This window comes from Nicotiana tabacum, chromosome 12 (genome assembly GCF_000715075.1).
Source record: "Nicotiana tabacum cultivar K326 chromosome 12, ASM71507v2, whole genome shotgun sequence".
Lineage (NCBI taxonomy): Eukaryota > Viridiplantae > Streptophyta > Magnoliopsida > Solanales > Solanaceae > Nicotiana > Nicotiana tabacum.
The window spans coordinates 130,179,342-130,251,430 of NC_134091.1; the positions used below are offsets into that span (position 1 = coordinate 130,179,342).

Below are 72,089 nucleotides of genomic sequence, written 5' to 3' on the forward strand. Positions count from 1 at the left end.
TTTAATTCACTAGTTGGCTTGCCTAGCTGTGATGTTGGGTGCCATCACGACCTATAGGTAAAATTGGGTCGTGACAATATGGTATCAGAGTACTAAGTTCACGTAGGTCTCACAAGTTATGAGCAGCCCTAATAGAGTATTACGGATCGGTACATAGACGTCTGTACTTATCTTCGAGAGGCTATAGGGTGTTAGGAAAATACCTTTCTTCATCTCCTATCGTGCATTTGGTGTAGTACTAAGTATATTTCTCTTATTCTCTCACAGATGGTGAGAACGCGCTCTATTGAGGTTCCGGACTAGGAAAGAGCTGCTCCCCCAGTTGTTAGAGGCCGAGGCAAAGGCTGAGGGAGGGCTCCAGCCCGTGGTAGGGGACGAGGACGTCCCAGAGCTATTCCAGTTATGCCACCAGTGGATCCAGTAGAGGATCGTATCATCGAGGAGCAGGGCAAGGTGCCCGCAGCAGAGCCAACTCCGGCAGATTTCACATCCACGCCGGGATTTCAGGAGGTCATGGGCCGTATGCTGCAGTTCATGGACACTTTGACTTAGGCCAGTTTATTTCCGAAGACCCAGCCACATCTCAGGCGGGAGGGGGAGCACAGACCTCTACTGCACAGGCTCATGGGCAAGCAGCTGTTGTATATCAGACCCAGGTTGTACTATCCGTGGGAGGAGCCCAGCCAGTAGCAGCAGCTACACCTGAGCCCAGATCAACTGCGGCCGGCGAGCCGCAGAAGCTATTGGACAGATGGACCAGGCTACATACTCCTGTATTTGGGGGTGAGTGACATGAGGATCCCCGGGACTTCGTTGATCGGTGCAGGGACAAACTGCACAACATGAGGATATTGGAGTCCCATGGGGTAGACTTTGTTACCTTTCAGCTGGAGGGCAGGGCCTGTAGGTGGTGGCAGTCTTATTTTCTGGGCAGACCAGCAGATTCTCCTCCCATGACTTGGGACAGGTTCACCCGTATTTTCTTGGATAGGTATATTCCACCCTCCCATAGGGAAGAATTGCGGTTTCAGTTTGAGCAGCTCCAGCAGGGTCAGATGTCAGTGGACGATTATGAGGCGAGGTTCTATGATTTGTATCACCATGCACTTATGATACTCCCTACTGATGCGGAGAGAGTACGGAGATTTGTTGCGGGTTTGCACACTGGCATTCAGGACACTATGGCCCGAGAGGTTGAGATGGGGACTTATTATGAGCTGGTTATGAAGATAACCCGGAGGATTGAGGGTGTGCGTTAGTGTAGCCAAGAGTAGGTTATGAGAGATAAGCAGTTTATATATTCTGGAGAGTTCAGAGGTGCCCCGTCTGGGGGTAGAGGTCAGTTCGTGAGAGGGCAGTCAAGCAGGGCCCCATATCCAGCACAACTGCCTCCTCGGGGTGCTCCGGTATGACCCTATTTCAGTGCTATGCCAGAGAGTTCTTACCGCCCACCAGCTATTCAGGGTTCCTCCAGTGGGTATTCAAGTCATCAGGGCCAGACTTCAGGCCAACATCCCACCATACCGAGGGGTTGTTTCGAGTGAGGGGATTTCAGTCATATGCAGATATTCTACCCCAGGCTTCGAGGTAGGCCAGCGCAGCAGAGTCAGCATCCTATGATTACAGCACCAGTTGCTCCACCAGCCGTCCGGCCACCCAGAGGTGAAGGGCAGGTGGGTAGGGGTCGTCCTAGAGGTGGAGGGAAGCCAGGTGGAGGCCATCCAGGTGGCGCTCCAGCTCGGTTCTATGCTTTTTCCGGCCAGACCAGATGCAGAGGCCTCAGATGTCATGATCACATGAATTATTTCTATTTGCGGCAAAGATGCCTCTGTATTATTTGATACAGGGTCTACATATTCTTATATGTCATCTCTATTTGCTCATTTCCTAGGTGTTTCTCGTGAGTACTTGGGTACTCTTGTTTATGTGCCCACTCCTGTGGGTGATTCTGTTGTTGTGGACCGGATCTACCGGTCATGCATTGTTACATTCTGTGGTTATAAAACTAGAGCAGATCTTCTGCTGCTCGAGATGACCAACTTCGAGATTATCCTGGGCATGGACTGGTTATCTCCATATCATGCCATCCTAGATTTGCATGCCAAGACTATTACCTTGGCGATTCCAGCGTTGCCTGGGTTGGAGTGGAATGGTTCATCTGTTAGCACATCTAATCAGGTTATTTCCTTTCTAAAGGCTCGACACATGGTCGAGAAAGGTTGTTTAGCTTATCTAGCCTATGTTTGGGACACTACTGCAAAGACTCCAGCGGTTGATTCAGTGCTTGTAGTCCAGGAGTTCTCTGATATATTTCATTCAGATCTTCCAGGCATGCCACCAGATCGTGATATTGATTTATGTATTAACTTGGCTCCAGATAACCAGCCTATATCTATATCACTGTATCGCATGGCTTAGAAAGAATTGAAGGAGTTGAAAGAACAGCTTGAGGAGTTACTAGCCAAAGGGTTTGTCAGACCGAGTGTGTTGCCGTGGGGTGCACCGCTATTATTTGTGAAGAAAAGGGATGGAACTATGCGAATGTGTATTGATTATCGCCAGTTGAACAAAGTTACAATTAAGAACAAGTACCCGTTTCCGCGTATTGATGATCTATTTGACTAGTTGCAGGGTGCTAGGCTATTCTCTAATATTGACCTGAGGTCGAGGTATCATCAGTTGAAGATTCGGGATTCGAATGTTCTGAATACTGCTTTCCGGACTAGGTATGGTCATTATGAGTTTCTAGCGATGTCCTTCGGTTTGACTAACGCCCCGGCGGCGTTTATGGATTTGATGAACATGATGTTCGGGCCATATATTGACTCGTTTGTCATCGTCTTCATTGATGATATTTTGATCCTCTCGCGTAGTAAGGAGGAACATGAACAACATATGAGAATGGTGCTTCAGACGTTGCGGTAACAAAAGTTATATGCTAAATTCTCCAAATATGAATTTTGGCTAAATTCTGTAGCATTTCTGGGGCATATTGTATCGGGCGAGGGTATTAAAGTTGATCCCAAAAAGATCGAGGCAGTTCAGAATTGGCGTCGTCCCACTTCGGCGACTGAGTTCAGGAGTTTCATGGGGTTAGCATGTTATTATCGTCGATTCGTGAAGGTTTTTTCATCGATTACTGCACCTTTGACCAAATTAACCCAGAAGGGTGATCCGTTCCGATGGTCCGATGATTGTGAGGTGAGCTTTCAAAAGCTCAAGACAGCATTGACTACAACACCAGTGTTAGTGTTGCCTTCCGGTTCAAGGATATATACAGTGTATTGCGACGCTTCACGCGTCGGCTTGGGTTGTGTATTGATGCAAGAGGGATGATTTATTGTATATGCCTCCCGTCAGCTGAAGCCCCACGAGAAGAATTACCCGGTACATGATTTGGAGTTAGCTGCGATTGTTCACTCTCTTAAGATTTGGAGGCATTATCTTTATGGGGTGTCTTGTGAGGTTTACACCGATCATCGCAGTTTGCAGCATTTGTTCAAGTAGAGGGACCTAAATTTGAGGCAGCGCAGATGGCTCGAGTTACTAAAAGATTATGATATTACTATCATGTATCATTCGGGCAAAGCAAATGTAGTTGCAGACGCCATGAGTAGAAAGGCAGAGAGTATGGGTAGTTTGGCTTTTATTTCAGAAGAGGAGAGGCCATTAGCTTTGGATATTCAGTCCTTGGAAAACAAACTTGTGAGGCTGGATATTTCAGAGCCCAACCGAATTCTTGCATGTGTTGTTGCCCAGCCTTCACTATTTGAGTAGATCAAGGCTCGCGAGTTTGATGATCCACACTTATTGGTTCTCCGAGAGACGGTACTACGGGTGGTGCAAAGGAGGTTACTATCGGCGAAGATGGTGTTTTGTGACTCCATGATCGTCTATGTGTTCCTAATGCAGATGGACTGAGGGAAAAGATCTTAGAGGAGGCATACAGTTCTCGATATTCTATTCATCCATGTGCTACGAAGATGTATCGTGACCTGAGGCAGCATTTTTGGTGGCGGCGGATGAAGAAGGACATAGCTGAGTATGTAGCTAGGTGCCTAAATTGCCAATAAGTTAAATATGAGCACCAGAGGCCAGGTAGCCTACTTCAGCAGATGACTATACCGGAGTGGAAATGGGAACGCATTACTATGGACTTTGTAGTTGGGTTTCCGCGGACCTTGTGGAAGTTTGATGCAGTTTGGGTCATTGTCAACAGGTTGACCAAGTCGGCATACTTCATTCTGGTTGTGACTACATATACTTCAAAGAGGTTGGCCCAGATTTATATTCAGGAGATAGTTCAATTGCACGGTGTGCCAATTTCTATCATATCAGATAGAGGCCCTCAGTTTACTTCACATTTTTGGAGAGTAGTACAGAGTGAGTTGGGGACCCGTGTAGAGCTCAGCACAGCCTTTCATCCGCAGAACGATGGGCAGTCAGAGCGGACAGTTCAGATTTTGGAGGATATGCTCAGGGCATGTGTGGTTGTCTTCGGAGGTCAGTGGGATCGTTTCTTGCCTTTGGACGAGTTTGCTTATAATGACAGTTACCAATCCAGCATCGAGATGGCTCCATTTGAGGCTTTATATGGTCAGGGATGTCGTTCGCAAATCGGATGGTTTGAACCCGGCAAGGCTAAGTTATATGGTACTGATTTGGTGAAGGATGCCTTGGAAAAGATGAAGTTGATTCAGGAGCGACTTCGTACAGCACAGTCCAGACAGAAGAGTTACGCGGATCAAAAAGCGCATGATTTATCATTTATGGTGGGTGAGAAAGTCCTCTTGAAGGTTTCATCGATAAAGGGAATCATGAGATTCGGAAAGAAGGGCAAGTTGAGCCCAAGGTTTATAGGCCCATTTGAGGTGTTGAGGCGAGTTGGGGAGGTTGCTTATGAGCTTGCTTTGCCTCCCAGTATATCAGGAGTTCATCCGGCTTTCCATATATCTATGTTCCAGAAGTATCATGCCGACCTATCACATGTGTTAGACTTCAGCACAGTTCAGCTAGATAAGAGCTTGGGTTATGAAAAGGAACCAGTTTCCATTGTTGATAGACAGGTTCGCTAGTTGAGGTCCAAGAACATTTCTGCGGTAAAAGTCCAGTGGAGGGGCCAACCAGTCGGGGAAGTGACTTTGGGAGGCCAAGGAGGATATGCGAACCAGATATCCATAATTATTCAGCACTCCACGTATAATTCTAAACTCGTTCGAGGACGAACGTTTGTTTAAGAGGTGGAGAATGTAACGACCCAACTGGTCGTTTTGCCTTCTAGAACCCTGCTCCCCTAAATAAGAATTTCTGTAGGTGCTTTTACTATTTTATGACTTGCGGGGATGGTTAGTTCGGGATTTGGAAGAGTTCGGGTTGAAATCGGAACACTTGGTTCTTAAGTTAGCTTTAAAAAGGGAAAGTTTGACTTCGGTCAACATTTTGAGAAAATGACGCCGGAATCGGGATTTGACGATTCAAATAGGTTCGTATGATAATTTTAAACTCGGTCGTATGTTCGAATCGGGTTTTGGACAACCCGGAAGCGTTTCGGCGCTTAATAGTGAAAATCAACTATATAAAGGTTTAAGGTTCTTTAAATTTTGGTTTGGAGTAGGTTTTGGAGTAATCGAGGTCTGGTCAAAATTCTGAGTCTGGGAATAGTTCTGTAAGGTGATTTAAGACTTGCAGCAAGATTTGGTGTCATTCTGAGTAGTTTAGGTATGTTTTGGCGCGTTCGGAGTAAGTTTGAAGAATTTAAAAATTCTAAGTTGAATCAATTTGGTTTGAGGTACGTTTCTTAGTTTTGATGTTGTTTTACACTTTCTGAGGGTTCGAGCGAATCCGTTTTATGATTTCAAACTTGTTAGTATGTTCAGGCGGGGCCCTGGGGGCCTCGGGTGTTAACCGGACGAGGCGCGGACCAAGTTTGGACTTGGAAGGAACAACTGAAGCTTCCAGCTTCTGGTGTAACCACACATGCGCATGGGCAGCCACAGGTGCGAGCCATGAGCCGCAGAAGCGTCCAAGAGGGGGGCTGCCAATGACCACAGAAGTGGGGAAATGGACCGCACATGCGAAGGCGCAAGTGCGAGAAAGGCATCGCAAGTGCGGACGAGGGCGCAGGTGCGGCGTATGCACCGCAGAAGAGGTCTTGCAAAACCGGTCTCGCAGAAGCGGACAAGCCGGCTAAGGGAAAAAAGCCACATCTGCGAGGTCCTTTCCGCAGATGAGGAGCCACAAAAGCAAAAAATTGCTCGGCAGAATGTCTTAAAACGGGGCTCAGCCATTTTTGAGCCCATTTTCTCCATTCTTGGGCGAATTTAGAGCTTTTTGAGAGGAGTATTTACCTAGCCACTTGGAGGTAAGTTAATTCTACCTATTATAAGTTAAATACATAAATTATTAGTAGATTATAATATGTAAATTGTAGAAATCAAGGGTTTAGATGAAAAATCTAGGTTTTGACAAAAATGAGATTTTAACCATGAAAATAATTATGGAATGGGATAGAAATTGTATAATTGAGTTCTTGAGATTATGGGTAATGATTTCCTCCAAAAATTTTCGGAATCCGGGCACGTGGGTCCGGGGTGAATTTTAGGAATTTTATCAATTTGGGTTGGGTAATTAATCTAATACTCTAATTTTAAGTTGTTAAGCATGTATTGATTATTTTATATAACTTTTGGCTAGTTTCGGATTTTTCGGCACCGAATTGAGGCTTTAACGTGAAATTGAGATCGAAAAGTGAACTTTGGGACGAGGTAAGTCTCTTGTCTAACCTTGTAAGAGGGCATTTAGTCCATAGGTGATTTAAATTAATAATTGTTACTAATTGTGGGGGCTACGTACGCACGAGGTGACGAGAGTCCGTGCGTAACTACTAATTATGCTATGTCCGAGTAGTTTAGGACTCAAATTATGACTTACTTGTAATAATTGCATCTTTTATTTAATTAAAGTACTGAAATTATATTAAAAATTATTAGAGGAAATAGTAAAAAGACCGAAATTTCACATACTTAAATTTTTGTGCAAATTACTTGGCTAGTAATAGAATTGCACATCTTTATGTATTAGCCTTATAATAATTTCTCATTCCGGAGGTTCATAAGAAAATATCCTCCTTTCTTGTGGAGCGGGTCGAATGCCTAGGCAGTATAGATCCATCTATGGATCATGTCGCACGTCCCTCGGTAGTGTACACGACACTCTGAATCGGGCCGTACGACCATGGCAGAAATCGTGCGTAACAATAATAATTACACGATATCTTGACATCATATTGCAGCTTGTGAAGATAAATGATTAATTGAAAATTATTGAATTTGAAAGAATTTTTTTTATTCCCGCTTGTTAAGAAGATTATTGTTGTTCACATAAACCATGTCTATTTAAATATTTCTATTTTAATATTATTGACCCATAGTAAGTGTCAAAGTCGACCTCTCGTCACTACTTCTTCGAGATTAGACTTGATACTTACTGGGTACACGTTATTTTCGTACTCATGCTACACTTGCTGCATTTTTTGTGCAGGATCTGAGGCAGGAACCTTAGGCGGTCCTACCGGTGCACACCCACGCTATCCCGAGACCTAGTGGTGAGCTGCTTCTCCTGAGCCGTTCCGCAGCACCTAGTGTCTCCTTTGTATTTGTTTTCTGTCTATTTTGTATTCAGACAGTATTTTGGATTTTTTTGTATAATCTACTAGATGCTCATATACTTGTGACATCAGGTTTTGGCACACTCACTAGTAGAATTATGATTTGAATTATTTTCTTGATTTTTATTTAATCAGAACCTTTTATATTTTCCTTAAATCTTGCAAGTAAGAAGAGTTTAATTACTCAGAAATTTATGAAAAGAGGAAATATATGTTTAATTCACTAGTTGGCTTACCTAGTTGTGATGTTGAGCATCATCACGACCTATAGGTGAAATTGGGTCGTGACACCTTACGTCATAATTAACAATTGCACGCAAGCAACAAATATTGACTAAGTTAGCATGTAAAGAGTATTAGTTTTATTGTTATTTTTTAAACTTATGACAACGTGTACAAAAATACAGCAAGTATTAAATATGTACTTGTTGTAGATTTAATGTAAGTATTACAGTAGTGATTTGGATAGAAGAAGATATTCATATTCGTATTTATTTTGCTAGAGGTAGAGTGGTATTTTAGAGAAGATTTCTTTTTATTTTCTAAGATTACAAATTAATTTGGTATAGAGAATTACATACAATTACCTTTTAAGTAATCTGATTGTAAATCTTTTTCACACTATCTATGCATATAAGCACTAGGAGGGCAATCATGGCCGCTACAATTCCTTGTGAATTTGTAAATAAAAAGGGTCTAATTTTTATTATGTTGATAGTAAGATTCTTTTTGCATCTTTACTAGTAGGGCGCAGACGTCGTTAAAGAATATTAATTATATTAAAGTATGATCTGATTTGTTTAAGCAAAATGAGATCATATTTTTAACAAAATCATAAATGTCGTCTTATGTCACTGTAAGTGTATACACAATAATAAAAATTTATGTATTAAGTTTAAAAGAATCATATAGCATTTCGAATAATTTTTGGATGAAACTCAAATATAATAATTATATAATTTGTGCTACAAACAATGTGAAAATATAACATGATTCAAAACATATCTCAAAAATGAAGTAAACAAACCAACTGCAGTTCTAGAATTTGTAAGTTCTCTGATTTCTCAAAATTGTTTTGAAAAACAATATTTAGTAAATTATAGTATAAAGTTATCATTATTGGGAACATCATTTTTAATTAAGTTGAAACACGTTCAGTCAATGTTCATTCTTTTTCTCTTTTTGATTTCCTTCCGATATTCAGTATCCGCATTAAGGCCTCGAGTAATCTGAATCTGCGCCGCGTAAGTCCCATTTGAGGGGTGAAACGCTTCCTAACGGAGGGTTTTTCCGGTGTTTTAAAAGGCATTTCTGGGACTCGCCCTGGGCTCGCCCCTGGGCGGGACACTTGCAAAATACCCTGGGGCTCATGTATGAGACTTAGTTCTGTGAGGTTTACGCCCTAAGCGTCCGACCGTACACCCTAAACACGCATAACGCCCAATGCTCGGGGCTCGCCTAACAGTTCTAACGCAAATCACGTGTCGAATTTCTAAATTAATATCGTTGACCTTCAAAATTCTTTAACAAATTAATGATAAAAATTCTATTCATCGATAGAAATATGAATATTGAGTATAACTCTAATAATGAGACATAGTATTGCGAATTTATATCTTCACTTGTTATTGGTCGTGTCTTAGTTCATATGTCCCTCCTTGTTATATTCTTTTATTAATTTGATATCTTAAACTAATTTGTATTTATTCATGAAGGAGTAATATTTTAATTATCTTACTAATAAAATTTTATTAATTATTTACTTTTAGGAAGGTAAAATGTGGAGTTTGATCATTTTTTTAAAGAAATTGTAAGTTTTTTATTATTTGAAAGTTAAAGACGTTATACGTGATTTGTATGCATTAGTTATACTTAAGAATGATGCTAGATATTTTTTTTCTATGAGTTCCTTTAATTTTCTTTTAATTTTTAACTTTTAATTTATATTTTATATTTTTTGTGTTATTATGTTATTTTATTAATTTATAAATTAAAAATTTTTAAGCTCCATGGGGCTTACGTCCCCCCTCCCCCCCTCAGGCTTACGCCTCGCCCCATATCAAGTAAAACGCCCCACCTCACACCCCCGCCTTTTAAAACATTGCTTGTAAATAGCGTATAATAGATTGTTTGACTAGTTTTTTGTGGGGATGGAGCGCGCGCGCGCGCACACACACACACACACTATATATATATATATATATATATATATATATATATATATATATATATATATATATATATATATATATATATATATATATACACACACACACACACACACACACACACACACATCAATTTTTATGTAATTTTACCTGTTTATAAATATTTACTATCATTATATTATTTTATAAAATATTAAAAATTAAATACCTATGGGGCTTACGCCCCGTGCCTCGGGGCTTACGCCTCGCTGAGGCATATATAAAACGTCTCGCCTGATGCCCACGCCTTTTAAAAAACTGGGTTTTTCATACCCAAAATTCGAACCCTAAACTTTTGATCAAAAGTAAAGGAATTCCATGTGTTTCACCACAACCCTTAGTGAATGTTCATCCTCAATATTTTCAAAGAAGAAAAAAATATTGAATCTTGTTGATCTTTTCTTTTCCCTTTTGCATACTTTATATTTTAAAATACTCCATTTAATATATATATCACTACCCTAAACTAAATTTTATTTATCCAAATCAAATACGGTACGCATATTTTCTCTCATCATTTGCTTTATTTAATTTTAATTTTTAATGTTTGTAAACGGAATGCTATCACATTGTGGGGTGGGACATTCAATATATTGCTGGAACTGTTCCTGGTTTTGTAACCAGTAATTGATTATCCTTAGTTCCTACCAAGTTGGAATATAATTAGAGTAAAATACTATATTAAAGCCATGTGCATGCATTTCCTCATTAATAATTGGAGGAAAACTCTCGCCGACACCTTAACTGAAATGCAATTATCCATTTGATTTTTTTTTATTAATCTTGGTGTCTTGAATATCTTGCGCTCACCTTAATTAATTTCACGGGGTATTTGTTATCTTTCACTAGTATAGATATCGGATAACTTATCCATCAAAACTTGGATAGATGAAAAGAAACCACCTATTTTTTTTTTCGGCTGACATTTATGTTTTGACAATATTTTAAATTATTTTTATATTAGTAGTCCCATTTTAGTTATATACTAGTAGTATGTTTTTTTGGCTCACTTAACCAAGATTGAAAAACCAAAATATATCACGACGTAGTCCAGAAAAAAATGACAAAGAATTCTAGGTCAAATGATGAATGTAAAAGAAAATATAACATGGCATGACCTACTTGAGAGTTGCGTATAACTCACTAATGTCGTGTTAGTATTCAAATGCCAACTGCCTTTAATTTGTTGAATGATTGTGAAATCATGTAAATCACTTCTTCTTTTTTTATTTTTCATATGGTATCTGGTATCTGTATTGAGGTCCCTAATGATACGGAGTCGTGCTGCTTAAAGCCTATTAAAGTAGGAATCGCTCGCTACCAAAAAAATCATTTCTAGGGATCAAATCGGTAACCTCTAGTTAAGGATAGAGAAATCTTATTCATTTTACCATAACCTTTAGCGGTAAATCAATATCTTAATTTATACCCAAGAAGTCGAATATTTTAGAAAGAAAAAAGTAAGTTGACAAACGGACCCTTTATCTATTAGTAGTCACTCATTGTGGCCTATGATGTCCCCTATTCTTCTATTTTTGTAACTGTTTTTTGTACATTTCATATTATTCCATCTTCTTCTTCTTTTTTCTCCTCTCTATATGGAAGAGAAAAACCAACATCTCCTTCAACCTCTCATAAAACCAACCACAAAAAACTCTGCCATATACCCCTCCTCCAATCTTGAAGTTGATGAAAATAACCACAAAAGCACTTCATCAAAGACAAGTATAATTCTTAGGCTTGTTGTGGTCATTTTTGCAATAGTAGTCTCCTTATGGGCAAATTATGAAGCCTCCAAAGGTTTTTCCATAACAATTGTCAATGAAGCTGATGCTACATTTGCAAAGAGGCGTTTCGATCTCTTTTTTGTATCGAACGACGAAGCCACACGTTTAGTTTTGAAGACAAGTAAATTTGTTGAAAATATTCTTTATCCTACTAGTGATGTTGATTTTGGTCAATCCCAGAATAAGAAGCTAGTTAAACATGTCATACTCCGACTATCTAGCCGGAATATGACTCGTCCAATCATCGTTGAGTCCCGTGACAACAACGTTGAGTTTGTTCTACATATTAGTCCTTCAATATTGTATAGTCCAAATTATAAACATGCCATGTCTTTGGCACTTCAAAAAGGCATGGCGCGTATATGGCTATGGAATGGTCAAGGTAATGCCCCGGCTAGTCTTGTAAATGGCATGATTGAGTATATTGCTAGTTTAGCTAGTTCTGGACGTGCAACGTCAGAATCTGAATCTGTCGAGCCAGTGACAGTAGAGCGAAGCTGTTGGAAAAGCAAGAACTCAAGAACCATAGCAAAGTTCTTGAATTATTGTGAGGGGAAAAGAGAAGGATTTGTTAGGAGATTGAATCAAGCAATGAAAAATGGTTGGCATGAGAAAATGATAGGTGATGCATTAGGAATACCAGCTTGGTATCTATGTGAAACTTATAATTCTTCAGGTAAATTGTTAAATTATGTGTAAGAGAATATGGCATTTGGAAGTTGTCAAAATTATGTTGGTTATTTATGTCAAGATCAAGCTATTATTGGATGCCAATTGGCAACATCATCACATGACCCCAAATGGGTGCACAAGCAGAAGAACATGGCTATAAATTAAAGAAATTGAAGTGGGGTTGGAGCATTATTTCCATCTATTTTTCCGATAATTGACAACTCACTTTAGATTCATTTTTTTCTTTATTATTTAATTTATCGTGGTCAACAATTTTGTATGGCGATTCTTTCTTTTGTTTATAGATCACTAATATTTATCATGTACTTTTGATGTGTAGCTAAAATTTTAAATGCCATTCAGCCTAAATTTTTTATTCCCAACACTCGAACTTATATATTATTGATTAAAGGGAGCGGATCTCAATCATCTCATCGCTCCCCGCCCTCGATGGTGACTCTAGAGGATTCCATTTGTAATGCATATGGCTTTTTATTACCATCCTTCATAGGCATGATGTCGGAGGGTTTCAAACTTATCATATTATATTGGTAAATCTTCTCAATATAGTCGCACTGCAAAATAATAGTCGGTAAATTTATATATAATATATATATTTTATATATAATTGATGTGTGTGTATATATATATATGTATCAATCTAAATCACAAGAATAAAGAGTTCAGGCGGAAAAGTAAAATAGCACAATCATAGCAATCAACTTCGAAAATATGGGGGAGTATCACTACTAGAAATTCGACAAAAATCGATTAAGGTCGACCGATCAACTTTGGTCGGTCAAAAAACCGACCAAAAAACCGACCAAAGTTGGTCGATTTTTCAAAATATTTTTTTTTTTTTTACGAAACCGACCAACTTTGGTCGGTTTTCTTTGGAGCAAAAATGCGGGAAACTATTTTTGAGTCCCGCGAAATTTATGTTTCAAGAAACCGACCAACTTTGGTCGGTTTTTCAATTAAAATAAATAAAAATTAATATTAAAAAAATGACCAAAATTGGTCGGTTAATTCGGCGGGTCATTTAAAAAAACCGACCAACTTTGGTCGGTTATTTTCGTGTAAAAATATAATTAAACAGTATAAATCAAATAAAAGACAGTCTTAAAATAAAATGTACCAATGGTCTAGTGGTAGAATAGTATCCTGCCACAGTACAGACCCCGGTTCAATTCCCAGATGGTGAATCTTTTTATTACATAATTAAAATACCGACCAACTTTGGTCGATTTTTTTTTGCAATATTTTTTTTTTTGAATTTAAGTGACGCACTAAAGTTGGTCGGTAATTTCCGACCAACTTTGGTCGGTATTCCTTTCCGACCACAAAAATTCCGCCCACACGCAAATGGTCGCGTTTTGGTCGGTTTTTTGCCATTAGCGACCAACGTTGGTCGGTTTTTACCGGATTTCTAGTAGTGTATCAGGCCCCTTTCACATTTATCATTGACAACACAAAATATCTGGAAAATGCATATTTCAGTGACAATTTTGGAATAGTATTAGTTAAGGATACAGTATTTGTTTTGGTCTTATCGATAAATTTGAAACATAATGTAGCGGTTTCATCAACCTAAAATTCCATGTTTTTTATTTACAAGAGGACTCTCTGTATTTGAGTCAAGTCGAGCCGGCTTTTATTCAATTAAATTATTAAAATAAATAATTACAATGAGATTTTAATTCAGAAGAGATTAGTTAAAATGTATAAAAAAAATTATCTTTGGATAGCCAAAAACGATATTTTGTATTGAATTTCATAACTTCAGAAGGACAATTTGTATTTGAATTTCATAAGTAACTTCAGTTACAGTGTTTAAACTGTTTAATTGCAGTTCATGTGACCATAATTAGGTTTAAATTACAAGTTATTGAAATTTTATTAGATTAAATAAGTAAGAAGTACAAGCAATGTTTTAAAAGAGTTGGGAAACTTCCAAGCAGTCCAACGTACATAAACTTATGTATTTTGCAATTCCCCCTCGTTGACTCTCAGTATTTGGCAGATAAACAAGGAATACATTTTGTTATACTTATTTCAGATAATATTTGTATTTTTTCAGTTTCCTCAACCAAAAAAAAAAAAAAAAAGAGTTACACGTGGAACTGGACATTACCCCAAGGCAAAGAGGGTAAAGCGTTATGAATTTCTTGTAACATTTTAAGAATAAAAAGATATAATATAAAAATAAATAAAAAAGAAAGATGGAAAATCATTTTAATTCTTTTTTAAAGCCATGTAACATAATATATAATATCAAAGGATGAAGATCAAATTTGTTCCTATACAAAATTGAACAACTTTGTCCTCCTTTAAGCTTTTGGTCTAATATTACTTTGCCCTTGTCTTTTAATGGAGTTCCAACCGAAGAATAATTTTGAAATATAGTTAAAGTTGAGAAATAAATTTGGATAACTTCTTGAAAATTTTGGATATGTGAAGTCTACAATTTTATATTGAAGCTCGTTAGCAAGAGTAAATACGAAATGATTTACTTTTGTTGGCTTTTTTTATTGGGTGTGAATGAGAAATGAAAGAGGCACATCTTGGCTTGCACCTCTTCATCTCACCCTTTTATTGTCTATAAATTTAGAGACTTGGCCTCATTTTTACACATGGAAAATCTGAAATTTTCTTTTCTCCTTTCTAAATTATTACATTGTTTTTCCATATAAACAAAGTGTCAAGTGTGATTTGCTCCGTTTGTTGAGTTCACTGAAGTTCTGTAATTTCAATTGTCAGTATTACAGAGTAGTTTTTCCGTTCTATCCTGGGAGGAAGTAATTCATAACCTTTGTGAAGGGATTAAATTTCTTAAAGACACACAAGCAACTTGTGAGCTCGAAAATTATTAATGTTCTGTTATACTGAACTAGCATTTCTTTTCTTCTCTGATTTTCTAGTATCGAACACAGGTTTTCAACAACTTTTACTAAGGCAAAGAGCCAATTTGGATGAGCTTGTTTTAAGTGACTTTTAAGCCAAAAGTCATAAGTTAGGAATTCTAACTTTTGGCTTTTGGCTCATTTTTGTTATTTTAGCTTAAAAACAAGTGCTTAAAAATACTTTTTTACTTTATTCAAACACTACAAAATGGCTTAAAAGCTATTTTAGCTTAAAAGCACTTAAAATAAGTCAATCCAAACGGGACCAAAGTGTGAATGGACCAAAAGTGTAACATGTGACAAAATTATAACAATTTTGAATAATAGGCGAATTTGGATATTTTCCTGAATTTTAAATGCACCAATTAATTAATCTTCTTAGAGAGCAACAGTAACAGTACTAGTACTAGTTCAAATGTTCAATAAGGTTTAAGAAAAAATGGAACTGGGCTAATAGTAAATTATGTATGTTTTAGAGGACTAAAACAGCAAATTGTTGGAAGACTTAAACCTTAGTCAAAAATCCTTAAACGACAGGCTTAAACTACAACTCTCCTGCAATTTTGTCACACACACACACACTGTGTTAAGATGGAGAAGGCAACAGTAAAGAAGAAGAAGCAAGTGCTTCTATACTACTGTGTTGAAATGGAAGATGTTGCTCGCAAAATCGCTTCTGAATCCGACTCCATTATTCTCCACTCTATTAACTGGAGGTTCGATTTTACTCTCATATGCCTTTGTATCAGCTTGCTATATACGCAAATTATACATCTTTACTTCAATTTCGAGTAAAAAGTTTTTAGTGTGTCGAGTCGAATGGTAAAATTGAATCAAGATTCCTCCTTTTATTGTTAGTAGCTTTGTTTCGAATCATGTATTTGTCTTGAGAAATTTCATTGAATAGGTACAAATTATTAATTTTGAATCCAGTAACTTAAAAAGATTTAGAATCCCGAACCCATAAGCTTTAAATTCTGGCTCCGACTCTGGTTCTACTGTGAAATGGGTGAACTCCGCGTATTAAAACACTTTGAGGAAAAAAGTCCGAATTTATCCTCTATGGTTTAAAATTACCTCTCTGTTGTGCTTCACCTTGGAGCTCCGGTAGTGGTCAACGGAAAAACGAGACTATTTCCTAATAGCCAAGGTAAGATTAGACCCAAAGTATAAGGAGAGCAAAGTTGCTAAATTTCAGATGTAATATGGGCTAATTTAACCTTTTTCCTATAATGGTGTAATGACCTAAATCAATCGCTAAATATATTGCTTCAGCTATGTTGAATTCTCAATGTTGAATTCTCAATGTCGATTTTGCTTTTCATTCACAGGATTGATCATTGTTTGAAAATTATTGTATGATGAACATTAACCTGCCACAACCCTCTTCATTTATCTTGGTTTTAGACTGGCTATCATTTGTTAAACTAGACGGACGTTTGAGGAATGACATAGCAAGACCTAAATTTTGGCTGAGGGTAGTAAAAGATGTTTGTTTTAAAAAAAAAAAAAAGAAGAATCAGGCAAAGGAAAAGGATTATATAACATCACTTTTGCATTGGTTAGTGGTTACACAGAAGTTCAAGTTTTCAGTTCCTGCATATTCTGTAATAGGCCAATAATCAAACCTTCAACTGGCAACTTGTATGCGGAAGCATTTGACTAGTTGATGTAGTTATTAACCTTGATACGATGCTATGTACTATAGTATAGGGGCGAAACGCATTATCTACCAAGTTTCGAACCCTACACCAGCAGGCCCTCAGGATTTCTCGGTTATTAGAAACCTAAATTTCGTCGAGGTATAGTGGTAAAAAGAGACGAATGTTTTAAACAATAACCGGGGCAAAGGAAAAGTGTGCGTTATTTTTGCATTGGTTACACAGTAATTCAATTATTTAGTTCCTGCCTATTTTGTAAACAATCTTCTATTGGCAATTTGTATGCTAGAGGATTTGACTTGGTATACTAATTACCTTGAAATGATGCTATTACTTGTACTATAGTTGACCCTTTACTGGGACAAACACTAACCAATATGAATTTCATGTTCCAGGAGTTTCGCTGATGGTTTCCCAAATCTCTTTATAAACAACGCACATGATATCCGTGGGCAGCATGTTGCTTTTCTAGCATCTTTCAGCTCACCAGCAGTCATCTTTGAACAGCTTTCTGTGATATTCGCACTTCCAAAGCTGTTTGTCGCCTCATTTACACTTGTGTTACCTTTCTTCCCAACTGGTACCTTTGAGAGGATGGAAGAAGAAGGAGATGTGGCCACTGCATTTACAATGGCCAGATTAATATCAAATATTCCAATATCAAGGGGTGGTCCGACCAGCTTAGTTATCTATGACATACATGCATTGCAGGTTAATTTATTTCATCATGTAATTGTATGCCATTTGGACATTTTGTATTCACATTGCGCTCTTATTTGATGTGATGTTCAAAGATTTTATCTAAGATTCTTCAATTTAATTGATAATTGGACTACGCGATCATTCAGAAGCATCAATTTATACACATCCTATTTTGGCTTTTAGGTTATGCTTTTTATGGTTTTGCCAGAAATGTCAATAGTTATACTGAAAGCGCAGAAAATCTCACCTTTCTAATGTTGATTATAACTTTATTTTCGTTGTTATTACGAACATTACTGGCCAACAATATTTCATCTATATCACCAGTGTTATGTTTATCTTGCGAAGTGTATCCTTTTATGTGATATAGGCGCTCTAAAGATTTTCAAGATATCCACGTCCATCTCTGTTGAACGTACTTCTCTCTTTTCTGCAGGAGAGGTTCTATTTTGGAGATAATGTGCTGCCTCTGTTTGAGACTGGAATTCCGCTGCTGAAGCAACGGCTTCAGCAGCTTCCTGAGTCTGAAAAAGTGGGCACGAGTTCTTCTGAGCTATTTTGTCCTTGTTTTTCCAATAAAATTACCTTGAGATGTAGCAATGATGTTTTAATGTCTTTCCATTTTCCAGATAGTTATAGCCTTTCCTGATGATGGAGCTTGGAAGAGGTTTCACAACCAATTAGTTGACTATCCCACTGTTAGTTAAAAATGACATTTTTCTAATTTGGTTTCTGTATGTTTACCCAATCTTGAACTTTTTTGTAATCAGCAGATTTTTTTATTTAGGTTATCTGCACTAAAGTGCGTGAAGGTGATAAGAGAATCGTCAGGCTAAAAGAGGGTAATCCTGACGGCTGTCATGTGGTCATTGTTGATGACTTGGTCCAGTCTGGAGGTACCCTAATCGAATGCCAGGTACTCCTTCCTCTTAGATCTGATAAGGGTTTTAGTATCTGTGTTAAAGAGTACTTAAATATGTCACTCACCGGTATGTGACAATTATTTGAAACTTTAATGTCTCTTGTTTCGTAAAAAGGCTCTGTGCTTGGTTGGTTGCGTAATCATTCTGATTGATCTGTGTCATTTATTTACCTTCATTCCTTCATAAGTGAGGAGATTCTGGGGATTTATATATTAAATTGTGTGATCATCTCATCTAAAAACTTAAGCTATTAGAAAGAGCATGCTTTAATTTATAATTACATTCTCAATGCGTCCCCTCACATGTGGGCCTGATTTTTTTCATGGGCCAAGCACGGGAAATTCTTTTTGATAACGGGTAGTAGTGAAACTCGAACCCAGGACCTCTAACTTGGCTCTGATACCATGTTGAATTGTGTGACCATCTCATCTAAAAGGTAAAGCTATTAGAGAGAGCACACATTTATATACTTAATTACGTTCTCAACATTATACCTTCTCAAAAAGAGATCCAGAGAGTTTATATTTTGTGTAGTTATTAACTCTTAGTATTTGTTTTTCTCCTTTCCTTTGTTGGTGTGATAGCACACGGATACTTTTGAACCCCAAACAAGATGATTTCTTCACATGAACAAGATCAAGGGAAACGGGCAGATTTATGGGCAATACACATGGCCGACAAAGATTCACACAACAAAACAAGAATAAACTACCAAGAATACCACGTGGTCAGAAAGGTAAAGAAAGAACAAGAACCAGTAGGGTTTCTTAAGATATTAAGAAATAAAGAAACCTGATTACCTCAAAGTAAATCGCTCACTTGAATGGATAATCTGTAAAGTTCTTACGAGAACCACTAAGGTTTCTTAAGCCTCACATGGGAGAATATATTTTAATCATCCTAAACTGATTGTTTACACTTAAAACCAGTTGTTATATCTATAATAAAAGACAACCCTAGAATCTTTCCAGAAATGCCCCATGCTTAACTCTAAAAATCAGCAAAGAAGACATTAAAAATGGCCTAAATAGGCAAAAGAACGTGTGGCAAACATGTACAAGTCCTACACACCTAAGTGACTGGACTAAGTCCCATATTCACTCCAAATCAGTGACGTTGCATTCTTGAATTTTCCTCAAGCGGAGCTACTTTTGAAGGCCTTGAAGCTTCTCTTTAAGTGAAACTTTGTTATGAGCATCTTGGCACTTCATGTGTTGATTCTTGACTTTTTTATGCCTCATGGCTCCCGCAAATACCATTGAACTCCTCACATCAGCCCTCCATGTTTACCCAAGAATTTCAAGGCATCCTTCTAACTCTAGCTTTTGGCATGCGTTATCTTTTTGTTGGATCCTTTGACGTGCTATCATGGTGTCTTCTCTTTTCAGTTAAAATTTTACCATATTTTGGTAATATTCCTTTCTTTGGCTTAAAAGTTTTAACTGATCCATGATCTGCCAACGTGTCATTTTTTGCCACAAGTGGCTTAGAAGAGACATAAGGTTATTACCCTCAACAGTTCTGGACTGTAATTGTGGTACAGAACAATTACGGGATGAGGTAAACTTAAGGATCCCAGCAATGCACGTCAAACTAGATTTTTGAAAAAACCCCAAATGGAAGGGAAAGGAGAAAGGAAGTTAGAGAGTGCACAATAAGAATCATTCACTTCGAAACTAATACTAGCATTCGTGGATTGCATAACTCTCCTTTTAAGGACTTGATGATATGAAGAATGTTTTATCCAGACCTCCACAATTTAATGCATTCTTGTTAAAAAGCGGCGCTACTCGTCTTTAATGAGTACATTCATATGACAAGTTGCTAATATTGTACTTCTTTGATGCTTGGTTGTCCCAGAAAGTTTTGGCCGCTCATGGTGCATCAAAAGTTAGCGCTTATGTGACTCATGGAATTTTCCCAAAGCGGTCATGGGAGCGTTTTCTCCACAAGAACGACGGTAAATCTTTGAATTTGTATCCGCCTGCCTTTTAGTTAAGCATCTCCTTTACCGGGTTTCTGACTGTTACCAATGTTTTTGTTGTCAAGGTTCAGAGAAAGCATTCACTTACTTTTGGACCACAGATTCATGTCCTCATACTGTGAAAGTTGTCTAATCAAGCTCCGTTTGAAGTTATCAGTTTGGCAGGATCAATAGCTGATGCTCTTCAAATCTGAGAACCTTAGACAGGATCATTTATAGTGGAAGAGTGTTGAAAAACTTGTTCGCTGACATGTTGTAAGGGAACTTATAAGTTGGAATTGCTGAGACATTTCCTGTTGTAATGGGAAACTTGCCTTGTTGCTTACCTTTGCCAACTGATTTCCTAATGAACAGGCAGAGTATGCTTGCGCTATATATTATGCATATGCATGGTCTTAGAAAAATATGTTCTTATCAACACTGTAGCCAACATCAAATTACAAGGATACAATAGTTTCTTAGCAGTGGGGTGAATCAGAAGTCAGATTTCTTTACATATACAATTAATTTTGCTTTTGTTCGTTAGAGCATAAACGCGTAATATTGTCCTATTCAAAGACGGATATAGTGCAGTTCATCAAGTTTAACTAAACTTATTGCTTTTGTCTAGAATCAGGTGTATATTAATTTTTTGATTGTCTTTTCCTATGACCCCAGAGCAAAGTGGCACATCAAATATATATACAATCAAACCTCTCTAGAACAACCTCGTTTGTTCCGAATATACTTAAATGTTATAGCGAAGTGTTGTTATAGAGAAAGTGAAGTGTTGTTATATGAGGATGTTGTTATAGAGAGGTATGACTGCATATAGCAGACAACACAAATAGCCATACAAAATATATGTGCCTCATTTTACACCATAAGTTTAAAAGTCTTTTCTTTTTTGCTTAAACTTCGTACCCAGTCAAATAGATTCACATAAATTGAAACAGTGGGAGTATTTTTTACCATCCATTTCCATGAAGGGTCGTCGTTGGAATGCAATTTACTTGTTGGTGAACATACACAAGATTTTCTTCTATGCTTCTATGTTCTTAACAGTACTTTGCTTTCGGTATCCCCTCTTGAGCCCTTTACAACAACCAAAAGAAGGGACAAGGTTTCTTTCTTCTTCTAACAAACCATAACAAATCAATCAACTAAGCCTCAATACTAAACTAGTTGAAATCAATAATATACATTTCCTATGCATCCTGCTCTTTAGATCATTATTATTAATCGTATGTCGTTTGCTTCCGTTATCTTATTATCTTCTTCTTGGCCGAAGGTCTATCAGAAACAGTTTGTCTCTACCTTCACTAGATAGGAGTAAGGTCTACACATTACCCTCCCCAGACACCATTTGTGAGATTACACATGGTTTTTTGTTGTTGTCCTATATATCCTGCTCTAACATCTATTCCTGTGAGGATTCAGCACATGTAACTATCTTTAGGCAGACCATTTACCACAATAATGTTATAACATTGGTTTCCGGAAACAACAGAAGTTAGCTACTTTCAGAAAAAATACTTACCCCATCCTTTGGAAAAAGAAGGCATCATTTAAACCACAAATGTGATAAATACAACAGTAGGAAGTCATTACATGATTCAAGAAATAATGCAGGGTCTGTTAATCTCCATCCTATACACTTATGAAACAGCCCAAGTATAAAAAAGTATGCATTAATTAGGTAAGAGAATCCCACCACAACAAGAGGCATAATAGCCAAAAAGTAAAAATAGGAAGGAGAAATCCTGCATTGCTGCAACTAGCAAAGCATATCAGCTGAGGAACTTCACACTTTGGCTGAATGCTTAAACCTTATTTTACTCCCCTTTGTTAAATAGATCATCAATTGTGTCATCATTCTACATATAAACAAAATGCTCTCTGCCTCGGCAACAATTCGGCTTACATGCTCTAGAGTGTCTTTCATCCAAAAAGTAGACACTACTAGCATACACAAGTAACTATATGCAATTTCATGGCTTCCTTGAGAAATTATGTACTCGAATTTCTATTCACAGTTAGAACTCACTGCCACCATTTATGAATAAAGTCAGCCGCTTCCAGTGAATATCTCCGGCTTCCCATCGAGACTACCCTTTGGGCTATCAAGAGAATCTCCCGAATAGGATCCATCAGGCCGACGAATACAAATATTAAGATTGCTCGATGGCAAAGTTTCCTGACGAACCAAAAAAAGTAATCAGCGATGTCAGTTTAACTATGGATATAACATCATGTTATTACACCTCAAACAAGGCAGTTTTTCGGTTATACAAAGATAAACTATACTCTTGTCTAAGCTACCTGATCAGCTGCATCTTGGCCCTCTGACTGGAAAAGAATTGGTCGGCACCGTTTGTCTTCATTCATTAAGCTTGAGTTCTGGAAGTGAGTAACCAGAGCTACCTTTCCCTGGATACGTGCATAAGCCAACGTCGCAACTTTTTCACTGTTAAACTTTTCCCACTTCTTCCCATTGAATACCTGCACAAGTGTCTGAGGTTATAAGGCCATTCTAAAATATTTAGAACCTCCAGATAAGATACGAACGCGCAAGTTTTTTAGTCTGAACGAGGGAGATACACCACATTCAACTAATTCATATGAAAATGGTTCCAAATATTTTCACCCGATAAATTTGTGGTTATTAAACAACAAAGAACTATATAACAACAAAGAACTCTAACCTCATAAAAGGAGACAATATGTGCAGGAGACACCATGTTGATGAAGGCATAACCAACATTACATTTATTCTGAAGCAGCAAAACAGTGAAACAATCAGTTCTACTTTCAGTATAATGTTATATACAAGTCACTCAAAAGGTCTACCCTCCCTCCATAAATTTATCGAAAAATGTAAACAAAGGAAAGAAATATACTACCTTGAAATCAATTGGCAAATAGAGGAAATCGTATGTATTCTTATGAGTCTCATCAATTGCTGCAAGTAGCATCTTCGACGTGTATCTTAAATGAAGAAGAAAAACACAAAAGAGAGAGTGTAAAAAATCTTAACAAAAAGCACATATTTCTGATTTATAATTTCGATAGTTCTTACTTGTTTGGGATGTTCTTAATCATCAAAGTGGTCCTAGTATCTTCTCCTCTCCTGATCTTCTCCAGATCAAGCTGATACTGTTTCTTGTTGTCAATCTGATTACCACTCTCAATTTTCCGACTTCGACCACGTTCAATTAGTCCTTCGCCGTTAACTGTTCCTAGTCCTCCGTAAGAGCCATTTCCGGAAAATATAGGTCCATTCCTTGTCAATGGCATCATTCTAGAGCTAGGAGAACCACTGTCAGTAAAGTTCCCAGCGAGATCAACACCCATGTTCATCGCTCCAAGGGAACCTATATTCATAACCTGACTTCCATTGTTATGAGTAGAACCTCCGCTTCCAAATACAAGTGGGTTTACATATGATGTCTGAGGAGATTCCGGGAAACCAAAATGCCTTTCCAGAGGAATTCCAGATGGAGCAGACCCCACGTGATGTGATCCGAGGAAAGAACCTTGCCTACGTGAATGGAGATAGCCTTGTCCTTGTCCATTTGATGCAAATGGAGGATGTGCCATTGATGACGTTGGCCAGATAGAAGAGTCGGTACGCTCCGACTGAATAGGGGGACTACCCCACAGAAACTGTGGACCGGAAAGTGTTGCAGTACCAGATGGCTTAGAGTAGTTACCAAATGGCATAGATCCCATGCCTGAAGCTGGATTCCTCTCCGGGACTGAAAAAGAATGCTGATAATTACCCACTCCTTGCGCCAACTTTGGACTAGTAGTTACCTGATTCAAATGGCCAATCCTTCCGGTATCTTTACCGATAGGTGCAATCTTCGGACTTGAGAGGTGTCCAGGAAGAATAGAGGCCAGCCCTGGCATAAGATTACCATTTACAGGGCTGAGATTTCTCAGACCAGGTGATTGACTATAACCTCGCAAAGGGTTGGGTTCGACAGGACTGCCGAAGTTTGACCAGCTGCCTGTTGAATATATAACACCATTATCAGGATAGACTCTCCAAGGTTAACATCAGCAGTTATGTTACTTATTCAAAAAAAAAGAATTTTAAAAAAATGCATTTATTACATCAATGGAAATACCTGGAGGAGAGCTGGCCACCGGAGAACCAACTGAGTGCCTAAATGTTCGAATTTCATCGCTTTCCAGTTCTTGACTTAGTTGCTGCATCAAACTAGACATGCAAAAAAAATTATTTTTCTTCCAAACTGGTCAAAAACTTGCATAATAGATCACATCCATCTGAATGATGCAACACGCTTTTTTCCTGATCCAAGCAAATTAATCAGCCTCTACAGATGGAAAGTGATGATGACAGGTTTCTCGGAGAAAGGATAGGCTGGGAAATCCACTAATGCATCTCTGAGACGTTCTCTAGATGTATCCGATTAACACTCAACAGCTATTTGTACATTCAAAGCGAATTTTAACCCCCCCCCCCCCGATGTATCCGATTAACACTCATCAGCTATTTGTAACATTCAAAGGGAATTTTAGGGTGGGGGTGGTGGGGTGTTGTTAGACAAAGACAACTGCAAAATACCCTCATATAGAGAGGTAAGCATGATTTAAGTAATAGAAACCTTGCCAACAGTCTATAATACATTCTACAAGTAAAAATTTATATTTTTCACCCGTGCTAGTACTATATATACAGGGCAAAGCAAACTATGTGGCTGCAGCATTGACATCTGACATAACTCATCCATAGAATTATTAGGCTACAACCTAGTGACGGTATAAGATTTGGTGAAGGATGCAATTTAAACCCTACAATACTTGAAACAGAAACATAATCATAATCCGGACATATTTGAAGCAGAATTCCACTTTTGCAGCAATACTTTGATAGTCGGCAAGCAGTGCTGTTCCAGGCTACTAACAGAGAGATTATCTTTCTCTCTTTACTTTCTTTTTCTCTTTTGCATTTAAGTTTACTTCTTTTTTCTCATTTATGTCTAACCATAAGCACTTGTAAATTGGGGTAAAACACCTAGCTTATAAATTTCATTGCAAAGCTACACCCGAAGGTGAACAAGCAGAAGTAGAACATACTTTCGACGGGCTCCACCAGGTCGGCTGGGTTCAAGCTTTATCCGCTTTCCAGCTATGTCGCTACGATTTAATGCTTTAAGAGCTGCGTCCGCTGCTCTGACATCATAGAATTCAATGAACTTATGATGGCGTTTATGTGGTGTTTCCCTGATCTGCAATTTGCATACAACATGAACTAATGAATCTAAAAAGTTTAAAATTGCGGATAAACACAAAAAACATCAAAGTAATATATCAGTAACGGTGAACAATTAAGTAAAAGTGATACCTCCTTGACTTCACCATATGTCCCAAATATTTGCCGAAGATCCTCATTGGATACCGATGGATCCAAGTTGAACACTACAAGAGTTCCTTGGTTAATATCTTTCTCTGATGGATTTTCCTGGATGCGGCAATAAAGAAAAATTGTTGGAATTGTCCTTATATGTCGGCATACGTCTACATAATGCGGATTCAAACCTTAGGAATGGAAAAATGAATGTCTAGCTTTCTTCGTCTCAAGGGCTTATTTTGTAGTGCACGCATTGCAGTTCGAGCAGCTCGAATATCATAGTAAGATATCATCACAAAGCCCCTATGCTTGCATGCAGTATATAGAGTTCTGATATCACCAAATTGCTTCAAAAAAAGGTATAGTAATACTAGGTTAGAAGTCTCCTATCAGAATCAATACAGATCAAGGAGTCCAGCGACGAATGAAGTGCAAACCCTCTTTAAATATTAAGCAGTGGGACAAGGAAAAAGAACACAGGGAACAAGCTCTAAAAATGGAAGCATTGGATTAATATCATAGAGAAGCTAAAGTAGCAGGTCAAATTTGTTTCAATTTGACATACTACCTTCGTTTCAATTTGTTTGAACCTTTTCGGAGTACGAGGGTCAAATTGACTAATTTTATGTATGAACTCGGACATAGATTCTTTAAGTTTTTTGAAATAAAATTTACATATTTAGAAACTACATAAAACTACAATAAGTCACAATAGTTAACAATTCAAAAAATTTGAAAACTATTTGCAAAAAACATGGTCAAAGAAAACCTTGTTTGACTCATGAATTGTAATAGGTTCGTTCTTTTTTAAACGGAGGGAGTATTATATATGGGAACAATGTTCAAGCATATGAAGTCGTCCAAAAGAAAATATCTCTTGCACAAACAAAATGAGAAACAAGCATTTCAACTGCAATAAAGGAAGTACGAAAAAGGATAGCTAATTAACAGAGGCAAATTTAAAGAAACTGGTAAGTTAAGCACTACTTCAAAGAGCGATTTCAACTCTGAGTCCTCTACGTTGCTGTTAATATTTCGAACGAATAATGTCCTTGACGGATGCTCTCCATATGGGTGTTCCCCGACAACAGTTGCAGCACCATTTGGATAACTATAAGACATGCTTAAGTTTGCAATACCATTAAGCAAATTATTTTGATCATCAGGTTCCATTTCGAGTCCTCCACTGCCAAAAAAATCATCGTCCAAATCCTCCACCTGCGTCGGTAATCCACTAAGATCAAAATCATCCATTAAGCCTGCTAGTAGCTCGTCTTCATCACCTGGAAGCAAGAACCCAACTGGACTTGGCTCAACCTCTTCTAACGGATCTTTAATTTTATCTTCCACTTGATGCTTGCTTAAGCTAGGTGAGTTATCGTCAACGGATTGACCATAGTTCTCAGACTCATTGAAGTTTACTGCACATCAGCAAAACCAGTTAAAAACGATTTGGTCCAAATTGAAGGACAAAAAGACAATTGAAAATAAGATTATACTCACGTTTCGCATGTGGCAGCACAGGCAGTGAGCTAGAAAACAAGCTTGTGTCAGTTGATGCGTGATACACTGCAGATCCAAGGGGAATAGCCCAAGCGTTCTTCTCTTTACAAGAAGTCTTTGCTGAAGAAGCTATTCAGATCACAAAACAATGAAACATGTGAATTCATCGAAAGCATAACAAAATTGTGCCAAAACTGGCATACACTTTTCATAAGCTAAAAGAATAAAACAGTATTACCTTCAGATTCTTCTGACATAGGTTTCTTTAACGGCTTCTCCATCTTGTCAGTTCCTGCAAATATGATTTAGAAATAATATGCCATGAGAAGCATGATCCAAAGGGGTAAGTGCCTAGAACTAAAATATTAAGTGCTACACATGCGATTTACCGAATAATATCAGATAGAACTCCTTCAGTAAACTTGGCATGGTAAGCGACACAACACATAATATACATACAAAGAGCACTAAGATAGTTGGCAAGGAGAAGAAGTAAGCAAATCTCGAATACAATGCATATGTATATGAATTTATATAGAAGAGCTACATATTAAGAAAGGTCTGTTTGACCAGTTATATATGGAGAAAGTATTGTGCTTCAGAACCCAAAGAACAGGAAAAAAAAGTAAATATTAGTCTTTGTAGGAGAAAGTGAGCCGTTCACATCAAGTTAACCCAAAGGTCTTTGGACATATATGAGTTAACAAACAAAATCAGTTCTCAGGAGTTCCAAAGCAAGTAAAAACCGACATGAATAATTAGTAAAATAGCATTAAGAGTTTCAAAACTTGCAATTAGGCATATTATTGATTAGTAAACACTAGAAACACAACTGACTTCAACATTATTGCCTCCCTTGTAAACTGAAATCAACCGAAACCCCGAATCACCAATATCATTATCAACATAGCCATATAAGTAATGACAACACTAATAGAAAGCTCAGCTATTAATTTTTAACTTAAAGTTCAATGCTTTGGGAAACCCACAACAGAATTGAAACAATTTCAGACCCCAAAAAAGAGAGGAAAAATCAGCTCTTGGAATTTATTTTTCTTAACTAGTCAAACATACCCCTAACCAAAAATCTACTGAACTTAATCAAACCCCATAAGCACGTTAAGTTCTTGGAATTTACTTTATTTGCTGGTCAACCCTACAAGATATCAAAAACACTGAATTTCATCAAATCACATAAGAGAAGTCACAAACTATGTTGCTCGGACTCTCCGAAAATATCATGTTCGGATCCTCCAAAAGTAGTGTATTTTTTGAGGATCCGACATGGGTGCATCATCATTTTGGAGAGTCCATGCAACATAGGTCACAAAGAAACACTAAACAAACAATTGATTTCAACATTATTACCTCCAACATTACAACTTTTTACAACTAAAAACACAATCAGCCACATAAATACACGAAATTTATTGAATCTAAGCAAGAACTTGAACACCCACTTAAAATTTCCAGAAATAGAAACATTTAAGTGTCATAATTAATGAAACTAATCAAAGCACAAAAGTAAACTCACAAAAAACACTAAACAAACAATTAATTTAAACATTATTACCTCCCATGTAAACTAAAATTAACCATAACACAGTAAAAATTACAACTTTTCACAAATTAAAAGCAAAGCACAAGAGAATTGGCCACACAAAAAACAGGAAATTGAATGAATTTAAGCAAGAACTTGAACATCCACTTAAAAATTCCACAAATAGAAAGATTTAACTGACATAATAAATAATTAGTCCAACATTATTACCTCCCATGTAAAATGAAATTAGCTGAAACCCAAAAAAAGATTAAAACTTTTTACACTATAATTCAAGAATAACACAGTAGGCCAACCAAACAACAAACAACAACAAACCAGACCTTACCCCTACCTGGGATAGAGAGGCTATTTCCGATAGACCCTCGGGCTCCCTCGCTCCAAGAACTCCCCAACCAAACACAAGAAATTTAATGAATTTAAGCAAGAAATTGAATACCCACTTAAAAATTCCAAATATAGAAACAATTAACTGTCATAATTACTGAAACTAATCAAACTCCATAAGCAAAGTCACAAAGAAACACTAAACAAATAATTGATGTAAACTGAAATTAGCTGAAACCACAAAAAGATTATAGCTTTTTATACTAAAACTCAAGAATAACACAATCAGCCACATAAAAAACACGAAATTCAATGAATTAAAGCAAGAACTTAAACACCCACTTAAAATTTTCCAAAAATAAAAACATTGATACTAATCAAAGCACAAAAGCAAACTCACAAAGAAACACTAAAAGAAATTAATTTCAACATTAATACCTGTAAACTGAAATTAGCCTAAACCCAAAAAAGATATTCACATTTTTTTACAGAATAACAAAATCAACCACATAAACACACGAAATTCAATGAATTAAAGCAAGAACTTGAACACCCACTTAAAATTTTTCAAAAATAGAAACATTTAACTGTAATAAAAAAGCCAAAAAAGGGATTACCTCATAGATGGGTACTAGCAAGTGGACAAAAATTAGGAAGATCGCACACTACCCAAAAAAAACAAAAACAAAAAAGAGAAGTCCCCAAGAGGTGAGGGAGCAGCAAAGATAGAGAAAATAAGGAAGAGTTTTGGTAAAAAGGCAGAGGAATTGTTTACTTCTACGCTTTCACTTCCTTTTGTCAGAGAGAGAGAGAGAGAGAGAAAGGGAAAGAAAGTTTTGTCCATGAGTAAAGGAGAGAGAGAGAGAGAGAGAGAGAGAGAGAGAGAGAGAGAGAGAGAGAGAGAGAGAGAGAGAGAGAGAGAGAGAGAGAGAGAGACAAAGATAGAGAGAGAGGAAGAACTCAGAAAGTATCTTGAATCTATATAATTGAAACACAACACCAAAAACATATAAAAAAGGAAAAGGACAAGATAAAGTTATTTGGTGCTGACGGTTTAAGAAATTGTTCATAATATTGGATCATGCCAAAAATAATAAAAAGGGAAAAAAAAGATAAGTTCTTAACACTGATAAGGTAAAAATATTTACATAATTATATCATTTATAAGATAATTATAAATAAAAACTTATGATAAGCATTATATTGCATCAAAAATATAAAAATAAAAAGTAAAAAATTAACTTATACATTGATGATATAAAAATTATTTTTATAGTCAAATTATTTATAACGTAATTACATGTAAGATATATAATTACTTTCGAGTTTTGAGTATGAAGATTGATTTGCTCTCAATGTCAAATTTTAAGTCGGTAATATGGATTAGTCGGGTCCCAATATTATCATTGAACATCGGGTTGAAAAGAAAAAAAAATCCATTTATACTACTATACTCTTGAAAGCTCGTTGTAGCATACTTTTTTATATTTAAAAGTTCAAAAATATTTGCGAAGGTAATTAATTTTTGAATAAAAAAATTCTTTGATTATTTTTTCTTTCAACGATTTTTGCTAGAACAGAATTAATTATGGACGAAGAACCTTGGCTCTTGAGGTACAACGATTTCTTTCACTTTTGAACTAAAAAGAACACCATCTTTACTAGTATTCCTAATACTTTAACAAACTCACAAAACTTCACAATCTATTAAGTACAATTCAATATGTTTCTCCAAAAACAATGTATTTTTTTCAAAAGTATTTGTCTTTGTCCTAACTGAATTTTGACATTACTATATACATGTAACTCAAATTAATATGTTATATTTTTATATTCCTAATTAATTTGTAAATAAATGGGTATTACTCTCTCTTGAAAATACTAAAGAAACACACAAAAGAAAGGTAGGGGACAAGAACAATAATGATATGTCCTTATGAATTTGGGATTTAAAAAAAAATCTGATATATAAGTCATTCCGCATTCACATGTATTTCACGAAAAGGTGCACCAGTTATAAAAATATTTTATCTTACAAGTATAAAAATTATAGATATACTGGAACCAAAAATACATAAAACTTTGTTATCGTAAATAAGTAAAATGAAAGGAATTAGACATCTAAAGCATTTAATTTGCTTCTACCAAAGGAATTAGAATGCAGTTTATTTGAATTTTAGCTAATTAAGAATGATTTAAGGAGTATTGCGCGATGAAAAGGCAAAATTAAAACCACAATTACGTAAATTTCATCTTACAACTGTCAATTACTATACAAATAAGATAAAATATGATTAAATGACAATATTGTCCTTGATTTCAGTATGAAACTATGTTGTTTTGCTACTTGTTTGTGGTTGGAATTTAATAATTATTGCTGGAAGATCCACCAAGAAAATAGGGGTTGAAAACGAGAAAAGAATTCCCTTACCTTTTTAATTTGTCCTTTTTCGGTTTTATAAACAATTTAGCTATGATATAAATTTATTAAAAGCATAACTCGAAAGCAGGACCGCATAAAAAAACTTTAATTTATTATTCTCTTTTTTATTTCATGTCACGCTTTCTTTATAAATTGTTTAAAAAGGAATGCTTATATGTATGAAACTGTCTAGGCATACTAATTCTATTTTATTCTTAATAAAATATAACATGATTTGTTTGGAATCTTTTGATACAAATTTCATTTTTAATGGACTTACATGCGGAAATTTCATACCTCTTATTTAATTGTTGGTAAAGAATATTCATTTCTTTCTTTCTTTCCCATCGATTACAGTGATTGAAATGACGCGAAAAATTCAAATCTCCGATGGGAGGCATTTGGGAAATTCAAGCCGATTTGGTGTCTTCGTGACGAAAATTCTTTCCTTCTAGTAAAAGACGGTATCTCATTTTCGAAAGAGAGTCTCGGCGTGACGATGTAATCTTAACTAAATTTTTATTTGAAAGAGCAAGCCAAAAAAGAAATATTGAGATACTTTATATATGTATATATATTTAGTTTACGTCTCCAAAGTTTTATTCTTAAATGTTATTTCAAATTAAATATTCTCACAAATATATATATATATATCCTTTCTGAGATGTTTGGGTAACTTTAATACATTTATTTAAGATGTTTGGTTTGGTTTGGTTTTCCATGTGTATTTAAGATAGGAATTAATGGAAGTGATACACATACTACTCACCTCAGTAGTCAAAATGGATAGGAAAATGGAGACGTGGGTGAGAAGGTTGAGTTTTTATCCCACATGATAAACATAGCTAAATTCCACTTGTTAGATATCAATTCAATTAATTATTATATTTTTGTATGATGTATTTTGACGAATTATGAAATTTTAAAAGAAATAAAATTTTAAAAATTTGTACTCTAAAATAAGTCAATATATTATCTCATTACAGATAAAATAAATGTTTAAAGTTAAATTAATTCTAAATAAAAAAAAGAAATTGATAGGTTATTTAGGATAGAATCAAGGGAAGTGATATACATATTACGCAACTCAGCAGTCAAAAACAGTGGATAGGAAAATAAAGACGTGGATGAAAAAATAAAAGAAAAATGCTGACGTGGATGTTAGAGACGGTTTGAGTTTTTCATCCACATGATAAACATTGCCAAATTCCAAATTTGGAGTTTGGGATATAATAATCAATTATTTTATCTAACTTTAGATGTGTAAAGTTATATTCGTGTGATTTATGGGTGTGATTTATAGATTATGGGTGTGAGCCGTGGAAATGAACACTAATGTTTATATTGTTGGGATTAAAAGATTGGTAAATGGGAAATTGAGGAATTAAAGTGAAGGGAAAGTGAGTTCTCTTTTACTTTGGAAAGAGCAAGTGTCCCTCATTGGTGGTGGAAAGAAAAATGAATATGCTTGTACTGAGAAAACACTTTCCTTTGTGTTAAATGGGTTGGAAAGAAAACACTTCCTTCGGATTCGGACAAACATTGATTGATTAATCTTTTTGGATAAATTTTCTTTTAATTATTTAATTAATTAACGAAAAGTCAATCTGGAATAACCCAGGACCCCCGACGCGACCCGATCTGTTTATTTTTCGGATTATTTTAAATTAATTTCCCGGAATATTTTAAATGGGAATCATTCCCACCTGTCCCAACGGTTATGGCTGTTTCTAAAAGATTGCAAACTTTTCAGAAAACAGTGCCAGAAAATAGCTATAAGTATGCCTTAATCCCAAAATCTTTCCTTAAGAAATTTTCTAAACTTCTTCTCCCTCTTCTGCACAATTAAATCTCAGTGTGGTTTACAGCCTTTAAGTGGTTCGTTGTTTCACCCGTATTTTTTGTACCGATACTCTAGTGAGTTAAATCGTTCTATCCTAGGAGGATAATATTCCAACACCTCGGATACTTGAGGAAAATAATTTCCTTAAGGACACATTGTACATTCAGTGAACTCGATTTTATTCTGAAATATATTTATTGATTCTCGTTTCTAATAATCTCCAGTTTCTGCCTATTTCTGTTTTTTCTTGTTTCTGTTTTATGTTATAAAATTTTACTGTTTTGTAATATTATATTATACTCCCTCCGTTCCAATTTATGTGAAGTTGTTTGATTGGGCACGAAGTTTAAGAAAAAATGAAGACTTTTAGAATTTGTGATCCTAAACAAGTCAAAAATGGGGTCAGGGTATTTGTGTGGTTATAAAAGCTTCTCATTAAGGGTAGAATTGTAAGTTTAATCAAAATTATTTCCAAATTTAGAAAGGGTTCATATCTTTTTGGAACGGATCAAAAATGAAATAGGTTCACATAAACTCGAACAAAGGTAGTAGTATTATAGATTACTAAAATATATTAGGATAAACTGCCTACATCATAACTCTTGGGGAGCGGCATTTTCATAAACATGAATGCGGGATGCTTTTGTGGATCATGATGCCCTTTTTTTTTTAGATATCAATGCAATTACCGCGGATTATTATTGTGGGTTGAATAAGAACTACGTATCTTTAATCACATGACTTGATTTCAAATTTTGAGAATGAAAAAATCATGATAACAAACGCTTTCACCCCTTATGAGTCTTATACGGCGTGAATCCGAATTATTCGGGTTTCACTGCGAATATTAGCCGCACATAGGAAAATAAAAACAAAAAATTCAATTACCTTTTAAAATTTGTGTAAGTACTACAAGCAATAATTTGTTATGGTTAAAGGAATCTAAAAAGAAGGTCAGAATCAAATTATTAATACAGAAAATCAGTTAAATTAATTATATAGTACTTACAAAATTAATTTAGGTTCTGGTGTAATATGAATGAGAATGTTTTGTGGAAACAATATAACCTTATTTTAACACGTAGCATGCATCTTACTTGTTTTTCTCATGCTTTCTCTCATACTTGATATATATATATATATATATATATATATATATATATATATAAAACACATTATCATTAGTTGACTTTAATTATAGATTCCGCGGTTAATGTATAAATATTTTTGTGCAAAAAAATTTACCTACACCGGATGTTAATAATACAATTTATTATGCTCAAACGTTAAATCAAAATGAAATTCCAAATTAATTAACTATAGTTAAATAATTTAAAGTTGATCAATTATCACATACCATGTATTAATTGGTTAATTAATCCCCCTTCTTTCTTTTTTTAATTCTTTATTTTCCCGCGATAGCATAATGTTGCGCAAAACACTCGACAACCAAAGATGTAGCACACCTTTTTTGAGAAATGATGATAGTCCAATTATCAAGAATTAATAACTGAATTAGAAATTAACTTGTATAATAAAACATACTAAATATAGAGTTATGTCAATTATAGTCATTTTAACATTCTGTAAATGTCAATGAAAATGTTAATTGCAATATAGTACATTAATGTTTTTTGCTTATTTAGGCAAGCAGAGTATTATTAATGTAATAGAATATCATTGCGAGTTGATGTCATATCATATTCTTATTATTGATAAATGGAGAAAGACTTTTATACTTGATCATAGAATACCGTGCATAAATTTACAATGATATCAACAAATAATGATAAAAAATAAAAAATAGCCAGATTTATAATTTGTAACTAAAAAATAGTCACAATTTTAAAAGTAATAGAAACTTAGCCACTTTTTATGCAAAGATAAAATCTAAACAAAAGTACTCTTAAAAATCCGAAAATATTCCAGCATAATATGTTGGAGTTCGAATTGTTTACATATGAGATTTTAGCATAATGTGCTGGAACTTTTCGAGTGCTGGAGTTCCAACATAATATGCTGGAAGTTTATATGCTAGAAGTTTATATGTATGAGTTCCATAATTCAACATATTATGCTAGAATTTTCCTTGTTTCAGCAAAATAATAGTATTTTTAGTGACTTTGCAAACGCTAACTACTTTTCAGTTATCAGTGTGAAAACTGGATAGCCCGTACTATTTTCACACAAATAATGAACTACAGTGTCACCAATTTATTTTAAAATGAATTCAATTATTAAGCTATATAGAAGTCTACGTGCTTTTGGAAGTTATTGCGTAATTGTAGCTACTAAAAAATAAAAAATTAATAAATCCACACACATTACATAAACTATTTGTAAGTAACTGTTGATTTTTAGACCAAAATGTTGTCGGCGACATAAAGGTTCTCCAATCCAATAAAAGTTATTGCGTAATTGATCTCTTTTCTCCCTTTATATCATCATCATCATCATTTCGTTCCCAGTAATTATGTTTATAGGTAAAATCGGGGCTAATGAGCAATGCGATTTTACGGTGGGGCAAACGAAGCAAGAACGTAATTACAGGGAATCGAAATCGAAATTGGGAGCCTCTCGTATCAAGGCCCGAACAAAATATCTGTCTTCGGAGCCATTGAGACCATGCCTCCTGGATTCAGTTCGAGCTCCAAGACCTCGAAAAGCATTACTAGACGTCCACACACGACGGGCCGTGATATCCGTGTCCGACCGGATGTCACGGCGTGGATCTCGACCCGTATCGGCAGCAGATTAGTGATTAACGAAAAAGAAGATTTTTACCTTTCTTAGAGTTATAATAGGGGTGGAACTCTTCTACTATATAAATGAGATAATTTTTATTCAAGAGGCATATTGTAACACACATACCAAGACAATATACATTTATTTTCCCTACTTCTAAAAGTTATTTAAAGTTTTTATTTTTGCTCATAGCTCTTCATAAGTGTTTGGCTCCGAACCGAAGGCTGGCAAATTGTTAAGCTCATAACCAAGTCGGACTCAATACTACTACTGGTTTGGCTGTTTGTTCTATCTTTAATTTGCTCATTTAACGTTATTAATCACTTTTATTGAATTAATCTACATATCCTTAAAACCGCGTATAAATTTAATTGTTATCCATTTTTAAGGAAAACATATATATTTATTTAATCCAAAAAAATCTTATTGAGTATCGGCCTCTGATATGGCTATGATTGAATGGATTACAATCCTTGAAGGATACGAAGAGAACGATAATTTCGCTAGAGAATATAATGAATGATTAATCTAAAGTGTTTTATGTAAATCTGATGTGTGTTGCAGGTGAACAGAGTAGGGTATTTATAACCTAGAAAGGATAATTCGGATCACGGTTCTTCTGCTCCCCATGTCGATCGCGGTTCTTGTGCTCCCAGAAACTTGACTTCTGTGCTCATACGCCTGGAGTCAATCTCACTACGTGTCAACATTTCACCGTGCCACGTGAGTTTTACCAATATAATATTGGAGTAACAGTAATATTGTCTCCGTGTTGACCTATAGGCAAGGGCGGATCCAGGACTTAGAGGTTCTGGGTGCCAAGCTAATCGATTTGATCAACTCGAGCGTCGGCTCAGGTTATTTATCTTTTTTATTTATATAGACACACGATCAAACGAAAAAAGTATAACAACTATAACTAATTGACGCAACCATAAAACTCCCAACAATAATATTAATATTATAAATATACATCATCTACTTACATTTGTGAATACATCACGCTATATGTAACAAACTAAACAATTATTTAAATATTGGCCACCCGTGCTATTCCATTCTTCATTCTTTATCTGCTTCATGGATGAGAATGCTCTCTCCACAGTTACGGTAACAACAGGTAAAATCAGAGTCAACTTCACAAGTAAATAAACATACGAATAAGTCTGTACAAGAATTTGCCTCAACCAATGCTTTTGACAAATCACTAATTTCTTGTAAGTTGGAGAACTTGGGATTACCAGCGAGCATATGAACTATAAAAGTATCAAGTTGATAACTCAAGTCTCGAATCTGTACCTCATCAAACTCATTTGGATAATATTTTGCTAAAGTCATTATTCTACCTTTATCAAAATTAGCAAAAGAATTGGCTGGATTCAAGCTAACCATCCCGAGAAGCAAATCGCTACTCACTACATCAAAACGGTTATTAAGCTCTTGAAGTTGCGCATCAATTACAACATAAAAGATATCAACACGCAAGTAGTGTGAATAACAAACACCGGAAGACTTGCGCTTCGACTTTCCAGGAAAATAAGATTCATCCATCTTGGGAATCAAAATGTCATGCATAACACAAAATGAGGAAATATTATTTAGTAAAGATTCCCATCCACTTTCTCTCATTTCTTGCAATCTTTTCTTTGTGATGTTAAGAAACTCTACGGCATTAACAATATCTTGATCCCTTTTTTGTAGGATCTTGTTCAACTCATTTGACATTGCCAAAACTTTCAACATCAAGTGAAACATACAAACAAATTTGAATGTTGTTATCTCACTCAAAAGATATTTTGCTTGATTTCTCTCATTTGAGGTGGAACCTTCATATTTAATCACTTCAAGCATACGAACAATAGATGGGAAAATAACAATAAAGTTATCTAATGTTTTGAAATGTGATTCCCAACGAGTGTCACCTGGTCTTTGAAGCCCGCGTTCTTGATTTAGTCCTCGCCCAATATGAACTTCACCGGACTCAAGTAGTTGCTCAAACTTTCCAGCTTGAAGATGTCGAAGCAAATCTCTGCGCTTAAAAGATCCTCCAATGACATTCAACACGTTAGTAACATGACAAAAGAAGTCTTCAACATCCAAATACTTTTTAGCAATATCTACAAGTGTTAATTGCAATTGATGTATAAAGCAATGAATATAATATGCCGATGAACTATCTTTCATAATCAAAGTCTTGAGACCACTTATCTCCCCACTCATGTTACTAGCTCCATCATAACCTTGTCCACATATTTGTGATGGACTTAGTGAGTGCTCCGAAAGCAAATAGTAGATTGCTTCTTTCAATGAGCATGTTGATGTATCACTAACATGGACAAGACCAACAAATCGCTCTACCATTTTACAATTTTTATCAACATAACGCAAAACAAGAGCCATTTGTTCTTTGTGTGAGATATCTTTGGACTCATCAACTAATATACCAAAGTAATCTCCATTCAAGTCTCTAATTATAGCCTTTATTATTTCTTTTGTACAAACATTGATAATATCCTTTTGGATCATAGGGCAAGTCAAAATATCATTTTGTGGAGCATTTTCTAATATGACTTTTTCCACATCCCGGATGCCTGTCCCCATGCCATTGTAAGAATCCTAGAAAGAGGCATAGATTAGTTGAAGTTTCACGTTCATCATGACCCCTATAAGGCAATACATACAACAATAGAAGTCTTGCCACATCAATTGATGCTTCTAAACGCATCCGATACTCGCTTTTCAACTTATCGGAGTACTCATAAAAAATAACTTGAATTGATTTATGATGATTTGATAAGTCTAGCATCTTCTTGAAATATTTATCATGGACACTATTAACATCACCAACATGTAAACGAAATCTTTCAAGACCCTTATTCCAAATTCTAAAATCATTCTTTGTATAGAATTCGCCCGCACTTTCTTGAATAAATTCTTTTTTGAATAAATAACAACATAAACAATATACCACATCTTTCTTCACACTATACTCCAGCCATTTAGAAAATTGGCCCTTGAACCAACTTGGAACAAATTGACACATTCTTTCTCCTATTTGAGTTTTAGGAAATTGATGCTCGAAAGGTTGGCAAGGACCTTGTTGAATGTAATGTTTCCTTACTTCATCTCGTATTCGAAGGTGATAGTCCGCGATAGGTATTCTTTCTCCTGGATTGCCTTTAAGTGACCCCAAATCGAGTTCATTTATAAGATGAGAAATATTGGCATTCGCTTGGCTCAAGGATTGACAACTAGGACTTGGTTGAGAATGGTCCAACCTCATGATAAATTTATCCATTGAATTCAGTTCCTATAAAATAAAAGCTCATTATAGTGAGAAAGCTTTCTATGTAGCTCACTATGAAATATAGAATAATTTCTACTACTTCATACCATCAATAAGCTTAGCCAATCAAAATTATTCAACTATCCTAGTATCCCTAATACTTTTTATTGTTAAAATGAAGTTAATTTTGAATTTTTCTTGGTAAAAAATATTGGGGATGTTCTTTCTCTTTTAGCCACGAAATTAATTTCTACAATGAAACCATTTAAGTGGCATAAGATTTTCAACAAAATCAAAGAAATACATAACAAATAAATCAAAAGTGACAATAAATTTTGCAAAAATATTAAAATCCAACTAAATAAAAAAAATAGAGCAAAAATATATATTTAATGGAGAAAAAAATAGCCACAGCCCACATAGATATAGGGTTAAGAAATAAATAAGAGGAAGTGAGGAAGCATTACAATGGTGATTGATGGCTGTAGAGTAGTGACTAGTGAACAAGCGTGCTTTGAAACAGCAAAAGAGAAGAATTGAAGAAGTGAGCGTGATAACCGGAAGCCAACGAACTAGACGAGCAAAGTGGGTGTTGGGGACTTAGGAATTGGGATTCCTTTTGCCGGAGACTAATTTTGGGAAAGGAAAAAGTGGCGGAAGGCTTTTAGGTTTTAGCTTTCTATGAATATTATTTTAATTGTAAAGCTTTTTATTATTATTATTATTTTATCTTATTAGTTAAAAGCCATACATGGATTCGAACTCATAATCATCAGAAGGAAAAGATGGACCTTTGCCAATGGCACCTTAGTCACTTTTGTTTTGTGGGTGACACTTTAAATATATATACTATTTCTTATATATATATATATATATATATATATATATATATATATATATATATATAGTTTTTGTCAACGCTAACGGTGTCCCTTGACCATATACATAGATCCGTCCCTGCCTATAGGTCACGAGTTCGAGCCGTGGAATCAGTCACTGATACTTGTATTAGGGTAGGTTTTCTGCATCACACCTCTTGGGGTGCGACTCTTTTCCGGACCCTGCGTGAACGCAGGATGCTTCTTGTACTGTGCAACCCTTTTTAGTATTGCTTTTTGCAATCAAATTAGGTCATGAGAATGTGGATGGAGTACTCTATGGACCACTAGTTCATATGCTATAAAAATGACAAAACTATAGGCTATAGGAGCTGTATGATATCCTTGTCAAACTTTAGGACGAAAGCAACCCCATAATTATCTTTGACTTAACACGTTGTATTAGACTTGGTAACTACCTTATCTATATTTTGATTTGATTATTTGGGAATTTCTTGTCTTACACGTATCTTAGTTATTTAAAGCGCAAACATATATAACAAGTGTAAATTAATCTAAGTGACACTAATATATAAATATAAAGAATAATTAATCTAAGCAACTATGTAATAAATCTCAGTTGCAGATACGCTCATTCGATACACTAAAATCAAACACCTAAATCTCCTATATAATGAATACTGGTAGTTGTACCCGCGCAATGCGCAGTCAATATTAAAAAATATTAATTAAATTAAATTGTGATCGGACTTGTTTGAACATATTAGATCATATTGATTTAATAAATTTTAATTGTCATCTTATTTGTCAATATGATATACCCAATAATAAAATATCTATTAAATTAAAGGGACTTATATAGTCATTGAATAATTTTTCTGCCACGCGATGCGCGGTCACTATTAAAAAATATTAATTAAATTAAATTATGATCGGGTTTGTTTGAACATATTAGATCGTATTGCTTTAATAAATTTTAATTGTCATCTTGTTTGTCAATATGATATACCAATAACAAAATCTCTATTAAATTAAAGGGACTTATATAGTCTTTGAATAACTTTTTTATTCTATATTTTTCTTTATTCTATCATCCAATGTTTAGTATTTTTACATTGTTAATAGAGATTTTTATTAGCATATTATTTTATTTAATATTTTTGTTTGCTCGCTTTCTTTTTGTAATATAAGAGAAAATATATATGTTTTAGTAATCTTGAAATATTTTTTTATTTTATATTAGCATATTATTTTATAATTTTGTCTACTTCTTGAAATATTTTTTTATTTAAAATTTTATCCTATTATTTTCAATAATATTATCTGAATTTTAATGAATAAAACCTCTATTAAATTAATGAGACTTATATAGGCATCGAATAATAGGCTTGTTCGGTATTTGTTTTTTATTATATTATCCAATATTTGATATTATTGAATTGTTAATAGAAACTTTAATTAGCATATTACTTTATTTAAATTTACTTTCTTTTTATAATATAATAGAAGATATATTATTTTATTTTATATTTTATTCTATTATTATCAATAATATTTTCTGAATAAATGAATTTTTAATTTTAAAAATAAAAACAAAAATTATTTTAAAAAAAAAAGAAATTTTGAATTGGTAGTTTTTTATTTTTTGTAATTTTAGTTTTTTATTTTAAAATGATTTTAAAACTGTGAGTTGAAATTACTCTCCAATTTGAATGGATAGATTTTTTTTTAAATTTCGTTTTTTATTATACAATATTTTATTTTATAGATATTTAAATTCATGAACAATAAGCAATAACTAATTATTAACTATTTATGCCATGTGGCTTTTTTCTAGGCTGCCACTTGGCTTAAGGAGAGGGCTTTTTCCTCTCCTTTTAATAATATATAGATTTTTTATTTTAAAATAATTTTAAAATTGTGACTTGAAATTACTCTCCAATTTGAATGGATATATTTTTTTACATTTTCGTTTTTTATTATATAATATTTTATTTTATAGATATTTAAATTCATAAACAATAAGCAATAACTAATTATTAACTTAAATAACTAATTATTAACTATTTATGTCATGTGACTTTTTTCTAGGCTGCCACTTGGCTTAAGGAGAGGGCTTTTTCCTCTCCTTTTAATAATATATAGATTTTTTATTTTAAAATAATTTTAAAACTGTGACTTGAAATTACTCTCCAATTTGAATGGATATATTTTTTTAATTTTCGTTTTTTATTATACAATATTTTATTTTATAGATATTTAAATTCATAAACAATAAGCAATAACTAATTATTAACTATTTATGTCATATGACTTTTTTCTAGGTTGCCACTTGGTTTAAGGAGATGATTTTTTCCTCTCCTTTTAATAATATATAGATATAGATTACTCTCCAATTTGAATGGATAGAATATTTTTGATTTTCGTTTTTTATTATATAATATTTTATTTTATAGATATTTAAATTCATAAACAATAAGCAATAACTAATTATTAACTATTTATGCCATGTGGCTTTTTTCTAGGCTGCCACTTGGCTTAAGGAGAGGGCTTTTTTCTCTCCTTTTAATAATATATATAGATAGATTTTACACAATTGTTAACAGTTATCCTTGTATATTTAAAATCAAACACTTAAAACTCCACTTTTAATGGGAATCATATACAATATTTTGTGTCATGGGAGGTTTAAATGTTTGATTTTGAAATACAGATAATTTATCTGTAATTGATCAAATTTTTTTAAGATGAAATAGAAAAAAGTTAAATTTTTTATTCTTTAACAAAAATGAGAAATTCAATATTTAGTAAATTTTGAGAGGAATTCAAAATAGAGTAGAAACAATATAGCTTTTTAAGTAATGTGCTTTCCAGTTAGAGAATTGGAATGTTAGATCGTTAATGTCGTTATGCGAAAAATAAAAACAGAAAAAGGATGGATCAGTATATAGTCGGTGTATAACCAATATATAGCAAGCGTATAGTGTATAATGTATACACACGGATTATACACTACATGTTGTGGGCTTTGTTGGGTTACTATGTGGTAAAATCTCCAAAAGAAAAGAAAGAAAAAAGAATATTTACACGAATAAAAGACCAGATTTACTATTTATTTTTTCTTGCCAATATACATAAATTATATGCTAATTATACAGAGTAAATATACACCAATAACAAATTCAGTGTGATCTCACAGGTGAAATATGTGGAGGATAGTGTGTATAGAGAGACTATTTTCGATAGAACATAAGCTAAACAAAAATATAGTTACAACATTATTGAAAAAAATACATATAATATATATCTGCCAACTATTTTTAATTTAAACGGCTGAATGAGTGACTATTTAGGTTAATTCTTCAAAAAGGAAAAAGAAAAGATCTCACACATTCTTATCAAAGTGTAGGCCCACAATAGATGGCCCAGTTACCCTAGTAGAAATAACGTGAGATAACCACCTTTTAATATGATATTTAGTTTTTATCCAATATTTTTAATGCTGAGCAAAAGTAATCATTACTCTATTAAAAGTAATACGAAAAGATGTTTTTACCCTTTTTTCTTGAGTGTTGTGTAAATATTAAGGACATGGTGTCCTTAACATTTACATTGCACACATGAAGTTAAGGACGCCATGTCTTTAACATTTACACTGCACGTATGAAGTTAAGAACATGATATCCTAAAGTTTAACAACGGAAGGTGCAAATACATGACACTTTGTCCTTAATATTTACACAATATTCATGAAGTTAATGACACCAGTCCTTAATATTTACACAATACTCATAAAGTTAAGGACATTATATCATTAAAATTTACACTGCACACATGAAGTTAAGGACACCATGTCCTTAACATTTATACGGTACATATTAAGTTAAGGACATGAGGTCCTAAAATTTAATAACAGAAGGTGCAAATACAAGTTAAGGACATTATGTCCTTAACATTTATACTGCACACATGAAGTTAAGGACGCCATGTCCTTAACATTTACACTGCATATATGAAGTTAAGAACATGATATCCTAAAGTTTAACAACGGAAGGTGTAAATATAGGACACGTTGTCCTTAATATTTACACAACATTCATGAAGTTAAGGACACCATGTCCATAATATTTACATAGCACCCATGTCTAGCACATAGGTATTTTCGTCAAGGCGGGTAAAAATTTATAAAGCACTGGCTAAAGAGTAAATACATTTTAAACAGTGGCTAAAGAGTGAAGACATCCCTAATTGGTGACTAATTGTGCACTTCCCTCGTTACCCTACTGGCTTTGAACTTGCCCAAACAACCACCAAATACCGAAAAAATTAGATGGGTTAACCACTTTTTAGGCAGGCTATTAGAGCTTAGCCATATTTTAAATTACAATGGCAAAGTAGCTAGCCCCCAACTAAAATACAGAACACAAATCCAACAGTCTATACTGGAATCCAAAGTTCGAGGCAAGTTTTCTGATTTTTCAGTCTTTACTAGTGTAAAATCTAGGAACGATTCATGGAGTTCAAAATAACTGGGTTCAATCTTCCATGGGTGAAACATGTGAAAATGATTCAAACCCCAATAATGATTGTTGGGGATTGAACCTATAAACATTTGAAATCCAGTAATCGTTGTTGGGGATTGAACCTATAATATTTGAAACCCAGTAATCGTTATTGGGGATTGAACCTATAAATATTTGAAACCCAGTAATCGTTGTTGGGGATTGAACCTATAAATATTTGAAACCCAATTGTTGTTGGGTTTTGAACCTAAGAATATTGTTTCACCTATGATACCTCTTTTGAACTCTAGGATAATATCATGTATTTCAACTCGTGGAAGTTAGAACTCCGTGACTGTGTATCCTTGAGTGAAACAATGTGAAAAGGATTCAAATCTCACTAATTATTGATGGGATTTGAACCTATAAAGTTTTGAACTCCAATAATCATTACTAGGGTTTGAACCTATAGCGATTATAACCCTAGTAATTGTTGCCGGAGTTTGAATATATGAAGGTTTAAATTCCAGTATATTATGTTTAAATATTTTCTTTAAAGCTCTAAAATCTAGTACCATATATTTGGGATTACACCTGTAGAGAATTTTTAAAACTCTAGTATATTATGTTGGAGTTTCACCTGTAAAATATTTGAAATCCAACATCGATTGTTGGAGTTCATCCGTATTTTAAATATGTATATTTTTGAGGGACTACTTTGTCAATACAATTGGAAAGATAGCCAAACTCTAATAGCGGGCCCAAAATGTGGCTATTTGCCAATTTTATTCCCAAATACCAATCCATTTGGAATTTGGGTTTTTTGTGTAAAAGAAGAAAAGTTGAGTCCTTTACATCGTTTTAGGCACATGGCGCCCACTAATCAAAAATCATTCTTCTGATTCGGTGCTGTCCAATAATCACATCGTATCGTCATTCGCCACCTTACAATTCCACAACCCATTAATTTTTAGATTCCACAAATCACACCAAAAAGTGATCTTTTCGAATCAAATAATAATACAGTAACAACCAAAACCCTAATTCCAATCGAATTCACATTCTTCATTTCTCAGGTACAGCGTTCACATTCCACTAATTTTTATTTTTGTTTATCATTTGATATTTGATTATTTGATTTTCTGTTATTTTTTCCCCTTCAGGTGTCTCGCACTAGGAAATTGTAGAATTTTAATACATTTTTGAAATGAAATGAATATTTAGGATCTTATTACTTTGGGATTAAAGGGTAGATGTTATTGTTGTAAATTACATATTAGGAACGGAAGTTTTTAGTTCTGTTCTTGTAAATCGAATTCCATATAATTGAGCCTATTTAATCTAGTTTTCATAATTGGATGATTTCAAAATTTTTCATTTCTCGGTCAGTGAATTTGCTGTTTCGCAATTTTCTCAAAGTTTCATTTTATGGATTTATCAGTTGAACACTCAGAAAAATTATATTGTATATATAAAAAATTATACTGTGTATATATAGGTCAGATATTACTTTTGGTACATATATATTAAATCTTGAATATCCCCAGGATAATTTTTGGCTTCGCCACTGTTTGACAGGAATATTGTTCTATTGATTTCAGGTTATTACTATGGCTGACGAGAATGTTGCCAACGGGGAGGTTTTTGATGATGCAGTGGAGATCGAAGGAGAGGAGGATTCTGAGGGTGCATTGAAAACCTCTCCTTTGACGCAGAAGATAGCTGCCTTGGAGCAAGAGAACAATCAACTTTTTCACGAGAATCAAGTTGTCAAAGAGAAGATGGAGAAATTGAAGCACTCGATTGAGGAAATGGAGAACGAAAAAGTTGAGTTGCAGAAGAAGGCGGAGAAGTTTGAGTCGGAGAATAAGGCTTTAGGATCAGTAGCTGCACGAGCAGCAGAGCTCGAGGGCGAACACTCACGACTGCAACATGATCTCATAACTGCGATGAACGATCTAGAAGAATCGAATTTGGAGTTGTCGAAACTGAAGTTGGCTCTGGGGGGTTTGAAGAGTAGTGATAATGAGAAGAGTGGGAAATTGAGTGCCATTGAGAGTGAAAGGAATTTGTTATTGTTGAAAGTCGAGAAGTTGGAAGCTAGTGGAAATGATCAGAGGGTTGAAGTAGAAGTGAAGGAGAAAGAAATTAGGGGCTTAAAGAAGAAGATTGAGGATTTAGAGGCTGCTGTGATGAACAATGAGGCATGGAAAAAGGAGAAGGAGGCGCTTCATATGGTGAAAGATGATTTGGAGAAGAGGATAATGGAGATGATGGGTAAAGTGGCTGAGCTGGAGAAGAAGTTAGAGGAGAAGGAAACGTTGATTAATGAAAGAGATGTTGACAGCAATGTTAATGGAATTCCAGGAGCGGAGAATAAGGTTGGATCTTCGGGTGTAAAAGTAGGCTTGTCAGTGGTGGCTGTATCTTCAGTTGCTATTGCAGGCATTTTGTGCTATCTTCGATATGCAAGAAAACCATAAACTCAGAGCTTGGTCTTGAACAGGTCGAGTTTTTTGTCTGACCAAGTTATGGATTTTACAATTTTGATAGCACTTTGGTTATGTTGCGCTTTCTTGCTTAGCTTTTATCTCACTTGACACTAGATTGGATGTTGGCTAGTGGCAATGAACTACATTTTATTTGCGAAAGTAGACAAAGCGACATATTTCTGTTAGTACTTCTCTTTCTGCGAGTTTTTATCGCAACCTTAATTTTCCATTTAAACAAGGTTTACTGGTGTAACCATTCAAAGAAAGCATTTGTATTGCACTTCAACACTGGATTCATATATAGCACTGAATGTCTCAAATAATTGAGTTCTTATATAACTCTCCTTTGGTTTATTATTTTGGCTGCCTGAAGTGTTAATGCTATGTTGCATTGAAGCCAGATTGTTGCTGTTGCAATCTTATGACAATCGTACGGGGATTTTCCTTCTGATCGGTTTAATGACTGATGCATGCCTACATAGTTAAATAGCTTGAGTATTGGGAAAGCTAGAAAGAGAGCCTTATTTCAGTATTTTGTACCTTTCCTTTGTAAAGGTAGTGGTATCTTGTCTAAAGTGACTGACCTGATAAACACGAGGTGCTGCAATGAACTTGCTGTGCCTCTACTATCTTCGATTGATCTTTGCCTTCATTTCGTAGTTGTGTTGATGGTGGTAAAAGAACACGTCTTTGCAGCATTAAGTTAAGCACTCCCTATCCCCCTCGGATTTCTTTTGGTGGCTGGTGGGGGTTGTGAGGGGGGGGGGGGATATGAGGTTGTTTTGAAATGACCTAAATTTGAAGATCTTTTAATTACTCATGCTTAACCTTGTTCCTGCAACCAAACTGATAAAAAAGGAAATTTTCTCCTGAAACCTCTTGAAATAAACAGGTCTGATCTGAGTGAATTGCTGTCTATTTTGTATGTTCATGCCTTTCTACATTCAATACGTATTAGTGTCAAGAAGTGCTTCGCCGTGGTAATAATAAGTGAAACTCAATTTATACGGTGTGATGTATTCTGGCTTGCTAATTTGTGTTGGCTAGTGTGTTTGCTAACACTACATCTTTCCTTTTTGGCTATCATCCTAAAATGGTTTATATGCATGTGACATTCCCCTGCTTATTGTGGCCTTGTTGCCTTTGAAATGCACTACTAATTTATGCACTAGTCATCCTCTCATTTGCTAAATTCTTTATAAAGTTTTGGCTTATGACCTCTCTTGAGAAGTTTGTCTTCTCTAGCTGAAGTGCTATGTAACATCACTCTTTGTTTGAAATCTCAAGAGGATGGTGCACAAAGAGTGAAACTAGTCTCTTTCCGAGTGTTGTATTTTGATATGATAGGGAAGATATTATTCCTTACATGTGTTGGATGATGGAAAATTAACCTTACAGTTTTCATTCTTGAAAAATGATCTATATAATTGAAGATCTTAGGAAGGGAGTCTTGAAGCAATGGTAAAGTTATCTCCGTGTTACTTATAAGTCACGAGTTTGAGCCGTGAAAACAGTCACTCACTAATGCTTGCATTAGGTAGGTTGTCTAATCACATCCCCAGGGGTGCGGCCTTTCCTGGACTCTGCGTGAATACAAGGCACTTTGTGCAGTTGACTGCCCTTTCTATCGTTGAAGATCTTAGAGATGGGTTCTTATGCATCCTTCTCTCGTAAGCACTCGTATACATATCAATAACATTAGCAAATCCGAGTAGTGTTTTAACGAAAACTTCAAGTATTAAAGTTTAATAAACAAGTAATCTGAAAGTTAAAACTTTTAGACAATTATAAAGAAAATGTTTTTTGTCCTACATAGTCGAGAGAAAAATCATTTCCTCCCCACTAACAGAAAATGTTTTTCAAGCACCAAAAAATAAATTTTATATAAAATAACTATTTTTAGCAACCATGACTATTAATATGAGATAGAGAAAGTAACTTTTATCATATCAAACATATCAACTATAACTATTGTCACAAACATAAGTCGAACTAACTAAAAGAGTAGACGGGGATTCTAGTAGCTCTCAGAAGAACCTTAGGCCGTTTAAGTTATGGATCCAACTCAAAGTTGTAAGTTACCAATGCAAATCTTTGCCTAGGCAATAGTAGTATCTACTTTTTGGTCTGGTGAAATCAAGCAATAAAGATAGTTTTACACTAGCAATCAATCCACCACAAGATACAAAGTTTATGAGTTCCTACAATAATTTTAAGGTAATAATTAAGTAAATTTTTTTAATACACATACAGGCGGAGCAAAAGGTAATTGGTTCACGTTAGTGGTGGCAAAATGGGTAAAAGAAAACAGTTATCTATCAATATTATTTATTAAAAAATAGGTTGGATAATAAACTTTTTAAAAACGGATTAAATTTAGATAAAAATCATATTATCCACTTAGACTCAAATTGAGGATTACTCAAGTTTGGGAGACTTGAAATTCTTTCAAAAGTGATCATATTCAAGAACCCATGGACTCAACTCTCTCAATATAGTAAGTAAAATAGTTGTCGGGCCCTATAAGGCTATATATATATATATATATATATATATATCGTGACGATCCGGCCAGCATCATTTTAAAAAAAAAATAGACAAGTGAGAATGTAGAATTAAAAAAATGAGAACTTAGTTTTATAAAATACAGAAAATTAAATAAATTTAACGTTGATTGCATCATAACTGAAATGGGAGAACCCAAAAAACATAAGTGACTTCTTTTTTTCAGTAAGTCCCTTTCTATATTTGGTAACAATTCAACTTTAGATTTTTCTTTTTACCATTAATGAGATGATTTCTAGCCCAAAAACTTCTATGATTTATTTAAGATTACAAGTTTCAAAAGCCTTCCTTTATTTCATAAAATCCATGTCCAGGCAAACACTTTCATATAAATTGTGACGGAGAGAGTATAATTTATGTAAGGAAAATAAATAATAAGTTAGATTATTAGATATAGTTACGTGACCAACTAATGGATAGAGAAATATAATTAAGTAAAAAAGTAAAATAAGGTTGACAGAAAACTATTTTAGTTATATTAATTAGAGGAAGAAATCGAATTATTAAAAATTAATATGACAATAAAAAAATAAATTTATCAATAATAAAAAATAATTATATAAATAATAGACAACTATATATAGAGAAATACTAGTAATTTTGGGGCCCTTAAATATTTGGGGCCTTCACTTGCTTTAGGGTTGGGCCGCCCCTGTCCGTCGATTAATCCTTTTTTTATCTGTATTAAATATGGATCGGATCGGATAATTTACCTATTTTTTACATTTCTTATTTTTGACCCGTCCATATCCGCCCCGTTCCGCCCGTTTGCCACTCATAATTCAAGTAAATCCGTATCTATGAGCTAGGTCCGCCCCTGTCTAAGACTGTACAACCATCATCAATTACCGGAGTCTTGAGTCAACTATTTATAAGTACAATAGAGTGAATTCATCATATTACGCATTTATTGGTTCGTGCTTTCCTATAAATATTTAAATAATTTCAAAGAAAAATTATGTAAATATAAAAGGGTCATCCACTATATTAAACCATAGTGGGTCGTACGGTATCAGGGATGAAGAATGTAACCCAAGATAACTTTGATATTATTTTATCTTATATTTGATTGGAATTTTCAATTTTGAAAAAAGTAATTTCAAGATTATATTATATCATAATTTTATTTTATAGCATATTCAAAGTGAAATTACAGTACTCGGATTAGCTAATCATGAATAAAACAAACAAATGACAACAATGTCCTTCTCCCAAAGCTATTTCCCAAGCAAATGCAACTTCAAATCAAAAGCATATTTTGGATTATACGCCGTATATCTTATTTTAATTCAATAAATCAAACATATCACTAGTATTAAATAATAAAAAATTATTAATTACTATCTGACACAGCTTTTGTTTAGGTTTTATTATTATTATGTTACAGATTCTTTGACTTTTTCACTGCTGCATTTCTTTTTCAATACTATTATGATTATATATGCTTTCTTTAGGGCGAAAATTTATCAGAAATAACATCTCTATATGCACAAGATGAGGTAAAGATGTGTACTCTTTGCCCTCCCCACACCCCTTATGAGATTACGCTGAATATGTTATTATTATGCTCTATAATTTTCTTAACAAAACTAGACAATACCTTTACCTTTGTGTAGGAGGTTTTTTTCATAATAATAGAAAATAAAAATGGTGTAAGTTTACAACAAATAGCCAAAAATATTAAGTACCGAAACAGTTTCAGTTTCTGAAGTTCTAAGTGAGAACCTACTTTTGAAAATTACGAGTGCTGCAATATGTGTAGGCAGTAGCCGTTTCAACATATTATTATTATTATTCCCTATGCAACTTTGGCTCCCTTTTCTCTTCCTCGTAATTCGTGCACCTGGGGAAAATGAAAACCCCCTTCTTAAACCCCAACACACACACACACACAGAAAAAAGAAAAAAAGAAAAAAAGAAAAAAAGGAGAAGTGTTTCACTGTTAAAACTGTCTCTGCCTTTAATGGAACAAGACAAATAATAAAAGAGAAAGAACAAATCTTTTTCAAGAAGAGAGAGAGAGTGTGTGAGTGTGTGTTTTAAGATCTGTTTGAATGCATTTTCTCACTGTGTTTCTCCTTTTTTTGTGAAAACACTTTGACCAGTTAGGGTTTGTTTGGACCAAAACTAAGTTCTTTGGCCATGGCATTGCTACTGGATTTTTCAGGAAGGTGGTTTTTTCCCCAAGAAAGGTAAAACACTACAGACCTTTTTTTTTATTTTTATTATTTTTTTCTTGCAAACTTAGCTCCAATCTGTTTTCCATTTGTTTATTAAGCTTCTAAATATGAAGAGAACTCATTAAGCTCATTTCTTGATTTTGTATTCACTTTTTTTTTTTTTTTTTTTTTGTGTGTGTGTGTGTGTGTGTGTTTTCAACTTGGTCCGTTCATTATGTCTAAAAATTTAACTTTTTTTTTTCCTGAATGGGAAATTTAAGGAGCTTCTGTTCTGGCTTTAGCATTTGTTTTCTTCCGTGTTATGGTAATTTTTCCAATTAGAATTCATTCTATTATCCTGTATCTTCTGTATATATAGTTGAAGCAGAAAGATTGAATCTTGATATGCACATTTTGTTCAGAGCAGGCACTTATGTAGTGAATGGAAATCCTAATAGATATATTAGTTGGATGATTTTGAGCCTTTGAGGTTTACTTTTGAGTAAGATATCTCCTCCACCTTCCCCCCTCCCTTCCCAGGGGAGCCAAGAGATCAGCTATTAAAATGAGGAGCTTTATAGCAGTGAGGTTATAGGTTTTGCGATTTAGTTATTTGAGCATTCACCCTTTAACACAATTAAAGAAGGTGCATATGGTTTTTCCACCTGGCGCTGTAGGCTATGTTGTTCGGACTCTTCGAAAATGTTGCCGGGTTCGTGTCAGATCCTCCAAAAGTAGTGCATTTTTTGTGGAGGATCCAACACGGGTGCAGCAATATTTTGGAGAGTCCGCGCAATATAGGTTGTAGGGAATTCAAAGATCTTGGGGTGTCTTAGGTGAAAATCATCTAGCAGTGAATATTTCTCACAATTCCACTATAGCGGATATAAGAGTGTTCACAAGATTGACTTTACCTGATAAAAATGAGTTTTCAAAGGATCAATAATTAAGGTAGATCCTCATTTTGAGGTCAAGAATTTCTGTTGGTGAAGGTCAAAGTTCCCCTGTTGCTACCTGTGCTGGTGGGAGAATTTGAGGTGCTTGTAAGCTGGCCCAGACATCGGATACCAGTGTAATAAAAAATCTCCCCTGATGCATATAATCTTTAGTCGCAAAGGACTCCATTGTCATTTTAATCTCCATAGTTTAATGTGGCTCTTGGTGCTAAAATATTCTGTACCTGCAGGTCTAATTCTGAGATAATGGTGGCAAATATATGCAAAAAGTTTAGTACTTTACAGTTTATTCTGTAAAATTGACATATTTTCAGAGATCATACATTTACTTAATGTGGGAATAAACAAAAGTCATTCAGATAAAGAAAAGAGTCACATAAGTTGAGATGATAAGGAACAGGCAGATAAAATCCAGAGCTTAAATTCCTATGCTTGCCTATTTAGGTGTATATCATATAATTCACGTTGCTCATGCATATCAATCCTGGTGGAGTGGTACGTTTTTTGTCCCTAGAATTTCATGCTTTCTTTTCTAGGTATTGACAACTAGTGAGAGACCTTTCAGCTGGATGCCTAAGGCTACTCCATTCTCATTTCTCTTCCCCCTTTCCTCCCTTATGATATGAAACCATTCAGCCTAAGCTCTAGACTTGTCATGTAGGAAAAATTGCTACTTGAAATCTGTTTCAAGGATATGCAGTGAGGATTTTTTGAGGTAATTATTGTGAAGGAAGGGGTTGGATTCTATAAGAAGGGATAAAGAGCCGCTGCTGTTCAGGAGCTAAGACGAGAGGAGGATTTAGAATTCATATATCAGTAGTTGCAGTGCTGGACAGTTGAGTTATCTTTCATTTTGTTTTCAATCTTCCGGAAGTTGCAGGGAATGAACAGATAAGAGTAATGAGGAAAAAGAAGAGGCAAAAACATGACTAACGAGCCCCTTTGCTCTTAGGAGGCGGATTTGAAGAACTAGACACATCTCTTTAAGATGGTTGGGTGGCATTTTCAAAGCTTAACTATAAGATACAGGAGGGGTTCTAGTGGTCCATCTTGAAGAGGAAAACTAATTTATTGAAAATGGTGCTAAATTCTTAGAGGTCTTAAATGGAACCTAAAAGCCGAAGGCAAAATGCAACGTTATATTACTCCATTTTTTTCTCTTGGCTTTAAATATCTTACTGAAAATACTATTAGGCTAACACGCCCTCCCCTCAGGCTTTGGTCCAGTAGCAAGAGCACAACGCATGGTATGTGGGTTGGACGCACGTCATGAGTTCAAACGTAGCTGCAGACAAGAGCAGACAAAAGCATGGTATTTAAGTGGAGAAGGGTTTGGGGGCGGGGGGGGGGGGGGATCTAACCTCAGATTTGAAGCAAGGTGCATAAGTTTGTACTCGATGGATGCTTGTCCATATATTTTTCTTCTTGAAGATGAAATGGTCCCTTTTCAACTGCTCAATCCCAATGGTGTTTCGATCCGATGCTGTTCCAACTGTTGATTTCTGACTTTTTCTTGCTATATCTTCTGCAGGTCAGATAGAGAAGCAGGAGTTGAGCTTGCTTCAGAGGTTTTGAGCTGGTGGTCAACTGTTAAACCGGGTTGAACTTCCTTGTGATTTTCTAGAACATGTGAACTAATTACATAATTAGTTAATTAGGGAATGAAGCCATCGGTCCGCGAAGCATATCAAGCTTTGTATCATATTGACAATACCAGTAGTGATTCATAGTGCATGAAGTATTTTTTGGCATATCAAAGCTACTAAGGTTTATATTATCTAAGTTTTGATCTGTTCCTATTCAAACTTTAATCGGGATCTTATGCTCAATTAGCTTGGAGATCTATGATCACTTGATATTTTACGCGTATTGTACATCCAATTTCCTGCTTGTTGTTACTCTTTCCTTTTTACCTTTCCCGAGCCTTTTTATCTGTTTATCTTTGTATCTTTCCTGAGCCGAGGGTCTACCAGAAACAACCTCTCTACTTTCTCAAGGTAGGGGTAAGGTCTGCGTACGTACTATCCTCCCCAAACCCATATGCGGGATTAGTCTTCCTTCTTGTTACTCTGAGATGGATATATTATGCTTGCAATATTGAAAATGAAAATCATCATCAATTAAGTATCAGACTTCAAGATCCTACTGTGGAGGAGCTGTGAATATTGCAGGCAGATTGTGAATGATTTTGAATATTGTCTGAGGAGCATAGGACTGATTTTAGATTTTAGGATTCTTTTTCCCTTTTTATGTGAAGATGTTGAAATACTTACTAAATTTGTGGGTATTTTATGGATTTGTCATACATATTTATGCCTGAGATGAGATTGAATTTAACATGGTTGTGAGAATTCATATATCCAATCCCAATTTACTTGGGATTGAGATGTAGTTGTCTAACATATTTGCTGAATAGCTATGATAAAGATTTTTAATGCTACAAACTCTAAGGATTCCCTTGTAAAAGATTTTTAATGCTACAAACTCTAAGGATTCCCTTGTAGTACCTTTGGTATTATTAATCCCTTATTTGGTAGTATTTTTCACCTTATGTATAACTAATATATGTATTAGTTACATTATATCGCCCATTCAGTACTATTCTTATACATTGCAAATCAACATTAGCAATACCATCAAACCAAACAGTCGATAAAAAAAAGTAATTCCGGCAGCATTACTAATACATCATATTAAATACTATTCTTATACAACTACAACACAGGACACACTTAAGATTTGATTTTGAACAAGTATTAATATTTTTTAACTAAAACAACAATATTCTCTAACGCAAAAAACAATACCATAGTTGCCTAGTTGATCCTATTGGGCTCATATATAATATAATATATGCGGTCAGATCTCTTTATAAAAGTTATTCTTTATAACAACACTTCATTATACTGGTCAATTTTTTTTGGAACCAATCTTTTATGTTATGTTATAATATCTGTTCTCTATAGCAACACTTCATTATATCAGTCAAAAAATTTCAAAAAACGAAACTGTTATAAAGAGGTCCGACTGTACATCGTAATTTGTAGTGTTTAACTCAATTGTAGTAGAATATAGAGTAAACCGCCCACGGTATAGTTCAAGTTAAGAAAATTGCATAAACGATATTAGCACAATTAATTAATCAGTTTATTATTTTAGAAATCCATTTGCATAATTCCTCCATGATTATTTTTTTCTAGTATAATGAGAGTGGAAAAGATGCTTCTGCTAATTAAACGTTTAATACGTCCACTGAAAGCTAAAAACTGTATTTTTCTAATAAACACAGCAGATATGTTTTCTTCTTTCTCTGAATTAAATTTTGAAAAGATATGATTATGAATAATCATAGACTCCACAGGATAATGATTGAATATTATTAATATATATAGTGAATGCGGATGATTCAATAAAAGCATAGATGGATTCGGGACAGGTTGTGTGGGTTCAACCGAGTTTGTTTTCTACTCCAACTATGTATATATACATAAAAAGTTAAATTATATGTATATAATAAGATTACGCTCATTCTGAATGCACTAAATCTAAATTCGACTGGCCCTTTCTATTTTATTTTTCTCCGAATTAATTTTGGAATAATATAATCATGAATAATCATAGACTTTACATGATAATTCATGATTTTAATTAGAGAATGAACGTTACGTGATTTTCTTTCATCTGCCTAATTATCGGGGATAGAATGACGACCCCATATCTTTGTTAATGGAAGGTAGCAAATACCAAATAAAATAGTCGACGTGCATGCAAGCTGGCCTATAACCGTATTATTATTATTATTATTATTATTATTATTATTATTATTATTATTATTATTATTATTATTATTATTATTATTATTATTATTATTATTATGTATTAACAAAGGAATTCTATGAATGGATTTAACCATCTAAATGTAGTTATATAATTGGTTGACTTTTTCAAGGGCGGCAAAATGACTTTGAATTTAAGTGATTCTTGTTGTTCTAATTAAGTTATTCCCCCATGCAAAGCATATAAATGTCACGATCCTAAATTTTCACCGTCGGGACTGTGATGGCGCCTAACATTTCACTTGCTAGGCAAGCCAATGTTAGAGAATAATTAAACCAAATCCTTATTTCCATTCAGTAAATAACAATAATTAGCTAAGATGAAATATAATAAGTGCGGAATAATATAAAAACTGTATTAATTACTACCACCCGGATCTGGAGTCACAATTCACGAACTTCTAAAATTTCACTACAAGTAAATATCTGAAGAAAATACAACTGTCTTCGATACAAATGAAACAGTAAAGGAAATGCATAGAAGGGGATGCCAAAGCCTGCAGACGCCAACATGACTACCTTGGGTCTCCAAACGGATCAAGCCAACAACTAGACTCAGGGTCAACTCGGTCCGGTACCAAAATTTGAACAGAAAGTGCAGAGTGCAGCATCAGTACAACCGACCCCATGTACTGGTAATGTCGAGTCTAACCTCGGCGAAGTAGTGACGAGGCTAGGACAAGACATCTACAAATAAACCTGTACAATATATCAATTTATACAACAATAACAACAATTAAAGAAACAAGGCAATAAATATTGGGAAGGGGACATGCCGAGGGGATTACATGGTGAGGAATCACAACAAGAATGAGAACATGATCAATCGATATATCTTTAACAGAAAGAAACAAGCAAACACAATAAAGGAAAGTGCACGACATCACCCTTCATGCTTTTACTCTCAATCTCACCATAAGAAACAATAGGAAAGTGCACGACATCACCCTTCGTACTTTTACTCTCAACCTCACCATAAGAACTACTAGGAAAGTGCACGGAATCACCCTTCGTGCTTTTACTCTCAACCTCACCATAAGAAATAATAGAAACAGCACGACATCACCATTCGTGCATTAACTCTCTCATAACATGGTACGGCATCACCCTTCGTGCATTATCACTCACTCACAAAACGTTGCACGACATCACCCTTCGTGCTTTAACACTCTCCCTCACCAAGATAATGAACAATAACAACAGAGATAGAAATATCAAGAACAAGTCTTACTTCAATATTCAATTCCACGTTACTAACTTCAACTTTGAGTCAATACTCAATCAATACCAATTTCCGTAGAACATAATCAGAGTTGTTCAACATAATGAATAGCTAGCGTAATCATGAACAATATGATCAAGGAATACCACGATTACAATAATAAAACTCACTTGCATGTTATGACTCGACAACAACGCATAGGTACTCTTCACCTCACCTATATGTTGTACTCGACATACAAACACATAGCAAATAGGCACATAATACCTAATCCCTTAAGCCAAGGTTAACCACGACACTTACCTCGCTCCGAAGGCCACTCAATACTCAATCACAACTTTTCCTTTCACATAAGCCTTCAGACCAATAGAATCTAGCAAATTACTAACCAAACAATTCAATTCAAGCTTTAGGAACTACCCACGATTGCAAAGAATTCAATTTAGGCCATTTTTGAAAAAAATCAACAAAAGTCAACACCCGGACTCGCTTGGTCTAAACCCGAAATTCGGATCAAAATCTGATTACCCATTAACCCCCAAGCCCGGATATACAATTGATTTTGGAATCCGACTTCAATTTGAGGTCTAAATCCCCAAATTTCGAAATCCCTAGTTTCTACCCAAAAATCCCCTATCCCACCATAAAAACTTTTGATTTTAGGTTGAAATCTTGTAAAACGTAGTGAAAGATTGAAAGAGACTAGTTTAGAATCACTTACCTATGATTTGGGGAAGATATGGTCTTTGAAAAATCGCCTCTTGTGTTTTAGGTTTTGAAGATTTGGGAAATGAATCAAAAATCCCGTCCAAAAGTCATTTTGATCAGCTGCAGATGTCGCATTTGTGACTTGGGCTTTGCAAATGCGAAGCCCGCAAATGCGAACTCCTCGCATCTCTGCTGCGTTCGCAAATGCAAACCATTTGTTTGCAATTGCGAACATTGAACCATCGCAAATGCGATGAAAAACTCGCAAATGCGAGAATCCCAGTCCGAGTCCATCTTCGCAAATGCGGACAACCGTTCGCAAATGCGGCATGTGATGATCGTAATTGCGATCCTAAACATTGCAAATGCGAAGATCCCCTTCCAATCCCACTGCTCGTAAATGCGATGCTTGCATTTGTGAGCTAGACCTCGCAATTGCGAAGTCTGTAGACTTGAAGCACACCAACTATGATTTCTATGTTCAATCCACTCCGTAGCCTATCCAAAACTCACCCGAGCCCTCGAGGTTCTAAACCAAAAGTGCACACAAGTCTAAAAATATCATACGAACTTGCTCGCACAATCAAATCGCCAAAATAACACCTAGAGCTACGAATTTAGCATCAAATCCAATAAAATTCTTAAGAACACTTTAATATTCCTATTTTCTCAACTGGACGTCCGAATCATGTCAAACCAACTCCGTTTCTTACCAAATTTCACAGATAAGTCTTAAATATTATAATAAACTTGTACCGAGCTCCGTAACTAAAATACGGACCCGGTACTAACAATTCCAAACATGAATCAATTCTTAAAGACATTAGATTTTCAGACTTTTAATTTTCATCAAAAAATCATAACTCGAGCTAGAGACCTCCGAATTCGATTCCAGGCATACACCCAAGTCCCATATTTTATTACGGACCCACCAGGACCGTCAAAACACAGGCCCGGGTCCATTTCCTCAAAACATTGACCGAAATAAACTAAAATTAACTTTTAAGGCAAAACTTCTTATTTTCATCAATTTTCAACATAAAAATCTTTCCGAAAACACACCCGGACTGTGCACGCAAATTGAGGAAGGTAAAAATGAGATTTTTAAGGCTTAAGAGCGCAGAATCGAGTTCTAAAATATAAGATGACCTTTTGGGTCATCATATTCTCCACCTCTAGAATAATCGATCGTCCTCGAACGGACATAGAAAAGTACCTGGGCTGGTGAAAAGGCGGGGATATCTACTCCGCATATCGGACTCGGACTCCCAAGTAGCCGCCTCAACAGGCTAACCTCTCCACTACACTCGAACTGAAGGATAACTCTTTGATCTCAACTGGTGAACTTGCCGGGCTAGAATATCCACCGGCTCCTCCTCGTAAGTGAGATCCTTGTCCAACTGGACAGAGCTAAAATCAAACACATGGGACGGATCGCCGTGATACTTCCGGAGCATGGACACATGGAATACCAGATGAACAACTGCTAAACTAGGTGGCAATGCGAGTCTGTAAGCCACCTCGCCCACTTTCTCCAGAATCTCAAAGGGCCCGATATACCTAGGGCTCAACTTGCCTTTTTTTCCCGAATCTCATTACACCCTTCATGGGTGATACCCGAAGCAACACTCTCTCCCCGACCATGAATGCAACATCACGAACTCTGCGGTCGACATAACTCTTCTTCCTGGATTGAGCTGTGCGAAATCGATCCTGAATAATCTTGATCTTATCCAAGGCATTCTGTACTAAGTCTGTGCCCAATAACCGAGCCTCCCCTGGCTCGAACCACCCAACTAGCGACCGACACCTCCTACCATATAATGCCTTATAGGGAGCCATCTGAATGCTCGACTGGTAGCTGTTGTTGTAGGCGAACTCTTCAAGGGGCAAGAACTGATCCCATGATCCTCCGAAGTCTATAACACATGCGCGGAGCATATCCTCCATGATATGAATAGTGCGCTCAGACTGCCCGTCCATCTGAGGATGAAATGCTGTGCTCAACTCAACCCGCGTACCCAACTTACGCTGTATTTCCCTCCAGAAGTGCGAGGTGAATTGCGTACCTCGATCAGAAATGATAGACACGGACACACCATGAAGACGGACGATCTCGCGGATGTAAATCTCTGCCAACCGCTCCGAAGAATAGGTAACTGCCACAAGAATGAAATACGCTGACTTAGTCAGCCTGCCTACAATGACCCAAACGGTATCGAACTTCCTCTGAGTCCGCGAGAGTCCAACAATAAAATCCATAGTGATACGCTCCCACTTCCACTCAGGAATCTCTATCTGCTGAAGCAAACCACCAGGTCTCTGATGCTCGTACTTTACTTGCTGACAATTTAGACACCGAGCTACATATGTAGTTATGTATTTATTCATCCTCATCCACCAATAATGCTGCCGCAAGTCCTGATACATCTTGGCAGCGCCCGGATGAATAGGATACCAGGAACTGTGGGCCTCCTCAAGAATCAAGTCACGAAGTCCATCCACATTAGGCACACAAATATGACCCTGCATCCTCAAAACTCCGTCATCTCCAACAGTAACCTGCTTGGCACCACCGTGTCGCACTGTATCTCTAAGGCAAGCAAATGAGGATCATCATCCTGCCGATCCCTGATGCGCTTAAACAAAGAAGACCGAGCAACTGTACAAGCTAGAACACAGCTGGGGCTCAGAAACATCCAACCTCACGAACTAATTGGCCAAGGCCTGAACATCCAATGCAAGCGGTCTTTCACCAACTGGAATATATGCAAGGCTACCCATACTAGCTGACCTTCTACTCAAAGCATCGGCCACCATATTGGCCTTCCCGGGATGATACAATATGGTGATATCATAGTCTTTCAATAGCTCCAACCACCTCCTCTGCCTCAAATTGAGTTCCTTATGCTTGAACAAGTACTGCAAGCTCCGATGATCCATGAATACCTCACATGGAACGCCGTAAAGATAGTGCCTCCAAATCTTCAGCGCATGAATAATGGCTGCCAACTTTAGATCATGAACATGGTAATTCTTCTCGTGAACCTTCAGCTACCGGGAAGCATATGCAATAACCTTACCACTCTGCATCAATACCGTACCTAGACCAGTACGGGATGCATCACAATATACTGTATAAGATCCTGAACCTGAGGGTAACACCAATACCGGTGCCGTAGTCAAAGCTGTCTTGAGCTTTTGGAAGCTCGCCTCACACTTATCGGACCACCTGAACGGGGCACCCTTCTAGGTCAATGTGGAGTGCTGAATGAAACGGCCTGGGAGGATGGCCTCTGTCATAAGTACCTCGGCCTCCAGATGAGGCTCCACTGAACCCGCCGGAGTGGTGAGGTCTTTTGTGAGACCCCTGACCTCCCTGAGCAATAACCATCTCGACTTGTTTGGCGACATTGGCAGCCGCCTGAAAAGAAATCTCACTCCCAGTCTCCTTAGCCATCTGCAATCTGATAGGCTGAGCAAGTCCATTAATAAACCTCCTCACCCTCTCTCTCTAGGTAGGAAGTAGAATAAGAGCATGACGAGCCAAATCCACAAAACGGGTCTCATACTGAGTAACAGTCATACTGCCCTATCGGAGACGCTCGAACTGACGTCGATGCTCCTTTCTCAATGTGATAAGGAGAAACTTCTCTAGGAAGAGCTGAGAAAACTGGTCTCAAGTAAGAGCAGGCCACCCAGCTAGTCTGGTCAACAAATAATCTCTCCACCATTTCTTGGCGGAACTATTCATCTGAAATGCAGCAAAATCGACCCCATTGGTCTCCACTATACCCATGTTCCGTAGAACCTCGTGACAACTGTCGAGATACTCCTGGGGATCCTCTGAAGGAGCACCGCTGAAGTGAACTGGGAAGAGCTTGGTAAACCTGTCCAATCTCCATAAAGCCTCAGAAGACATAGCTGAGCCATCACCGGTTTGTGGCACAACAACCGGCTAAACTACTCAGACTGGATGAGCTGCTGGGGCCAGATACTGGGGAGCTATCTGCTCCAGAGTGGGAGTAGTGGTTGTCTGGGCTACTCCCCCAGCCTGAGAGACTGCTAGTACCATGGGAAATACGCCAGTCTGGGCCACACTCTCCATAAGGCCCACCAAACGGACCAAAGCGTCCTGAAGTACTGGGTGGCAATGAACCCCTCCGGAACCTGAGCTGGTCCGGCAGGAACAGTCTGGGCTGGAACCTCCTCGTCAAGATCTATCTGAGGCTCCACTGCTGGGGCTGCTGCTCAGGCTCTGGGATGAGCTCTGCCCTTACCTCGGCCTCGGGCACGGCCTCGACCTCGACCTCTGCCCCGCGTAGGAGCTGCCACTGGAGCCTCTGGCTGTAGCTCAGTTAAGGAAGCAGTACATGTTTTCATCATCTGTGAGAGAATAAGAGTAGAAGAGTCCAATCAGTGTTGAGAAGACAAAATCGCACGACAGAGAAGAACATGAGTGAAGTTTGTTCCTAAACTTCATAACCTTTGGAAGATAAGCACAGACGTCTCCGTACCGATCCTCCAGACTCTACTAAGCTTGCTCGTGAATCGTGAGACCTAGGTAACCTAGTGCTCTGATACCATCTTGTAATGACCCGAAATTCCCACAGTCGGGACCGTGATGGCGCCTAACATTTCACTTGCTAGGCAAACCAATGTTAGAGAATCATTAAACCAAATTCTTATTTCCATTCAGTAAATAACAATAATTAGCTAAGATGAAATATAATAAGTGCGAAATAATATAAAAACTGTATTAATTACTACCACCCGAATATGGAGTCACAATTTATGAACTTCTAAGATTTCACTACAAGTAAATATTTGAAGGAAATACAACTGTCTTCGATACAAATGAAACAGTAAAGGAAATGCATAGAAGGGGATGCCAAGGCCTGCGGACGCCAACAAGACTACCTTGGGTCTCCAAACGGATCAGGCCAGCAGCTAGACTCAGGGTCAACTCGGTCCGGTACCAAAATCTGCACAGAAAGTGTAGAGTGCAACATCAGTACAACCGACCCAATGTACCGGTAAGTGTCGAGTCTAACCTCGGCGAAGTAGTGACGAGGCTAGGACAAGACACCTGCAAATAAAACTGTACAATATATCAATTTATACAATAATAACAACAATTAAAGAAACAAGGCAATAAATATTGGGAAGGGGACATGCCTGAGGGGATTACATGGCAAGGAATCACAACAGGAATGAGAACATGATCAATCGATATATCTTTAACAGAAAGAAACAAGTAAACACAATAAAGGAAAGTGCACGGCATCACCTTTCGTGCTTTTACTCTCAACTCACCGTAAGAAATAATAGATACGGCACGGCGTCGCCCTTCGTGCATTAACTCTCAACCTCACCATAAGAAACAATAGAAACGGCACGGCATCACCCTTCGTGCTTTTACTCTCAACCTCACCATAAGAAACAATAGAAACGGCACGGCATCACCCTTCGTGCATTAACTCTCTCATAACATGGCACGACATCACTCTTCGTGCATTATCACTCACTCACAAAATATTGCACGGCATCACCCTTCGTGATTACTCTCCCTTACCAAGATAATGAACAATAACAACACGGAGATAGAAATATCAAGAACAAGTCTTACTTCAATATTCATTTCCACGTTACTAACCACAACTTTGAGTCAATACTCAATCAATACCAATTTTCGTAGAACATAATCAGAGTTGTTCAACATAACGAATAACTAGTCTAATCATGAACAATATGATCAAGGAAAGCTACGATTACAATAATAAGGCTCACTCACATGTTATGACTCGACAACAACGCATAGGTACTCGTCACCTCACCTATACATTGTATTCGACATACAAACACGTAGCAAATAGGCACATAATACCTAATCCCTCAAGCTAAGGTTAACTATGACACTTACCTCGCTCCGAAGGCCACTCAATACTCAATCACAATTTTTCCTTTCACACAAGCCTTTGGACTAATAGAATCTAGAAAATTACCAACCAAACGATTCAATTCAAGCTTTAGGAACTACCCACGATTGCAAAGAATTCAATTTAGGCCATTTTTAAAAAAAGTCAACACCCGGGCCCGCTTGGTCCAAACCCGAAATTCGGACCATATCCCGATTATCCATTCACCCTAAAGCCCGGATATACAATTGGTTTTGGAATCCGACCTCTATTTGAGGTCTAAATCCCCAAATTTTGAAATCCCTAGTTTCTACCAAAAATCCCCAATCCCACCATGAAAATATTAGATTTTAGGTTGAAATCTTATAAAATGTAGTGAAAGATTGAAAGAGACTAGTTTAGAATCACTTACCTATGATTTGGGGAAGAAATGGTCTTTGGAAAATCGCCTCTTGTGTTTTAGGTTTTGAAGATTTGGGGAATGAATCAAAAATTCCGTACAAAAGTCATTTTGATCAGCTGCAGATGTCGCATTTGCGTCCTGGGTTTCGCAAATGCGAGAATTATATCGCAAATGCAAACTCCTCGCATCTCTGCTGCCTTCGCAAATGCGAACCATTTGTTCACAATTGCGAACATTGAACCATCGCAAATGCGATGAAAATCTCTCAAATGCGGACAACCGTTCGCAAATGCGGCATGTGATGATCGCAATTGCGATCCTGAACTTCGCAAATGCGAAGGTCCCCTTCCAACCCCACTGCTCACAAATGCGATGCTCGCATTTGCGAGCCAGACCTCGCAATTGCGAAGTCTGCAGACCTGAAGCACATCAGCTATGATTTCTATGTTCAATCCACTCCGTAGCCTATCCGAAACTCACCCGAGCCCTCGGGGCTCTAAACCAAAAGTGCACACAAGTATACAAATATCATACGAACTTGTTCGCGTGATCAAATCGCCAAAATAATACCTAGAACTACAAATTTAGCACCAAATCCAATGAAATTCTCAAGAACACTTTAAAATTTCTATTTTCTCAACTGGACGTCCGAATCACGTCAAACCAACTCCGTTTCTCACCAAATTTCACAGACAAGTCTTAAATATTATAATGAACCTATACCAGGCTCCGGAGCCAAAATACGGACCCAGTACTAACAATGCCAAACATCAGTCAATTCTTAAAAATATTAGATTTTCAGACTTTTAATTTTCATAAAAAATTCATAACTCGACCTAGATACCTCCAAATTTGATTTCGGGCATACGCCTAGGTCCCATATTTCATTACGAACCCACCGGGACCGTCAAAATATGGGTCCGGATCCGTTTACTCAAAACATTGACCGAAGTCAACTAAAATCAACTTTTAAGGTAATTTTTTTTATTTTCATCAATTTTCAACATAAAAATCTTTCCTGAAACACGCCCGTTGCGCACGCAAATCGAGAAAGATAAAAATGAGATTTTAATGCTTAAGAGCGCAGAATCGAGTTCTAAAATATAAGATGACCTTTTGGGTCATCATAATAAATAACATTAGCTCTTCATCTAATTAACACACTAAAAGCTGCAAAATCCCATAATCTCTATTTTTTCAATGGCTATTGAAATAAACTTTCCTCTTTCTTTATCCTTAGTCTTTTTCATACTAGCCTTTTTTCTTTTATTGAGACATTACAAAATTGGCCACAATTCCAAGAGCAAGAAAAATAAGCTTCCACCAGGAGAAATGGGGCTTCCCTGGATTGGAGAAACTCTACAATTCTACAAAGCACAAAAAAAGAACAGAGTACATTCAAACTTCTCTATAACGACATCCCTATATAACGATACTTCTCTATAAAAGCCAAGCTTTTTCGGAACCAATTTTTATGTTATGTTATAATATATGTTCGCTATAACATCCAAAAATATTCGGAACAAACGATATTGTTATAGAGGGGTTTGACTGTATATGAAGAATTTGTTCAACTCCAAATCGAAAAATATGGAAAAATCTTCAAAACAAGAATGATGGGATCAAATATGGATGTTGTCAATGGAGCTGAAGCAACTAAGTTCTTATTGTCTAATGAGTTCAAGTTGTTTATAAGTTCATGGCCTACTTCTAGAGTGCAACTTATGGGCGAAAATTCCATAATAGAAAAGCAAGGAAATACACACATATTCCTTCGTGGCATTATATCCTCAAGTCTTGGTTTTTTAAGCCTAGAGACTATGGTTCCTAAAATATGTAACACAATCCAATTTCATCTAGACAAAAATTGGCACGGCCAAAACCAAATTAATCTTTATCACTTTACCAAATCTTTGACATTCAATATTGTGTTTGAGTGTTTGCTTGGAATTGATGTCAAACAAGGGCTAATTGACACATTTGAGAGAGTCTTGGGAGGTGTTTTTTCTCCACCATTTAAGTTTCCAGGGTCAAAATATTCAAGAGCAATAAGTGCAAGATTGGAAATACAGAAAATGAATCTTGAAATTGTGAGAAAGAATAAAACAGAAATAGAAGAACAGGGCAAAGAAGGAAAATTAGAAGAGACATTGCTTTCTACATACTCGGCATCCCAGGCTACTGTTTAACCAAAAAAAATTAAGATTCTCGGTCAAAGAATATTTTTAGAAGAACTCGGGTTACTGATAACCAAGAAATTCCGTACTTTTTCAATTATATGAAAGGAAATAAACATGACAAGAAATATGAAAATAATTGATTGAAAACAAAAGAAAGTAATTGTATTCCAGTAAGAATCAGAACGTGCCTTTACAAGTGATATTCTCTTCCCTTATATAGGGGTTTACAAATATAACGTTTCATTCCTTTTATGTCTGAGTCATTATGAGAATTAATGACATTAAATGAACCGTTATAATTGGCGATCGTAACTATCCATGAAGATTCTGTAACGGTTTCAATTCTTCTTCCTTATTAATTGGAGGTTCGTGAATCTTTCCTTTTTATTGTCTTGATTCATTTCATCCGTGTCTCTTCATTGAACAATTTAGGCTCGAGACTGCGTCCTTTCATCTCGTGAGTGATTTGTTCGTACCTTTTGTAACTCGTGCATCTTTTAATTATTACACTCCAATTGTCATCTTCTTAGTGATCCACGTATCATGCCCGGCCAGCCACATATAATTCCACGTGTATTATTTATTTTCTACCAATACAGATAGTCCCCCCACTTGCCGAATATTCTGCAATTGAATATTTGGGAAGTGGTACGTATTTTCCATGTATCACCGCGTCTTCTTTAGAACCAACGCGTCGCATGTCACTTCCATTTAATGTATGTGCCACGTGGCCTTCGTCCATTGGGTCTACGACTCTTCATCGGTTTTTAGGGCTTTCTTGCGGCTGCGTCAGTCACGAAGTGACTGTTTCATTATGACGTTTCCATCATGACTTACTTTACATGACGATTGCTTTTTCTTATAAATACCTCATGTGCTTTTAGTTTCACGAAACCTTCAATCTACAGTGTTCTTCTTCTTTAATCGTTCTTGTTCTTCAGCACGCATTATTTTTTTGTATAACCATGTCTTCATCAAACCCCGATCCTTGCAGAGTAGTAATTGTAGATGAATTTCCCCCTTCAACTACTCCTGTTAGGAGTAGAAAAGGTGGTAGATTACGTAGTTTAGGATCTGTATCTATTCGTGGTTCTACTTCCCAAACCAACATTGTTACTTCTTCTTCTTATAGGACTAGGGCTTCTTCAACCCATAAATCTTCTGCCAGAAATAGGGAATCAAGTGAATCCATTCGAGAACCAACGGTTGATGAAATCGTTCCTCAAGAATTTTCTTTCTCTACTGACCGTGAATCGAATAGGAACCAAGTTACTTCTATGACTTCCCATGATTGTGCCGATGTCTATCCTTCCCAGATTACTAATGGCTTGATTTCTCTTGTGCGAAGAGAATGCCACTAGAAATCTGATTTTCCAATTTTAGTTTCTGGCTCAAACCAAAGGATAACTTCGTACCAGGCTGGTTATTCTTTTGTTTCACATATCCTTTTACCTTAGGTTTCAGACCACCTGTTGACCCAGCGATCATAGAATTTTGTCGTTTCTTTAATGTTTTCTTAGGACAGATTGGTCCTATTGTATGGAGAGCTGTTGCATGTCTACGATACCTATCTAATTTGGCTTCCTTACCCTTTACCTTTCAACATTTGCTTCATCTTTATTCCCCTAAGTTATTTCATTCAGGGGTCTTTACTCTCGTGACCAGAAGCAAAAGGGTTTTGGTTAGCCCTGAAGATGATAGAGATCGTGGCGGGTATGCCCGTTTCGTTGCTGCTCCCACAAGTGGTTTGGTGGGTGATGAGAACATGCCTTTTCCAGAAAAGTGGAATTTTGCATGTAATTTTTTTAAGTATCTCTCTTCTTCTTTTATGAGGGAAGAAGAAACTTACGATCTCGTGGATTTTTTCTTTTCTTTTTAGCAATCATGGAAGTTTTTGAAGAAATACCAAACTTCCCTGCTTGGGTAGAGAAATTGTTGTCGGTTGCTCCTATGAAAGGAAGGTCTTGGAAATACCTTTCTCATAGGTTTGGTTGGAAAGTCAAGACTCATGGTATCCTTCTCTTAAATTTTTATCCTTTCTTTTGTATTTACTTGGAGGTTACTAACTTTTTCCTCTACTAGGTTTTCCCATTCGAGGTGTCAGTGCCGTATCTATTACTTTATCAAGACTCTCTTTGTCCCTTGCTCAACAGATGATTTTAAATTCTTCATCAAAGAGAAAATCAGAGGGAGCTCGTGGCTCGGAGGGTGAAGAGGAACAAGAAGAGGGTCCTTTAGTGCGTAGGCCTCGGGCTAGGAGGCGCGTTATTTCGGATGATGCAACCATCCCTCCTCCAAGTTTAGTTCCTGTGAATGATCCTGAAAGTGCTACTTTAATGAGTTCTGATGAAGAGATGAATGTTGCCCCTCGTGACTCTACCGATCAATTATTTTCCCGTGGTTTTGATAGTGAAGATTTTGGTCCTGTTTCTGAAGAAGTACCCCTTGCCTCTTTTCCAGTGTCAGTTCCTATTGATTCTCAGGTTTTCGCTCCTGTTGTTACTGCTACTTCTCCTCCCGTGGCTGTTTTCACTTTCGTAACTGTCCCTATTGCTACCACTTCTCATGTTGAAGTTGGTACTTCCAGTAGCAATTGGGTGATGAAAAAGGTTACCATAGAAGTCCCCGAGGATGGTAATCTTTTGAAAAATCTGGTCAAGCCGACGTATGGCCAAAATCTCTACTTGGCCCAATTGAGAAGTCGAAGTTGGAAAGCCACAGTTCCTTCACGTGGATGAATGATATTGTTCATTAATCTTTGAAGGTACAAGTCTTAGCTCTTTCCTTTATTTTCCTCGTGATTTTTTATCTTTGTTTGTTAATCATTTCTTCTTTTTGTTTTGTAGATCAACTTGATAGGCACAAAGCTTATGAAGAGAATTTTCCATACTGAACAACTAGTAAACGATTATCGTACGGAGGCGGATAACTGGAAGGAACAATACGAGGGTCTTCAATTGGAGAAAGAAGTTTTAGATGAGGAGAAATGTGCTTTGGAACAGCAAGTAAGAGTGATGGCGGTAGAATTGGCAATTAAAAAAGCCTCTTCCAGTCAAGTTGGCAAAGATAAAGACATCCTTGAGTCTTCATTTGCAGAGCAACTTTCCAAAGCTACCGAAGAGATTAGGGGTTTGAAAGAACTCCTTAATTAGAAGGAGACCTATGCCGGGGAGCTTTTTCAAACATTCACTCAGGCTCAAGAAGACCTTCGTGCCTCTACTGATAAGGTCCAGTTCTTGGAGAGATCCCTCGCCCCTTTGAAGGCTTCTTATGATGCCTCTTTGACTGAAAGAGAAGAGTTGAAGGCTGAAATTGAGCAATGAGAGAAGGACTACGAGGCTCTCGAAGATAAATCAACTCTTGACGTAAGCTGGGCTTTTCTGAACACGCGCCTAGAGACTTTGATGGAGGCTAGCCAGAAAGGCTTTGACTTGAATGCTGAGATTGCAAAGGCTAAGGAAACTATTGAAAAAACTCAACAAAGTTAGAACTTTTCCTCACCTGAGGTCGGAGTTCCCGAAGGTGATGAACTTACTCCTGGTGAAGTTGGTGTTCAAGCCTCTTCTGCTCAAGTCGAATCTTCTCCCACTGCTGATGATGCCATATTGGATTCTGCCTCTCCCGCTTCTGATAGTGTTACTTTGGATTCTGACCCATAGTGTTCTTAGTTTGTTTCTTGAATTTTTGATGGGAAGTTTGTTTTGTTTGTTTTTGTTTTTTATTTTTAGAATAATTGGCTAGTTTTTACCCCTGGTCCATTTTGGGGTTTGTAATCAAACTAAAACCTTGGTTTTAACTAAGTTTATACTTAGTTTTAGCCAGGTTTATTATATAATATTTCGTTTGAGTTTATGTTTTACTCTTTGACTTGCATTTTAAAAATACTTTAGTATTTCGTGATTTTGGTATAGACACAAATTTTATAAAAGAGGGTCCTTTTATAAATGACACTAATGAAGAAGACGTCTCAACTTCATATTGGTGTAAGTATATGAAAGAAGTAGGAAAATACATGTTTCAAAAAGATTTCTTGAATAATTTGAGGAAGTTTCATATTTTGAACTTTTAAATTATATAACACTTTACATGTATTCAAGTAACTTTTTGTACAACATCTACAACATTTTCATAACTATTTTTCTTATAACAGATTTCATAAAATTCTAGGGTATATTTTGCAACCCATGACTAATCGTTGCCCTTAACCTAAGTACTCGTAGGATCTTGTAATTTACATCTGCGAGTTTACACTTTATCAAAGCTTATTACAAAGGTTTTTGAATCATGCTTGTTTTTTGGCTCTTGATTAGCTCTTGATTTTTGAGTTTTGGGTTGATCCAGGCTTGACTTGAATTCTGACTCTTTTAGTCTTCTTTAGTCTTCTTTGCCTTCCATAGTCCCCCAAGTATTAGAGATTTGAAGTATGAAATCTCGAGCACTTGATTATTCCTTCCATGTAGTTCATTTCCTGAAAAGGAAAATACATACGGGACTCGGGGGTATATTTTTAGATGATGACTGCTTAACCCTTTTTATTTCCATCAGAAAGGTTGTAACCCAGACCAGGAATAATTTTGTATACCACGTGTCTTTCAGGTCTAATATCATCATTTGGTGTGGGCTAGCTTTTTGCCTATCATCTAAAATTGTTAGTATAATTTAACTGAACAAAACAAAATCGTAGTTAAGTGATACCTGACCTTGGGTATTTTTCTTGCTTAGAAATAATATTTCTTCAAATGAACAACATTCCAATTC

At 36.0% G+C, this 72,089-nt stretch overlaps 5 protein-coding genes and 1 long non-coding RNA gene across 11 annotated transcripts; 4 read left to right on the forward strand and 2 right to left on the reverse strand.

The window, feature by feature from the left end:
• Window positions 1-11,471: 11,471 nt before the first annotated feature.
• Window positions 11,472-12,359, forward strand: LOC107788313 (uncharacterized). Its single transcript, XM_016609989.2, has one exon. The coding sequence runs from the start codon at window positions 11,472-11,474 to the stop codon at window positions 12,357-12,359; it is 888 nt and encodes a 295-aa protein (XP_016465475.1).
• Window positions 12,360-15,763: 3,404 nt separating this feature from the next.
• LOC107788311 (ribose-phosphate pyrophosphokinase 4) lies at window positions 15,764-21,003 on the forward strand. 3 transcript variants are annotated; one of them, XR_012697509.1, is made up of 8 exons: window positions 15,764-15,951; window positions 17,292-17,607; window positions 18,035-18,130; window positions 18,228-18,296; window positions 18,386-18,514; window positions 19,106-19,257; window positions 20,382-20,481; window positions 20,571-21,003. XR_012697509.1 is itself a non-coding variant. In XM_016609988.2 (7 exons), the coding sequence occupies exons 1-7, from the start codon at window positions 15,827-15,829 to the stop codon at window positions 20,636-20,638; spliced, it is 897 nt and encodes a 298-aa protein (XP_016465474.1). In that variant the 5' UTR covers window positions 15,764-15,826; the 3' UTR covers window positions 20,639-21,003. The 3 variants fall into 3 exon arrangements, 2 of the variants coding, with proteins under 2 accessions (XP_016465474.1, XP_016465473.1); XM_016609988.2 differs by lacking the exon at window positions 19,106-19,257 and having other exon boundaries at window positions 20,577-21,003; XM_016609987.2 differs by lacking the exon at window positions 19,106-19,257 and having other exon boundaries at window positions 15,765-15,951.
• A 1,028-nt stretch (window positions 21,004-22,031) lies between these two features.
• On the reverse strand, window positions 22,032-30,239 carry LOC107788314 (protein MEI2-like 2). Of its 4 annotated transcripts, XM_016609993.2 has the most exons (14): window positions 29,873-30,198; window positions 28,442-28,523; window positions 27,606-27,659; window positions 27,368-27,496; window positions 26,852-27,285; window positions 26,053-26,211; window positions 25,859-25,975; window positions 25,591-25,742; window positions 24,618-24,709; window positions 23,564-24,497; window positions 23,388-23,472; window positions 23,190-23,258; window positions 22,807-22,986; window positions 22,032-22,681 (listed from the first exon to the last, which is right to left on the reverse strand). In XM_016609993.2, exons 3-14 carry the CDS (start codon window positions 27,646-27,648, stop codon window positions 22,553-22,555), a joined length of 2,523 nt encoding a protein of 840 aa, XP_016465479.1. In that variant the 5' UTR covers window positions 27,649-27,659; window positions 28,442-28,523; window positions 29,873-30,198; the 3' UTR covers window positions 22,032-22,552. The 4 variants fall into 4 exon arrangements, with proteins under 4 accessions (XP_016465479.1, XP_016465478.1, XP_075083206.1 ...); XM_016609992.2 differs by lacking the exon at window positions 28,442-28,523 and having other exon boundaries at window positions 29,873-30,239; XM_075227105.1 differs by lacking the exons at window positions 28,442-28,523; window positions 29,873-30,198 and adding an exon at window positions 29,694-29,823.
• A 7,088-nt stretch (window positions 30,240-37,327) lies between these two features.
• Window positions 37,328-38,866, reverse strand: LOC107788308 (uncharacterized). The gene has a single exon (XM_016609984.1). It carries the CDS (start codon window positions 38,864-38,866, stop codon window positions 37,328-37,330), a length of 1,539 nt encoding a protein of 512 aa, XP_016465470.1.
• Window positions 38,867-45,700: 6,834 nt separating this feature from the next.
• Window positions 45,701-47,715, forward strand: LOC107788315 (peroxisomal and mitochondrial division factor 2). The gene is made up of 2 exons (XM_016609994.2): window positions 45,701-45,968; window positions 46,494-47,715. Exon 2 carries the CDS (start codon window positions 46,503-46,505, stop codon window positions 47,373-47,375), a length of 873 nt encoding a protein of 290 aa, XP_016465480.1. The 5' UTR covers window positions 45,701-45,968; window positions 46,494-46,502; the 3' UTR covers window positions 47,376-47,715.
• Window positions 47,716-51,666: 3,951 nt separating this feature from the next.
• LOC107788316 (uncharacterized) lies at window positions 51,667-54,893 on the forward strand. Its single transcript, XR_001648590.2, has 2 exons — window positions 51,667-52,141; window positions 54,596-54,893. It is a non-coding gene; the product is annotated as an uncharacterized LOC107788316 (long non-coding RNA).
• The last annotated feature ends 17,196 nt before the right edge of the window (window positions 54,894-72,089 follow it).

What these genes read in the sequence shown, in the direction of transcription:
- LOC107788308 (XM_016609984.1), bottom strand. Translation starts at nt 38,866, where the DNA reads ATGGGGACAGGCATCCGGGATGTGGAAAAAGTCATATTAGAAAATGCT.
- LOC107788315 (XM_016609994.2), top strand. Translation starts at nt 46,503, where the DNA reads ATGGCTGACGAGAATGTTGCCAACGGGGAGGTTTTTGATGATGCAGTG.
- LOC107788314 (XM_016609992.2), bottom strand. Translation starts at nt 27,648, where the DNA reads ATGGAGAAGCCGTTAAAGAAACCTATGTCAGAAGAATCTGAAG. An exon ending in AGTTGAAATCGCTCTTTGAA is followed by an intron (nt 26,212 to 26,851) that starts GTAGTGCTTAAC and finishes CTTTTTTTGAAG; the next exon opens with CAATTTGGTGATATCAGAAC. An exon ending in ATTAAGAACATCCCAAACAA is followed by an intron (nt 23,473 to 23,563) that starts GTAAGAACTATC and finishes TCTTCATTTAAG; the next exon opens with ATACACGTCGAAGATGCTAC.
- LOC107788311 (XM_016609987.2), top strand. Translation starts at nt 15,827, where the DNA reads ATGGAGAAGGCAACAGTAAAGAAGAAGAAGCAAGTGCTTCTATACTAC. An exon ending in CTCCACTCTATTAACTGGAG is followed by an intron (nt 15,952 to 17,291) that starts GTTCGATTTTAC and finishes TTCATGTTCCAG; the next exon opens with GAGTTTCGCTGATGGTTTCC. An exon ending in AGCTTCCTGAGTCTGAAAAA is followed by an intron (nt 18,131 to 18,227) that starts GTGGGCACGAGT and finishes TCCATTTTCCAG; the next exon opens with ATAGTTATAGCCTTTCCTGA.
- LOC107788313 (XM_016609989.2), top strand. Translation starts at nt 11,472, where the DNA reads ATGGAAGAGAAAAACCAACATCTCCTTCAACCTCTCATAAAACCAACC.